The 72,089-nt window shown below is 44.7% G+C and overlaps 1 protein-coding gene and 1 long non-coding RNA gene across 2 annotated transcripts; one reads left to right on the top strand and one right to left on the bottom strand.

Moving 5' to 3' along the window:
- Positions 1-14,856: 14,856 nt before the first annotated feature.
- On the bottom strand, positions 14,857-24,829 carry LOC142560702 (uncharacterized). The gene is made up of 5 exons (XR_012823413.1): positions 24,406-24,829; positions 23,574-23,664; positions 20,564-20,749; positions 18,596-18,757; positions 14,857-14,962 (listed from the first exon to the last, which is right to left on the bottom strand). It is a non-coding gene; the product is annotated as an uncharacterized LOC142560702 (long non-coding RNA).
- Positions 24,830-29,425: 4,596 nt separating this feature from the next.
- On the top strand, positions 29,426-43,509 carry LOC142559299 (uncharacterized). Its single transcript, XM_075670915.1, has 3 exons — positions 29,426-29,525; positions 31,009-31,250; positions 41,654-43,509. The coding sequence occupies exons 1-3, from the start codon at positions 29,426-29,428 to the stop codon at positions 43,307-43,309; spliced, it is 1,998 nt and encodes a 665-aa protein (XP_075527030.1). The 3' UTR covers positions 43,310-43,509.
- The last annotated feature ends 28,580 nt before the right edge of the window (positions 43,510-72,089 follow it).

Genomic DNA, 72,089 nt, shown 5'->3' with positions numbered 1-72,089 from the left:
GAGACAGCGAAGTTTTCTGACTGAAGTTATCTAGTAACGTTGATCAATATTGAGAGGGAGGAGGAAAGTGCCGTGGTCAAAAATGAAGAAGAATATGCGCAACCTTTATTAAGACACTAGAGGGACCCCTCTTTCCCAACACTTCTTTGAGTACGCCCATTCTTTTTTAAAATTCATTTGACAACGTGTTGTCCGGTTCTTCGCGAATATTCACCAGGCAATGTAGTGGGTGCACCTCAAGCAAGAGGCGCCAGCCTCCAGACGGCACGATCAGTAATGACGATGAAGAAGAAGCAAGTATTATGGCGACCGTAGTTGAAATGTTCTCTGCTCACGAAACTCGCGGATTCAAGCAGCATCGCTGCTTCCCGCAGTTTGTGGCGGCCTCAATCTGCTCGCTGTTGGTCGTTGCAGGAATTGCTGCATGGTTACTTGCTACAGCGCATCCGCGAAAGGAGCAGCCGACACCTGCGCCAGCGCAGAAGTCCGTTGAGTGCCTCACGGCCGCCTTGAGGGAGCTGGCCAACTACATCGACACCGACAGCAACCCGTGCACCGACTTCCACGACTATGTGTGCAACAAGAGCTGCTACCCCGACGTCCGCAGTGCCGTCCGCCAGAAGTTCTCAAATGACATCATCAGTCCCATCTTGCAGGTACTCTCGCAGTGTGTTAGCCTGGGAAAAGATTAGATGGCTTTAGCTAAGCTTAGAGAGTTATATAGGATTAGGAACTTGCAGTTTTTTGTGCATGCGTTCTAGCGTCATTTATTTGCAAGAATATTCATTCTGCCAGAAACAATATATTGTGGAAACAGGATAGGCAATGAATGATCGATTTACCGGACCTTAGGATGGATGCGGCTGAGAAACTCCCAAAAACAGTCGGAGAGCATTTTAACCTGGTAGGTCACAATTTCGATTACCTTCGTACCTGCAGTCACACTTTCGTTCGCCCAGGGAACAGTAAATACAGAATATCATCTCGTTTACAAGCTCAATACGCTGTCATCAACTGGCTAGAATGTTCCAAAATGAGCTCATGAATCTATTTATTGCACCAACGGCATGTATTTAACCAGGTCCACTTAATTATTTGTGTTCCTACGCTTGATCAGACCACAGCTGGCAAATACCATTTCCCAATTAATTACTTAAATTGATAATTTTTGTACAACTCATCTTCTAGAAGCCGTGTCTTGGAAATCTATTAGGTAACCCCATTTAACTTTATAGTTTTATTTGTTAAATATTTCTATACAGCAACTAAGCCCTCTCCCCTTTTTCTCCTTGTTTTTCTTTTCTCATCTCTGGCCTTTTTTGAAAAACTCGACTTCCGCTAACCAGGCGCACCAGCCTAGTCGTGTAATTATATATCTTCCTTCTTCACCTATAAGGGTGGGGGAGAGATAGCTACACGTACATAAAACCCTACTAAGTATTTGCTGCGTTCACGAAGACAGCTCCTCTTGTTCAAACATTTGCTTCACCGATATTCGTAAACAAATGCCTGCCGAATGGCTATATTGACGAAAGAAAAAAAACGAAGTCGTTTATTGAGTAATAAGCTGCTTGCATCACTTCACAATTAGAAAAGTTACATCTAACGACTGGCAACACGAATAGTCGCTTAAACAGAAAGGATGGAGCGTGGCCCTAATCGCGCGGCATGACGCAGCTTCATTTATGTCACCGTTCTCCATCACACAGGTGTTAAACCACGTGTTACGCTTCGCGTTTCCACGGCCGTATTCATACTAATGCACAATTAGTGTGCAAGTGGTATGATAACTCCAGGTGAACTTGAGGCCGTGAGGTTTCGTATGCAGTGCAAGGCTACTAAGATCAGAATTCACCCCACGCGTCGTATTCTGTGGGTGTGGGAGAAAGCTTGCGAGAGTGGGCGGAGAAGCACGGTGGCTTGATGCCGGCCCAAAGTTTTAGGTCGCGTGACAAAGCACGTGCCAAACGACGGGAATGGGTGGAGGTGGCTGTGAAGTACTATGAGCAAGCAAGCGCCTTGGGCTGCAGAAGATCGCTCCACAATGGCTGTTGGCGCGAGAGCCTATTTGTCGCGTTGGCCCGACACTTAGGCGCCGCATGAGTCTGCATAAGTTGCGAGAGAGAAACGTAGGAACTTTTGCTTCTTGAGTTCTGGAGTAACCTAGGTACTACGGAGGAGGACGCGCTTGTCCGTTTTTTTTTTGCTACATGGCTAAGCAGCGGATATTTTTAGTAACGGCGCCAATCTCACTGGATTGGACATCAGATTTGGCTGTTCGGGTTGCACCTCCGGTTCGTTAACTATTTTGACAGAGCCCTACTGCCAATGTAAGGGTGGTCGTCACCTTTGCTTTTGAAAGCGTAATTACGCCGCCATCGACTTAAAGAGGTGCAAGCAGAGGCAAAATTAAGATGTGGGAATATATTTAAGAACAAAATTCGCTGACGGTTACCGCAGTGCCTAGTGGGAAAATCGAGCGCAGCTCTATATGTGTTTTCATTTCGCCATATATTGGCTAGCCCGGACAGCCTGTCGTGAGCGGCACGTTGAAAACTGAGCGAAGCATTGCAAAACAAGTAAACATCAAGCTCAATGATAGCAACGAGAAGAGTCAGCGATCATCAAAAATCTGATCTGTAGGTCGAGCGTGCCCGCTTTTATACATGACTCGTTGAAAGTTTCAGTGTAGTCGTTGGTGCGTTTGTGGGGTCGAGAAAGTTCTACGCAACTGACGTCACACATACAATCAGATTACAACAACTATGCCACCATCTCGTAGTCTCATGCAGTACTCTGCTTTACAGCTCCACATTCCGCCCGAGCTTCCACGACGTGACTACACCCTTCTTGTCCGTCTATGGCTTGGAGTAGCATTTTCAAATGCCCACTCTTTCCTTATCGGAATGGCCAACAGCCCACTGTGTGACTTCTGCGGGTGCAACGAAACGATCGAGCATCTTCTTTGTCAGTGCTCTCGTTTTAACCCACAAAGAAGTGTCCTCTCAGCCACCTTAGACAAACTGGACAAGCGCCCAATGACAGAAAACAAGATCCTTGGTCACTGGCCTACGCGAACATCAGCGCGATCCGCTAATGAAGGCGTTGCTGCGATATATGAAAGACACGGCACTTTCTGACAAATTGTGACAGTGCACTGTGTGGCATAGGACTGTACGGTGACACTGTGTAAGACTAGGAATGCCTTCGTGGGCTGCGTGACAGTGCCCACAGAAATAGTTCGTGTGTACGTGCGTGTGTGTGCTTAGGTTTTTTTCCTTTCTTTTTTATCCTTCTTTCTTTCTCACCTACTTTATCCCCTTTCCCCTCCCCCAGTACAGGGTAGCCAACCGGAGGTAATCTCGGTTTAACCTCCCTGTCTTTCCTTTGCATTTCTCTCTCTCTGCTTTCCTTCTCACTCTTTGGACATACTCTCCTCCTCCGCCTTCCGTCTTATGCCCTAACTGTAGGGTCCTCCTGTAATTTCCTCCTCGTTCCCTATTCTTTCATCTCCCACTGCACTCCACGTGCGCTTTCAGCGTTCGCTGTCTTCTTTTGCTTGGTTATGAGGGACAATGCCGACTGTCGGCGCAGCAACGAGCGCGAAAGAGCGGCGCTCCAAAAGAGAAAGCCTGTTCCACACGTTAACTTAACCGAGGGCAATGCTATTGCGATGCGGCGTGAGAACACTTACGCAGAAGTGCGTTATCCGATGTCGCCTTGAGCGCAGAACCACTTTCCATTGCAGCGCACCGCGCATTGCAAACATGGTCATATTAAGATGCTTTCTATAGAGCTATAATGCTTTGATTATCATCATTCTATGGCCGGGCATGCTGTGCTCGGCACAAGTTCAAATATAGGGACAAACCGGCAAAGTTCATCCTACTGCGTATAATACCTAGGCAAAGGTATATTTGGAGAAGCAACAGTCCGCACATTTCTCTCTCAGGCATGGGCACAAGAATCGCGTAAGTGCGGGATACAGGTTTTCCTGCTGGTGACTACATGTGTTCTATCTTTCCCTGCGCAGCCTGCAGAATGTCACGTTATTTGATGTTTCGGAGATGTCTTGAAGCAAGAGGCAGTAGGAGCGTTCGCCCCCTTAATTTGCGCTCTTCCTCAAGCCAGAATTTTGGCTGCTAGTGTTACGCTCATCGAGCGAGGTTTTTTTGACGTTTATTTGTGCGCGCGTAACACCACGCTTGTTTGATGAATCATTAAGCGAGTATTTACTGCGATATACACATCCAATCGAAACCGCCAACATTATTTCATTTAGTTGTTGAAAACTTTCCTATCGCTATCAACGATTCGTCTTTCGGTTGAAATTGCGACTTTTCTTGCTGTGTCTGGCCATGCTCAAATGAAGCAACACGGAACTTGGATTTTATGACAATTTCTTTGAAATTTGCAACATAAACATTTGCCGTAAATTTCGCAACTACGATAGAATTGATGTATACAATTACTTTTTTGCTATTAAATCACTACTTTGTCAAATGATGCCCGCATGCGCAGTTTATTCATCTACAGTGATGCAACTCGAAGGAAAATATTCAAAAGACGATTCCGCTCTAGGTTTGTGTATTTTTCTTGTACATTGCACACCAGAGGGAGAAGTGACCGTTGACGATTGCGTGATCTTTTCATCTTAGAACAACTGTAGACTCTAATGCTACACCTACTCGCAGCTGCGCAGTGAAGACATGACTCAGCCATTTCGCGGAGAAAGATCAGAAACAAAATGCAAAATATAGACTCAATAGATGCAAATACAGATTCGGAGCTCTAACTCGTACATATGTACATAATTTCCACATCCACTGCATTGTCAAATTAACCTCCATGCTAAATCTAAACACTTTACAGAATTATGAGTGTCCGTTAGTTGAGATCCTTGTTCGAATGAACACTAAGGGCAACTTAAGAACTACTACCAAACCTTTATTTGCAGGGTCGCCTTAAGGATGAAAGGAGTCAACTTCTCAGTGCTTACTACTCGAGCTGCGTAGAGAAAGCTGCTACTGGCAAAATGAACGTCAAAGAAGCCACTCAGAACATGCTTAAAGCGTTTTACTCAGAATACGATCTAAATACAGAGACTGACATCATAAAGCTGATCGGTATGGTTTGTATTCAGCTCGGACTCCGCATGCCTATTTACGTGTATGCCGGATTGGATGAGCAAGACGGTTATGCATATGTGGGTCTCGCGCCTGCTGAACCACGATCAACACCTGGGTTGTTCTTTGCAAGTAGCCATAGACGAATTGTAGAAGACATTGTCACGGTTGTGCAGACAAAAATACAAGCGAACTTCACTGTCAAAAAATTGCGTAAATTTCACGACCTCGCGAAGAACATGGTAGATGAAGAGAGCGAGGGCTCCCTAAAGGGAAACTTGTCAGTTTTGGATGCACTCAGCGCAAATGTCAGTTTTGACCAATGGAAGGGCTACCTGCTCGAAATTTCCGTTTCGTGGGCTGGAAAAATCCAGGGTGCGACAAAGGACTTACGCGTCAAATTAAAGGGCCCCGCGAAGATGGACAAGCTCCTCCAGCTCTACGCACGCCCGGAACAACGCGTCGAGGCATTGGCCCACCTGGCCCTTTTGACCGTCTATACGTTATTTATGGAGGAGATTAACCTAGCGACAAACAAGAGTGCGGCCGAGTACGCTCCTATGTGCCAGAGGAACATTCTCCACTACCGATTCCTGTGGGCCAGTGTTGCAGTGGACAAGCTTCGACAGCCGCAGCACGACGCCCTCATAGCGGGCCTCTACAAGATCGTTGTCAGTTCCGCGTTCACAGAGATGGAGGATATCTTCGAGGAAGTACGTTCACGAAACCTGACTACGCTCGACTTCAAGGGCAACATCTCCAATATCCAGCCCGTGCTCCCGAGTGACTTGACAAGCGCGTATCCGGAGCAGCTACCCCGTCTCACCAGGGATTACTGGAGGAACGCGTTCCTGATGAGGCGACTGCAGTGGAAGGCCGAACTGGTCGACGACGTACGCGGGTTCTCCCGACTGAATGATTTCCGCTGGGACGCGTACGCGGACCCGGTTATAATCCACGGAAGCAACGTCGTGTTTTTGCCCACTTTCTACTCGTTGTTCAACAGCCAATGCCAAGACGAGAAGGAGCGGAGGCTACTTGACGCGTTGACCGCTGGCGTGACCATAGCCGACCACTTGTTCGACTGGCTGTACTACCTGGTCTTTCGCAAGAATGACCGAGGTAACCGACTGGTAAAGAACTGGTTAGTGTGCCATCGTCGATCTGTCTACCCAGCGCATTCACAAGATCGGATGATCAGTTACCCGTGGCTTTCGGTGCGCGTAGTGCAGCGGGTGGCCGAACTCGATTGGTGGGACGGCGTCGTCGTTAACTGGAGTGCGTGGACAGTGCGGCCCGCCCAGATATTCTACACCCTCTTTTACTCGCGCAACATGTGTGACCGCGTGGCTTCCACCGATGCATTGAACACGACATCCCTGATGATGGACGCGCTTCCCGGTTTCAGCGCCGCATTTCAGTGTCCGGCGTTGCCCACAGTGCCACTTGATTTATGTCTCGTAACCTCCATTGTGACCAGCAACTAAAGGCAATTTGTAGGCAGAAATTTTTGAATACAATCTATGGGCACGCCAGGTATGCTGGCCGCGTTGCGGTGCTCATCTTTTTCTTCAGTGCTGACGGCGAGGAAATAGTAGAAGATGGTTCCATGTGGGAAAATAATTCCACGCCGGTTACTAATATATTCCATTTTATAGCTTATCATTCATTGTGCTCGTAAAACCATTCATTCGCGATGCGTCCCTGCTTAGTATTGTCTATTCATCCATTTGTCGTTCTCGTTTCGACGAGTCAGCTATACAAAGTTACAAAAGCTACAGTTTACTAAAAATATCCCTGAGATAATATATTTCATTGTACTATCTATAACGGCGCCACGTTAAAAACTCATATATAGAGTGAATAATATCATCGACATTATTCGACAAGATGAAAGGGGCTGGGGCAGAACATCCGCAATTCAACTTATTCATCCTGCTTTACTTCGAATCCAAATAACATGGTGCTTATTGGAGCTATAGGCAGGCAAGAGCTTGATATGCAGGTATCCTTGTAGTATAATGCTTATTGCTGAAACTAAGGGTGCTGGTGTCATCACTTTCGGCGCCTCAGAAATAAAAATAACAAAGGCGCATGAATGTACTTGTTTTCTAAAGAAGAGTACCGCGGCTTCGAAGTGGGTGCCGTACCAACACCAGAGGAGGAGGAGGAGGAATAAGCTTTATTTGTGCACAGCAGATTTAGACCTAGGCCTCTACCTAAATGACGGCCTCGAGCCCTTGTGCCTTGGCGGCATCTTCGGCCTGCTGGATTGCCTTGAGTTGGTCTTCCGGTGCACAGCTGAGCAACGCGGTCTCCCACTGCTCTCTGGTCTTAATTATTTTATTCTGTATGGGTGTACGAGGACAAGCCCAAACCATATGTTGTAGGTCCGCCCTTTCTTCACAGAATCTACATCTATCCGTGTAAAGGTCCGGGTAGTAGCGGTGGTAGGCCATCGGGTTCAGATGTGTATCTGTTTGTAAGAGGCGCCATGCCGTCGCTTGCCGTCTATTTAACGAGGAGTGTGCCGGGGGGAAATGGGCCCTTCCCCATTTATAGTGTTTGGTGATCTCGTTAAAGCTGGTCATCTGGTCTCTCTCCGTTCCCAGTATTTGTTGCGTGCCACCTGCTTGGCCTGTCAGTTCTCGAGCCAGGTTGTGGGCTATTTCGTTCCCGGGAAGGGAGGAGTGTGCAGGTGCCCATATAATGGGAATGTCACGATCTTCACGAATGTTGTTTAAAATTCTCTGTGCTTCCAGCGAGATTCTTCCTTTTGCATAGTTCTTAACGGCTGTCTTGCAGTCGCTTACTACGATGTTAGCTTCCGTGGAGGCTATTGCAAGTGCTAAGGCAGCTTCCTCCGCCACCTCTGCCTTCCATGTTTTTACCGTCCCACTAACTTTGCAGTCACCCTATAGACTCGTAGCAACTATCGACATACTCTGTCAATTTGCGTACTCCGCCGCGTCCACATAGACCACGTCCCTGGCACTGCGGAATCTTTTGTGGAGAACTCTCGCTCGTGCGTTTCTTCGATCTTGGTGAAGCTCTGGGTGCATGTTTCTGGGGATTGGGGGTATTGATAGATGTTCCCTTATTTTCCTTGGGATCTCTCTCCGCACTCCGAGCTGTGCTTCGTAGGTTATTCCGATGTCATCTAAGATGTGTCTCCCCGTCAAACTCTGTGTAAGCCTTTCATACTGCGCTACTCTCTGGGCCTCAATAAGTTCGTCTAATGTGTTGTGCACGCCGAGCGCCAAGAATTTCTCGTTTGACGTATTTTCCGGAAGTCCCAAGGCTTGCTTATACGCCCTTCTAATAATGCACTCTATCTTGGCTTTCTCCGCAGCGTAGAGCTTGAGGTAAGGAACCACATATACAATACGACTGATTACGAATGTTTCTATTAATCGGATAATATTGTGCTCTTTCATGCCTTACTACCTGTTGCATATCCGCTTTATTAGTCTGATTGTTTGTTGAACACTATTGTCAGGTAGTCTAATGGTTTCTCCGTTATGGCCGTTTTCGGATATGCGGAGTCCCAGTATTCGGAGGCTCTCCACTATCGGTATCGTGGTGCCTTCTACTGTGACCATAATGCTTTTTCGACCCCGGCATGTGGGCCTATAGAGCAGAAGTTCTGATTTTTGCGAGGAGCATCTCAGTCCCTTGTCTTTGATGTAGTCTTCCACCGTGTTTACTGCTGTTTGAAGGATCTCTTCCACATGCCCATCGCTTCCACCCGCCACCCAAAGGGTGATGTGGTCCGCGTAGAGGCTGTGTCCGAGTCCCTCTATCTTTTCGAGTCTCGCAGGAAGACCGATCATTGCCACGTTGAATAGAAAGGGAGATAGGACTGAACCCTGCGGGTACCCCTATTACCTAGCTTGAGCGCGTCCGATTTGGATTCTCCAATTGAAATCTTTGCGGTACGATCTGTCAAGAAGTCTTTGGTGTACGCGTATGTTTTACGTCCTACATCCAGCTTTTGGAGATTTTGTAGTATGGCCTTGTGCGTAACGGTGTCAAAGGCCTTAGTTAGATCGAGACCTAGTATTGCCTTAGTGTCTAGACTTTTCTCACCCGCATCTATGATCTGATGTTTTAGTATGAGCATAACATCCTGCGTCGATAACTTTGGTCGAAATCCAACAATGGTATGTGGGTAACGTCCTCCATCATCCATGTATCTCGTGAGACGTGTGAGAACCACATGTTCCATGAGTTTACCGACGCAGGATGTCAGTGATATGGGCCTTAAGTTCGTCAGTTGTTCTTTCCAGCCTTTGGTATAAAAATCATTTGGGTGATTTCCATTGACTTGGAATGCTGCCTTGCTCCCAGCAGTTATTCATGTTCGTGAGAGCTCGGATGGATACATCGTCGAAATTCCTGAGTGTTTTGTTGCTTATCCCATCAGGTCCTGGTGCAGATTTCGAGTTGAGCCGGGTAAGTTCATATCTGACTTCTGCCTCCGTAATAGGGGCATCAAGATCAGGATTCTCGTTACCTAGGTAATCCGGAAGTAGTTCTCTATCCGCATCTCCAACGTACATCTTTTGGAGCTCTTGAAAGAGCTCTTCTTCTGTACCGTTGTAGCTGTGTATAACCGTCTGTAGATTGTGTCTTTGTATGGCTTTTGTACTTCCGAGGTCCAAGAGGCATCGGAGAATGTTCCAGGTCTTGGACATTCCTATCTGCCTTTCCATCAAGTCGCACGTGGCTTCCCACTTCTGTTGGGTTACCCTAATTGCATATATATCGATTTCCTTGTTTGAGTCCACATTTCTCTTCCTTAATTTCCGCTTATGTTTTTGCTTTTTCCATATTTTCAGCATGCTACCTTTCGCTTCCCACATGTCCTCTCCATCTCCTCTATACATGCCTCCTCTGGAACAGTTTTGGTAGCTCGCTTAATGTTTTTTTGCAGTTTCTCTGCCCATTTCTCAATGTCCGTTATAGTGTCTTCCGCATCATCTTGTCGGATTTTTCGGAAAGAGTCCCATTCTACTAGCTTCAGTTCTTTCCACCTCTTTTTCCTTGGGCCTGCTTGTGCCGTTGTGACGACGATGTAGTGGTCACTACCTAAGCTTTCCTGCATGTTTGTCCATTGAGAAACTGCTACATTCTTCGTAAATGTGAGATCTGGTGCCGTGTCGTTGGTTACGCTGTTTCCTATTCTGGTTGGTGCCTGAGGGTCAGTTATGAGCGTTAGTCCTTCGTGCTGAGCGTCTGCCCATAGGCTTCGGCCCTTAATGTTCTCTATCCTGTATCCCCAAGCCGCGTGTGGCGCGTTAAAATCGCAGACCACGACTAGTGCCTGCTTCTGTGCTACGCTCAACACTTTGCGGAAGAGTGGGCCGAATTTGGGCTTGCTCCGGGGTGGACTATATATGTTCAGAATAAATAGACTTCCCTCTTCTTTACGGGAGGGGATTATTTCAATCAGGACGTGGTCTATGCCGCGCACACCGGTATCGTGCTCGACAGCCGAGAGGTTTCTGCGTATCAGCGTCGTGACGGTTGCCTTCTCGCCGGAAGCACTGCACGATTATTTACCCCGATAATTTTGCGACCCCCCCCCCCCGGTTTCCTGCAGGGCGATGACATCTGGTGCCTCCTTACTTGTTACGAACTGCTGCAGGTTTCCTCGCTTGCGACGATACCCGCGGCAGTTCCACTGCCAAATCGCGTATTGTTTACGCGGCGCCATGTTGATTTATCTGTTCTTCCCCGGTGGCCTTGATATCTTCTACCGCATTCAGCCTGCTATACGGTTTGCTTTTACCCGGTCCTGCGCCTGCAGGCCTGATATCATTTGGTGTGCTTTCTAGTGCCGCTACTCTATTCTCTAATCCATCGAATCGTTGTTTAATCTCTACATAGATGTTTGTGATTTGTTGCTGTAACCCATCGAACATTCCTTTAAACGTTCCCATAACCTCGCTGATTGCAAAGACACTCTTTTCTTCAGCCGTTTCTTGCGCCCTCCTTTTGTATGGCGGTGCTTCTCCGTTCGCTTGCGTGGGAACGGGCGTTGGAGCCCAACTACGCGTCGACGTCGTACTGGCGGAGGGTGCGTTGCCATTCTTTTGTTGCTGAAGCTTCGCGTTTTCTGCCCTAAGCTGCTTGATCTCATCTTTAAGCGTTGCATTCTCTCGGGTAATCTGTTCCAACATGTTTCTAATCTGTTAGAACAGAATACCCGAGAGAATGCAACGCTTAAAGATGAAATCCCCAGAATCACATTTTTTTAGAGGTGATCTGTTTCTCAACGAATGACCACTACTTTTCGGTATAATGTATGTTTCTTGCATTTTATCATGGTATTATACTGGAGAATGTACAGCCTAAATATCGGAACTCATATGTGCTATTGGGATCACTGTAGCCACCGTGATGCTGTGAATGTACAGGGTGTCCCAACCAACATGCACCAAGATTTAAAGATACGCAAATGCCACGTGGCTGCACAAAATCAAGGTAGTATTGTTTACCGTCGCTTGGAGATCATCCGATTATTTTTTGCATGGCGCCTAATCGCATTATTAAACGTAATTATTAAATTTCTCATTTCTATAATTCGATGAAAAGTGTCAATGAGAAATGTGTAGAGCGACATGAAATACTTCCTATGCAGCTTTCGGTTGCTCAACACGCGCTAGACATAAAAGTGGTTTTGCGCGCATGAGAGGAGCCCGCCAATGCACACACATGCTTCTTTTGTCCTCTTAACTGCCCTGAGCCCTATTATATTCCATTTGCTGCCCTCTATTTCCTCCAGTAGCAATGCTAGACTCGCCTCACTAGATAACGTTCAATCGGTAAACGTTAACAGGTTCAGATTTCAATGGAAGCCTGTTCGGAACGAGGAATTCTTAGCACCATCGGCTGCGACGCCGGTCTGACCACCGCCGTGGTCTGTTGGTAAACTGCCGCTGGGTACTGAGGGCCGGAATTTGATTGTTGTAGTCATGCAGGAGGTTGTGGCCATGTACTGCACCAGGGTGTCCAATCCTGCTCTGGTGAGGGAGTGCGTTACCGGTTCTGGTCACCAGGATTAGGCCGCGTTCCAGGCCTGTTTATGCAATTTTATTAACACGCGGATCTTTCTTAATCCGGTGGAAAATTGTGCGGCACCGGTATTCGAGCCACGGTCCTCTTGCACGCGAGGCGGATGCTCTACGTGTACGCCACCGCTGCACCAGACTATCTATAGACTATATTAAAGAAAGTTTATAGATAAATATCTATTGAACGTCTATGTAGAAATGTCTTTGGTAGTCTACAGGTCTATATCTATAGACAGTCTATATATATTTTTCCATAGACTTTCTATATTCTTCCGTCTACAAAGTAGAACTGTACAAGCCTATACACTTTTGTCTATAGACATTCTGCGGCCATTTGCCCGCAAACGTGTTTTCATTAATCAATAGAAAGTCTATAGACAGTCTATAGACTTAGACTTTCTGTAGTCAGTCTATAGACCCACACCATTTATAGTGTAGTCTGTAAAATTTGTATCACCATAGGTCTATAGACTGTCTATAGACCAATCTAAAGAAATGTGTATAGACAGTCTGTAGATTTCATATACAAATGTCTGTAGACTGTCTATGAACTTTCTGTAAAATTTTTGCAAGGGCGTGGCTGAGTTGTGTCACTAAGTGTAGTATTGCGGCGAAATATTGCTCAGTTTAGTGCTGTTTTGTTATGCATTCGGGAGTAATGTTGCTGCTTAATTATGAGGTCGCAACAACGCACGATTACAAAGCGGCCGTATTGCGATCTCTCAGCTGAGTGTTGTTTGCGGTGTTTTGATTAACGTAGTGTTGAATGCACATTGCCTTTAGTGTTCTTTATCGATGACACCATTTTCAGCACGATGACACCACTGTGCCAAGCGATGACAGTATTTTTTCCGAAAGGCACCATTGTGTTGACACTACATTTCTTCTTCGGATTCGTAGGCGAACTCCATCTGATACTCGGAGAAGTGGTGGTCGTAGTCGTCATTCGACGGGTATCTGAAGCGCATTGAATTTGATTCGTCGTCGTCCTCCGTGCTCTGAGGCGACGGCATCTGCGGGTAGATCTTCATTAACTGTAGCGTGGGCTTGCGATCGTAGTAATATCGCTGCGTTTCCATGGTCTTGCACTTCGTCGGCAGTGAACTTGCGCCTCCGGTCACGCTGTTCTGTCTCGCTTTATGACGTAGAAGCGAGCGATTATAATTTGCTCGGTGATCGCTCCATAGACCCGTACGACAGAATCCTTGAACGCGTCATGGTTTCAGAGGCACCATGTGCATACGTACGTAGTGAAATGAGCAAGAAGCCGTTTGCTTCCTTATTTCCCTGCAACCATGTATGCGCGAATGCGAGCATTCTGGTTCTTTTTGTTACGGTCCTCCCGTATGGCCGGTGCCGCCGCTGCTACTCATGAGACGTGGTTGCGGAGGCGAGTGCCATGTAGTGGTTTTATATTTCGTTACATGAAAATATAGTAATTTGTGTCTTATTTTTTGGCAGAGGGTTTTTGAGGATATCGAGGTCACGTGGTGAGCCAAGTAATGGTCTCGCATTCAAAATTCGTGGGCGTGCTCGCCCTGTGTTCTTAGCTGTAGCCCCGCTCTCTTGCGCTCGTGCTGCAGGGATTAGGAAACAAACAAAACGCTAAACCTACTTGAAGGCCTCAATGAAACCATCGTCCGTTGAGCCGATCACTACACTAAAATAAAACTTCCAAATTAACCTTCATTATCTTAGTTAAAGTCCATCTAAGCCGCAAGTACAAGATTGAAGCCTGTCATTCCTCGAGGGATAAACGTGCACTATACGAGGAATGGCTTCCCCAAGTTGGGGAAATTTCGTGCGTGAAAATACATCGACATTTCCTGCAGCTATATCATGAGCAGGAGCGTAAGTAGACTTCCTTCGAAAATTGGAAGTGGCACTGTCACACACTGTAAAAAATATTTGCCTTACTTTACAGAAAATTTGCTGGTAATTTGTGACCGAACACTCTTCCGTAAATTAAGAACGGTCATTTCCGTAGAACGGACAACTGTAAAAAAGAGACCGTAATACGAGATACAAGTGCTGCTGTATCTAGAAAACAGAAGACTCTGTATTCTGAATCTGTACTATAACCGTTAAAGTACGGTGCTTCTCGTATTCAGAAAACGGAACACACTGTAAGCTGAATCTGTACTATAACCGTTAAAAAACAGGTGCTTGCCGTATTCAGAAAACGAAAGACTCCGTATGCTAAATCTGTACTATATCCGTTAAAGTACAGGTGCTTCCCGTATTTCATCTTGCAGATCATATCCATTATTCGAAGAATGTGCCATCGGGGACAAAATTGCCCAGAACGTGCGAGAGTTGACCGAATTTTATTGGTGTGCTATTTGCTGGGATCAGCCGTGCCACCATCTGCGTTCGGAATGTGCATACGTGACCCACTGTTTTCAGCAGTCTTGAGCAGAAATGCAATTTGGTCAACGCTCGCACTTCCAGGGTACTTTTGTCCATGATAGTACATCTCCTTTAATGCAAATGTCATGAAGGCAGCTCATAGTCAAAGCAGCAGGTCACCATTGAGAAAATTGTCTTGCCAACACACTGACATGGCTGCAGAGATAAAACACTTTGCACTTTGTGATATGAATGCACTGCATAGCATATATACAAAAAGGTGCAACATTTCAGTCCTCAAGTTCTTAGATCACAGAAGCAACTTTATTTTCTTCAATCACTCGTCTTGCACTTCTTCCTGGTGAAAGTTGTTCTTGACTCCAAACGCTTGCAAGGATAAACTTGCTGCTGTTAGGAGAAACAAATAGTATTCGTGAATATCCATCCTAAAGAAAGCGGCAAAAAAGTATAATCACAGAACACGACAAAGCAGTAACTTCTGTGTTAGAAAAACATGTAAGTAGATCAACATTGTTGGAACAAGGGATGTTGCTGTAGCCAACATTTCGACATAGGTGCTTGTCATTAGGGTAGCAAATGTTTTCCTTGGCTGTGTTGTTTTGGATTGTGCATATCTCACTGGCCCCTAGCCTCATTGGGGGAGAAGTAACTGGTGCATATAATAGGTCAAGAGAAGCCAAAGTGTTAAAATAAAGGAAGGAAGGGTGTGCTTAGCAGTGGTGATTGTGATGGAGCGGGTATGAGCAATGCTGTCAGTACTTGCCAAGAGTAGGGGTGACCAAAACAGAAAACGATGTACACATGTAAGCAGTCATTAATCCAGTAGACCCAATCTTCCCAGAAGACAAAATAGGTATCAAGATAAACAGTTTCACTTTTGGAAAAGGAAAACGAAGAATTAAGGAAAATAAATTTTGTATCAAGATGCATCTGGTTAAGATCACTGCAAATGGTAAATGAAGGCACATTATGAATATATATTTTGTTGAAAGCCAATGAAGAAAAGATATATTAACCAAATATTAAAAAATAGGGACATTAAAATTAAACTGGGTATGACCATAAAACAGTAAAGAACAGCTTGTGGAAAAAAATGGGATGGATAATATAACCAGGTGCAAGATTGCAAAACGTCGAACGCTGTTTATATTCATGCTGCTGTTAACGGCTTCAAGTTTCTGTCTTCCTGTGGAACCTTTGTCTTACTTGAACAAGGAAATGGGTCATTTTTTAAACAAGCCAGTTCAAATGCGGTTCAAAGCTTCAGCAGTGTTATAATGAAAGAAAATATTATGGTGAGCTCTCCTGGGTGTGCTTTCATTCACCAGTTATTTCCACCAGTGTAAGTTCAAAATTTAATGGTCTAAATGGACCTTAGCTCCTGGCAAACCATTAGCTGGTCTTTTTTTCAACACAAATGCCTGCACATTATATGTGTTGACAGGAGTGCTAGCGAACTACATTATACTTGTTGCCACAACCAAAGTGAAACTTGGTAACAGTGATTGAACAAAAAAAACAGCATTCCACAATACTGATTCAAGTCATCTGGAAAAGTTGCTTAAGTTAACGTACACCCCCTACTCCACCAGACACAATTATTCACCACACTGACTCTTATGGTGTCAACCATGCTATTACAACACTAGGCATCAAATGAGGAGAATTAGGGGATAAGAGGGCACAATGGTTTTTGTTAGAACATCAAATGTGCTTTACATAAATGCTACATTCCAACTAACAAAGGAGCAACCGGTTTGTGAGATAGTGACCAATGCATACGAAAGCTAATGACATTCTGTGCAGCAGAATGTTGACGATGAGGTGTTATGCGCACAAGTGTACTCTTTCACACAAAATGACATCCTGCACTCAAACCTTGTGCCAAGATTAGAGTTTTAAAAACACCATAGTGGAAAGCAAAGAGTGCTAAATTTGTTGAAAATTACTAAAAATTATTCGATTATTCATTATCCTTACTGTTCGTTAAAGATTCACAGATTGTTCCCTACGGGTGCTGTAAACAGGCACCCTGCTTTTACAGTGGTAGCAACAATGATCTGTGGCACAGACAAGAATAAATGCTCATGAAGTTTATGCAAGAGTATATCCTACAAATTACACCCCATTTCACATTCCAATATGGTAGAAGAGGAAGACGAAAAAAACTACTTTCTGGTGGAGGATGCATACCGCAGAATAGGAGAAACAAGTGTACCCTAACCATTGCTGCTGCCGATGCCTGTGCACTAACAGTTACATATAATATGGCAGTTACAATTGTTTTTCCACAAGCACTGCAAGCTGCGGCCAGTTTACCAGTACACAGCTGTAATAAATTTAGGGCAAGCTAAAGCTCTCTAACGGATTTATCTCATATGACACAATTGGAATGCAATATTCTGCAAATAAGTGAAGCGCGATGTGCCATCCCATACAATGAAACACCTTTGAAGAATCTGAATCACCACCTGCACTCTTAGGCAAAGTTACACCCTTTGGAGTGCCCCTTCTGCCACACAACAATAATCGTTATCTGCCTTGATGCGTTTCCTTTCTTGAAAACGCCACGCCCGCTACTTTGCTGTCGGGAATGCTATCATGCTGATAACGCGCATGCCGTTCGTTACTGGAAAGCACAGGGCTCGCAGCGTTAAAGAAAGGAAATGCATAAAGGCAGATGACAATTATCGTTGTGTGGAAGAAGGGGCACTTCAAAGGGTGTAACTCTGCCTAAGAGTGTGAGCCGTGACGAGGGAAAAGAGTGTGTTCTGTGTAAAGTAGTGCACCTGTATAACCTAAAGCTTTGGAGAATGCATTTAGTATGAGCTGGGAAGGTTCCTAATTTTAATTGCCCACAGTGAAAACCTCCATGCAGTTTTGCAAAACGCAAACCCCCTACCTTTTTGTTGTTCAAACGTAATGACACGCAGGGCCATAACATGTACATTATGGGTTTCGTTCCCAAACAATCAAAGTGAATAGCACCACCCTAAGTGTCATGTGCCTTCTTGTTAGTGTCGAATGCTGCGATCGGCAGAGAAACGGATTTCTGGAGCAATATAAAGTATTAGGTACTGTGATCCCAGTTCTTTCACTGCTGTTTAAGCATTATCGGGTCCTAAAGTAAAAAAACGAGGAATAAATACATGCATATTTTACGTCACAACCCTCATAAGTATTTAGTAGTCTGGATTATAAAGGATTCCAGATTTACAATGCAGGACAGATTTTATTCCACTGAAAGAATGGCATCATGCCAATGATTCTGCATTTGGTGCTATATTTATTTGTATTTAGTTCAGTTGGAATGTGTGTGTATCGTCAGCGATATCGCTTGACATGTTTTATATTGACTGTTTCCTAAATTTAGGCAAATTCGTATTCGCAAATAACCTTGTATGACACCAAGAACTTGCTTAGCAGGAGTATTTCTAACATTTGCAAGATATGAGGCTCTTGAATGCATATCTAAGCCTGGGGTACACGCCGCCCCCTAATCTCATCAGCAAGTTTCTGGAACTCATCTACGAGGTTTCTTATGATGAATGTAAAGTTGCTTGAACGGGAGAAATAGGGAATTTATAACAGGTGAATTATGCAGCATAAGAATGATGTCAGCAAGAAGCAAGCATCAAGAACTATAAAATGAAGACTATAAAATGCAAGAATTATTTGGGATGATTTAAAATTCTGGCATTGGAATGAAATGTCTTTCAATCTATATATAAACTCTGATTATTCACTCTACTACCACTACCTTCATTAGAAACATTCATAATCATTATCCTATCTATGCCACATCATCTTCGCTAATATTCAAGCCTTCATAAGCTGCTTTTTTTTACAGCTAATTCTCTGTGGGAAAGAGGTGTCCGTGTGAAGACCATATCATATACTTATTACCCGTTTCTTGATAAATGATAAGGGAAACACTTCACACCAAAAATGCATTGAGCTTGAGCAAGTTCTGCGTTTGATGCTGTTGATTCTTTTTTCCCTTTGCCATCATTGACCCACCTGGTTAGCTAAGTAGACAGAAAAGCTGCAGGAGAAAGGTGGGGGTGCCAAACCAGACTTGTGCCCCAGGGGACCTTTTCACGGTCACTGGAGGAACTGCCTGTGGCCTCGGCATCTTCCTTGAGGGCCATGGCCATGTCTAAGAAACCTTGTCTCCACAGGCTGCACATAGAAAGATAATTTGCTGAGCTAAGTCTTTTTCTTAAAAGAACCCATTTAGGTTGTATTCGTGGCTTTGCACCACAAAACTGACACATGACTGGCCACTCAAGACACTTTATGTGTATTCGCAGGCTTATTCCTTGGAAAAACACTTATGTAGCACACAATGAGTAAGAGTAACAAAAAAGTGTATCAGGAGGCTTTCATATTGCTCTACAACTTTTCGTTGACACATTTCATTTAATTATTTGAGATATTTAATAACTAATTAAGAATTATGTAATTAGGCAGAATGCACAATATAATCAGAGTATCTCCAAGCGATGGCAAACATCACCTTCATTTTGTCTAGTTACATCGCATTTACATATTTCTAAATCTTGGTGCATGATAGTTAAGACACCCTCAAAAACAATATTAAAATTTTCATAATCATCTCTTGCGTGTTATTGGTGGCTATGGCTGCTTCAAAGTTATTCTTTCAGTATGGTACAAGCAGTTTTGAAGTGAAATTGTTTTGCATCGAGGGCATGTAATCTAGACAATCAAGCAAAAGGTTAAGTTGTGTTCACTATTCAGATGTTTAACTAAGAAGCTGCAGGAAAAGGAAACAGGACACAACACCTAATCAACAATGCAAAATTTGAAAATTTAAACTGAACAAGAAACCAGTTTTTGAAAACACAGAAAAAAAGCCAGAAGCTTACATCGAATACACCCTTGCTATGTACTCCAAGTGAAGTTGTTACCGCAATGCTTGGGCACCATATGAACGTAACAATCAACAACTTCGAGCAGAATATTAACACCACTAAATGAACTGGCCTTTTAAGATTCTTGATCTGAAATCCTCAACGACTTGTTCTGGCATTTAATCTGTCAAGCTCAATCTGTATTCTCAAAAGCTGGCTCTCGGCCATAATTTCTCTAAACGCAACATCAGCTTAAATCTCAAGATAGGGTTGACCTCTAAATAAAGTGGATAATGCATGGCAAACATCATGAACTCTCTTACATGTTAACCAGAGGGTTCACTCATGCAGCCATGAAATTGTGATGCAGACACGATATATTGAAGCTGGTTTTGTGAAGTGTTTCATGCTTCCAAGGCTTCTTCAGTTGTGAAAGCTGTCTCCATTAGCTAAATAAGCGATGAGAATAAAAAAAGTACTTGAACATGCTCACAATATGTTGGCCATTTGCAAGTAAACAGCAGCCTTTTTGGGCGCCCAGGTTGCCTGGTGCAAATCTACTATGCCACAGTACTTGCGTTACCCAGTACCAGCCACTTTAAAATGCAATGTGTTCAGAGCCCTTTCCCTCTGTTTGTCTGCTTTGGAAACAGTTTAACATGTGTTCACTAGGCGTCGAGAAAGGGGACAGAAAACACTGTGCACCACTGATTTCTAACATGTTTCGCTGGATGCAGCACACCGCACCGGATGCAGGTGAAGCCAGTGAAAATGCGATGTCATGCAGTCGCTTGTCCTGGAAGCAGGGCATATGGTGGACTAACTAGTGCGTGCGATCAGATAATATTGCTGCCGAAAAACTTTTCTTTGTGGTTTTTCACATTTTAGGAGGTCTCTACATGTCTGGTAAGCACTTTTATGACAATCTGAACCCGTATACGATAGTGTTCTCTTACATCAAGTTTTTTCTGATTTACCAGTGTTTCCATTGCAAGCCACTTATGTTAGCAACACTGTAGACACTACAATGGAAAAATTCTGGACACCTCGAAACACTGCTTGGGTAGGTTATGGCACATCAGGCAGGCATGTTAGGGGAAGAAATGCCACACACCCGTGCAACAAAGTGCTGCCGCAAAGTTGTGAAGCACCAACTTCCGGGTCAAGGCCAGCTTCAGTCGAGGGCGCTCGATGTGCTGTTCATCCCCTGTAGTAGAGATCAGTGGCGTGTACCCTTTTATACTGGCTGTCTTTTCTGGTCGGAACCTTGGCAACAGCTTCCACCATACTTTTTTTGAACCTGCAACATGTGCAGAGAAAGTCACATCACTGTGCGTTCATTGTCTGGCTTTATTGTGCTACACATTCTATCAAATCATTAAAAAATACAGTTCACACATTTTTACTACTGTATATAGACAGTCTAGTTGCTATACACGCGAAACATTACCATTCCTCTGACAGAATGCAACAATAGAAGCGTACACTGTAAAGCTACACTAAAATTTAAATTGATGTGACACCGTATGAGCATACAGTATGCTTACTGTATGCTCTAGCCCTGTGTCAAGTAAAAGTTAATTGTCAATCATTTATGGTGTATTTCTACTTATTCTGGGTCATCAAACTGTACAATCAATGTTCCATGTTTACACATTGTTGGCTTTTGATTGCCTATGTGATCCGTTTCCTACTTACGCATGCAGTAATCCCACTGTAATAAGGAAAATGAGAATAGGAAATGCCGTGATAATCTTCCACATTTGATGAGGGCAGGAGCAATGGCCAATAGCATGTGGTTGAAGCTACGTAAATACTCAGTTTTCACACAGCTTAATTATTCAGCAAGTAATAAAGAGCTATCCTGTGCACCTCTGCATGACCAATAAAATCTGACTACTTGACACTGCACTAAGGCTGCCGCTTGGTACTGTTCGGCAGTTCAGCTTTGGTTTTCTGATATACAGAACTGTTTAGGTACCAGTAGTTTACTTTGCGATAAAATGGAGCTTGGAGCACTGGTCAGTCATTTGCACATAAATAATGCGACAGCAAATATAACACAAGGATAGGAATATGGGTCTCTTGGAAAAAGTACATACACATTATGATTATAATGTGATGTGATGCCACAATGAAACAGAAAGCAATGCATAGAAGTGGACGGCGCTTCCATGCCACCAAGGTTATTGGACAGACAGTACTTCAGAAGTGCCCGCAACACAATGTGTTGGCGGGCTAGTTGATGTGAATCCATAAATACTTTGTTAAGCGCAAAACAATGGACACAAGAAAGACGACCAGCACAAGGCGGTACACTCAACTGACATCACTTTATTGCGTCGCTCCTTTATAAATAGTAGAATCTAGAAGAACATGCGCAGTGAGCACCATGTGCAGAGACCACCAACAACCAATCACAAGAGTGTACTCATGCGACGGGATCCACAAAACCATATTGAGCACTGCACAAGGTCAGTGCAGTGCTCAATATGCACACTCATGCGACAGAATCCAAAAAAAAACATATTGAGCACTGTACGAGGTTAAAGAAAGCACACTAATGCACTGTGACCCCAATGACTGTATGAAGAAAGCTTCCGATAACTCTCGGGCGGTGGTATCACAGCACTTTTTCAAAATCGAAGTATCACGAAACATGGCTTTGCACTTCCATATTTTACAATGTTGAGCCAAATGGGAACCTGTGCCTGTTGGTATGGATCGCTTAGGTTCGCAATGTTTCGTGATGCTATGATTTTGAAAAAGAGCCGTGATACCTCCGCCAGAGAGTTATCGGAAGTTTTCTTCATACAGTCATTGGGGTCACAGTGCATTAGTGTGCTTTCTTTAACCTCGTACAGTGCTCAATATGTTTTTTTTTGGATTCTGTCGCATGAGTGTGCTTTTTTGATCAGATGTTGGTGGTTGCTGCACATGGGTGTTCACAGCGCATGTTCTTCTAGATTCTGCTGTCTACAAAGGAGGGACGCAATAAAGTGATGTCAGTTGAGAGTAGCACCTTGTTCTGTCGTCTTTCTTGTGTCCGTTGTTTTAAGCTAAAAAAGCAATGATGTATTCGTTGCGTGTGTTTGAAGACAGCTCCACACGCAGTAGCGTATCCAGTATTGCTGCCCAGTGGTTTAGCTCGCCGCAGTTTGAAGTGCCACAAAACATAAGGAGAGAAACCTGCATTATAGTCTTGTTGCAAACAAGAATATAACGTGAAGTGCATTCTGAGGCCAGAAACTATAAAAAAAAATTTCATGATGCACTGCTGTGCAGGGTTTTATAGAAAAGTCAAATACATTTAGTGTAAATATCACACTATGATGGTGCACAATGGTGGTAATCTGTAATAATATAAAAGGTGCCTTAATGTTACAACAAAAGCTGACATTACTTAATAATAGCCCTGTAAAATTTAGCATGCAGGGGCACCGCTTGGTTAAACAATAGTGATGTATTGTCTATGTACACAAGTATTACCCACGCATTTATGCCATTGTCTAAATGGCATAAATGAATGGGTAATACTTGTATACATAGATATTACATCTCTATTGTTTAACCAAGTGGGTAAACTATGTCTGCCTGACACAAGATTAGAATTAAACCATAAATTATATATATTCACCCTAACAGTAACACCTCATTTGAACTTCACAGTAAGTAGACGCCTGTTGATGCCAGCCTCCCCCAATGCTAAACTGTGCTGCATGCTCTACAGAGAAATTATAGTGGTATCACTCAACTCTGAAGCAATTCAGGACTGCAGCACTGTAGAAGACATCTACAAATGTCGCATTTCATGTATAACAGCCTGAATTTCTTGCACATCTTACCAAGTGCAAATTAAAATTTCTTATTGTTTAGCATTTTTGCCTGCTAGACCACAATCCAATGTCATCAATATATTAACATATTACCTCAAAGAACCTAATTTGGCTTATAGATTAACACCTTTGCATACTGCCACAGCTGCACTCTGTCATATGCGTTGCAATCATAAAGGTGTGCTGGTCCACCAGCACTCCAATGTCACTAACAGTGATCACCTACACAGCTAAGTAAACGGTCATCATTCAGGTGGCAAATAGCTAAGAGAAAAAAAATCCACTCACCTTGAGAGCTACAATACTGCGATAACTTGAGAGAGATGGACCCATTGCAGGCAGCAGACCTCTTCTCAGCTCCAGCACAACAGCAACTTGCCTTTCAGTAAAAGAAAAGGATTGATTAGCAATGATAAGTTACCTTGTTTTTGCTGAGTATCAATACAATCTGACTTTCATGCATATCCACTCTCCGCTTTAGTAACACAACTGAATTATTCGTCAAATAAAAGAGTCTATGATGATACCATTCGCTTCTCTTGTAGGTCCAAATTTTTTCGCACTGATACCCCGTTTACTGCTTGCTTCCTGACACGAATGCCTTGACTGCCCAGACATCATTCGAAGGAACACGTCTTGCTGCACCGCAAAAAGTTGCACCAAGGAAACACAGCAGAGCAAAGAACTTTTTTTTCTGGTCACAATTAAAACGTGCACCCAAGCAAGAAAGTAACGATCACAGGTAGTGAGCGACTGCTATTGCCTCGAACATTTATTTCCGTATTTTAACAGAAGTTCTTGTATCGGATACAGTATGCTCTCAAGCCAATACAAGCGTCAATACAAGAGCTCAACTGAACGCAGTTTTATTCTACGCTTTTAACGCGAGTGAACAAAAGGTTAGAAGTACCTCACGGAAATTGCGATCGAGCCAATCGCGCTACGACTGGAATCGATCTGAAAAGATAGGGTGATCCCTTTCCCCATTCATGCGTCATTTTTGCCCTAAGACGTTGCATAGTGGTCTTTTGAAACAATATTTCTGTTCACGACACCGGCTTACCACACATCATTTTAACACCTACGTTATGCAAACCAAGTAAGATTAAAATGGGCTTACCTCATGAGCAAGTTACGAGCGCGCGTAGACTGTTGAACACCCGTTGAGAGCAAGCAGGCTATCCGTGTCCAAGCGCATACGTGCACCCAAACACAGGACAACTTCTTCGATGCCGCAGCGTGCAGAGTTTTGTACACGAAGTGAAAGACATCCAGCGCAAACATCTCCGCGCGATGACGGCAAATGACGAGCGCACAAGCGTACACGACACAGCGACAAATTCGGAACTTTGCCAATTCGAACGTGCCGAGACCCAAGCAGCGTAACCATCCATCGTTTCTGTTCTTCGCTCCCGATGCGTCAATCTCTCTTCCTTGGGGTCTTGCTCCACTCTTGAGTACAAATCAAGAGATATTTACGGCGAATTAACAACACTTACAACACGACTCGAAAAATGCCGGCTGACTACACATGTGCAGCTCTGTCCGCCACTCCAATGGACGCGCAGCGCGTGCTGCCCCCTGATGCCGCACTCTGAGCGCGGAGAACCGAACAGAATCGGTTTCGTTTTCGCATTTGTGCTCGATCTAGTTACTCGAACTGCAATATAATTGCTTGACAATTAATTGAATTCTAAAAGAGGAGAACGCTTTCTCTCCCACAAGTTAGTGCGTTTTATACAAAGGGAGAGAGAATTCAAAAAGCTGAAAGGCAGGGAGGTCAACCAAAGCATTCGCTACTGGCGATAGCAAACCCCTGTGCTACAATAAAGTGCAAAGCAGTGCACTGCGATGCGTCCATAAGCTCTAGTACAGTGATAATTTGGGCTGGTTGGTGCATGTAATGAACGGGTAAATAATGAGTTGTGTCATAACATTACCCATGCATAAAGCACATGGAACTAATGGTGTTGCATTCTAGGTCAAAAAGAAATAAAGCTTGAATCGTTACATCTCGACACTGGGCATTCTGTCTTTCCGTATTATTTTTTTCTTCTTTTTGACAGTATACACAGTACTAGCACGGTAATAGGTCCTTCATCTTCAGTCACCTTCCAGTAGTTCACACATGTGGGTGCATGTTCGCGTTCTTTATTCTACCGTACAAGAACGAGCGCGCTTACCGGTCTTGTTTCAAGATGAAGCGCCAAATGTTTGCGATTACATCTTATCGCAAGAATTAACACATGAACAGTGAAGATTATGCGTAATCGATTTGTCTCAATGAATGGGCAGTTATTGTCAGAGACGAGATATTTGGTAAATATCATGGGAATGAGTTCAACCAACTACATTGCAGTTCAGCAGTGCCCTTTGACATTTGGTTTAATTGCTTGCCGCATTCGAAAATTTCCTCCGACCGTTGTACTTGGATCTATAGGCCGCCAGTCCCCTTCGAGACCATTTATTGCCAAATGTAAACGCAGTTACGGTCATTATACCACTCCGTGCGTTTCGGTACTGATTTAGAGTGCGCACAATTTTTGGCGTATATGGCGTAAATGCTGGCGTAAATGCACCAGCACCTGAGTGCCGCAAGCTTGTTTACGTATGCACGTATGTCCCCGGCTCTTCATTCACTTAAACATATATGCTGTGTTATTAACTATAAAAGCGCTTAATTTGAGAACATTGCGAGAACACGCATATATTTGCGCATATGATCAGCGTTACAAAGCCCATATGCGCGGCAAACAGCGACCGGAATAGAAGATGCGTATATATATTTATACGATCTGTTATTGCAGCTTTTGGTAGAAGGCTAGCTCTCACATTTTGTACGCAACTTCATAATGCGTACAGTTTGCGTGTTCAATAAAGTATTGTTAGCTGAAACTTTATGAGTACGAGCGCTCATTCAGACAGCTTAAATTTTCTCACAATATACGGATGTTCAGATAACAAAAATACGGAATTCTCTCTGTTTCGTCCAAAATAGTGTATAGCCGTTATATGATTACAGTGAAAATGTCCGTAAAGCTGAATACGGAGAGCACTTTCCGTATATTAACGGCAGATTTTGCCGTATTTTTGAAATATGACATACTTTCCGTATTTTTATCTGCAGTTCTCCGTATAATGACAGAAATCCCCCGTAAAATTACGGAAATTTTTTACAGTGCAGTATATTGGGTGTTTTCCTTTCTTTAAACCATACAGAACACATTTAATAGCCTGTGGAAGATACTGTGAGGGGAGTCTCCTGGAGCTGGATTGCTGGAAGCGGTGGACAATACTCTCAAGATAAATGGAAATATGTATAATCGACTAATTAACAAGAATGCTCAAGCTCCTTGCTCAAGCACTTGATTTTCAGCATATATTGCAATTTACAAATTTTATTCGGGGAGTTTGCCAAACATATGAAGTAACGAATTCTTATGATTGTACGGGACTCGAGATATACGCCGTGAAACTAGCGGTAAAAATGCATTACTGTTCAACTTACTTTTTAACAAATCGTATTTTTTTTCTTTCAACCATTAAGGTAACTAGAACGCCCATGCATGCCGTCGCAGACCTTGGAAAATATTTCGAAGGTTGTGCCATCCTGAAAATTCATTGCAAGTGCATAAATCGTGCTTGCGAACCCACCGGCTACAATGAAGAAACACCAATATGTGCCGTGAATAACTTAAAAAGTTATTTCTTCAATTTTTCTTGCCTATTAGCCGTTCGTGCATTTCAAATTCTCATAGAAATAATGTACTTAGCCCACTCTATTGTGAGCGGTACGGTGTGCTATCGATACAGCAAAGTTATCTGTATAACGAAGGATTTCGGAGGTCCTAAGTATTTCCCTGTAAAGGCGTTTGACATATATTGCAGTGAAGCACCGATACCGTTTCGTATTATTTCTCCGCATCTGTTGTTTGTGTCACGGTGATTCCTTGGTGCCACATATGCGTTCTGCGCATATCTGAGAATTGTTTAAATCAATGGCCTCTGAGTTCTGCTAGAAATAAAGCAGTCGAAAATTTTCTCGCCAGTGCGTTTATGTCCATTGGTTCATTCCCGCGATGCATTTTTCCTGCAACATAATAAAGAAGCTAGCCCAGCTACGAGCTTGCGTAATTTTTATGTGTTACTTAAATACTCGTCGTACCATCTGCAGTACTCAAAAAAGCTTGTGGTCCTTTGTTATAGGTATTGTTGCGTGCAATGGCATAGTTGCAAACTTAATGGAGAAAAGCATGAGAAGGTCAGACTTGTTTACGATAAGGTCAAAGTATATGATAAACTCTTTGCATGGGATGAAGAATTAGGCGAGAAAATACCAGTAAAAAAGTCTCTTCGAATAGCCGGACGGCAACCTGCTAAGTTTAGAAAAAACCAAATATTCTGAATATCAACGCCAGGAGTATCATTAATAAGGCGGTAGAACTTGAGGCCTTTTTTCTTGAACATGAACCTGATTTCACAACCAAAAGTAAAACTTGGCTGTCGTCGCCCAACTCGACCAACAATATATTTCCTCCAGGTTATTCAGTTCTTCGTGAGGATAGATGTAACCGCGGCGGTGCCGTCGCGATTTTAGCAAAAGACGACATTCAGACCACACCCCTGCCTAACATTCCGGCGCAGAAGCACTGTTTTGTAGGATCACGATCGGCGTATATTCCCTTTATGTTGGTACAATGTAGAGAGCACCGAATTCTGGCCCGGAGATATTACATATATTGGCTGATTTGATGCAGCGTCACCTCCAAGCTGACAAAAAGGTGTCCTTACGGGGGATTACAATCTACCAGGTATAAACGGGATTCGTACGATGTTTTTGTTGTCGACAAGGGAAGAGCTGAGGCGATACCGGATATTGCCTTCAATAGTGGTTTAAAGCAACTCATTCAACAATCTACACGTGTCAGTTCGTCGAGCAGTATAATTCTTGAACTAACGTTTGTGAGTGAAAACATTCCTGTAGAGCACATATCATGGGGAATTGTTGACGGAATTGCGGACCACAAGGCAACCAAATGCTGTCTATCACTTCCGTCGTCAAGATGCTCAGAAAAAATCATCAAACGAATATATGATTGGAAAAACGCAGATGATGTCAACATTCTTGTCCTTTTTGATTTTCACTACCCCAATTTTTCTTGTCTTTCCCATGATAATTCTGTGACAGTAGATGAATTACGGGCGGAATTTAAGGACTATGTACAGCACTGTTTATCAAACTTTGTGCCCATGAAAAAAATAGAAAGTGCGCAAAGAAACCGTTGCATTACAAGGAATATAATACATATCCAACTTAAGATGTCAAGGCTGAGGAAACTTAAGAATAAGATATATCCCTGCTACTCCGAGAAAATTAGCCAATTGGCACACCTGTTGAGAGCAGCAATAAAACAAGGAAAACATACGTACAATAATGTCACACTTAGTAAGTTCGTCAACAGGGCTCCTCAAATATTTTGGTGGCATTTTAACGCGAACATGCATAAACGAATCAATTTGTCGCATAAGGACGCTTTTACTGACCAATTGAGTTCAATAACCATTTTGAATCCGTTTTTGAATACAGTTTACAATTAGGAATTTTGATCCTGGTGTTTTGCGTGCACAAACTACTCTCTGATTATGAGGCGCGCCGTAGTGGGCAACTCCGGATTAAATTTTGTCTCATGATTTCTTGGCACCTAACGCATTGCACACGTGCATAATTGCATTTAACTCTTACCGATCCGGCCACGAACGAAATACATCAAGTCCACTCAGACTGTCTGATTACAAATCATTCGTCTCGTCCACACGCAGTGCACTCTAAAGTAATCATCTGCATCCGCACGGACTTAAAATATGTCGCTAATGCGGTAGAGCCTCATGACGACCACCAATGGAATTTAAGTCACCGGCTTGCTTGTTCTTATCAAAGAAAGGTATGATGTGAGTACGACCAAAAACGATATGACCGGAGAGTGCCTGTCGGTAATTGTTTCATTTCGTGTTGTGTTTCGCAATATTTACTTACGGCAACATACTCAAGTTTTCTTTTTCTTGACTCGATCGTATAATTTAGGGCGATGAATGATCCTTATCAACCTTACTAGATGTGATCAATTGACTCGCTCGGAGAGATGGTTACAACCCTTCGCCCATACGAGGGCGTCGCTACCATCGACAGTCGACCAGGTGACGTAGCATCACCCGTGCAGCAGACGACGGAGCATGGTTACCGTGTGCGTTCAGACCAGCTCTTTCGGGTGCAAATAAAGTTCTGTGCTCTTTATAACCGAACAATTCTGCATTGAAGAAGAATTTGAAGATAATCTGCGGTGCGATGCTTCCAAACGGGTTCAACCCTTTCACACCCGATAGAGGTTGAGAAAATGACTTTTTGGTTCAGTTTTACTCTTTTGGTGAAACACAGACGATGAGCGAATGCGATTGGATATCGCTGCTCGTGGAACAATTTGAGCGAAAAGCTGTAATGTTGAGGTGCACGGTCCGAGGCAGGGGTGTAGCGTCGTAAAAAAAAACTTTTGCGAGAAGGCAAATATACTCGCGTTTCATTCGAACACAATCGTACGCACCTTCCATATTTTTCTGCCTTAGTATTGCACGCTCATGCTATACCTCTCAAAGTTCCTTAAGGCTGGTTTTCGCAAACAGATGGTTTACAGTTAGTGAATACACGACAAAAATACGATACGGTGGGGGCCGGACGTTTCAAAACTACATGTGGCGAAACTTTTATTTGGTGCAATTATGTCAGCACTAAACTAGTTGCGTCACTTGTAACGCTCTTAGATTTGCAAATTGGGTTCATGTAAACGCACAATTTATTTGTTGTTTAATCGGAAAAGTGGGGCACGCGAGCAAGCAATTTTAGTAGTAACATAAGAAGTTCAATAGGAAATTTACAAATTGCGCGTTCACGAGCACTTATTAAACATAAGTACCGTACCTAAACAGCACTGGGATCGCTCAGATCTTTGTAAAGCCACAGCGACACGTCGACAGCTCCTGTTGCCCTCAATCGTCTCACACGTCTTATACTTGTGCTAGAAAGTTACTGCGCGCGTGACAAGGTGATACATTCCTCTCCCAATAAGGCCCGCTAATCAAATTCCGAGAGCTGGAGCAGTTCTGTAAAGATTGCGGCGGTTAACTCGAGTTGAATGCTGGCAACTACAGAATAGCAGACGACACGTTTAGTGCCAGTCATGTCAACAGGGCAGATCTCGATCACAGCGCCGCCACTATTTGTGAGAGAGCCAGGGGCAACCACTCTGCTGTGGCGAGACCGAGAAGTTTTCTAACTGACCTTATCTAGTAACGTTGATCAATATTGAGAAGGAGGAGGAAAATGCCGCGATCAACAATCAAGAAGAATATGCGCAACTTTTATTAAGACACTAGGGGACCCCCCTTCCCCCCAACACTTCTTTGAGTACGCTGATTCTTTTTTAAAATTATTTGATAACGTGTTGTCTCCTTCTTCGCGAATATTCGCCAGTAAATGTAGTGGGTGCGCCTCAAGCAAGAGGCGCCAGCGTCCAGACGGCACGATCAGTAATGACTATGAAGAAGAAGCAAAGTGTCATGGCGACCGTAGCAGAAATGTTGGTTTCTGCTCACAAAACTCGCGGAGTGAAGCAGCATCACTGCTTCCCGCAGCTTGTGGCGGCCTCAATCTGCGCGCTGTTGGTCTTTGCAGGAATTGGGGTATGGTTAATTGCTACAGCGCAGCGGCGAAAGGAGCAGCCGACACCTGGGCTAGCGCAGAAGTCCGTTGAGTGCCTCACGGGCGCCTTGAGGGAGCTGGCCAACTACATCGACACCGACAGCAACCCGTGCACCGATTTCCACGACTACGTCTGCAACAAGAGCGGCTACCCCGACGCCCGCAGTGCCGTCCGCCAGAAGATCTCAAATGACATCATCAGTCCCATCTTGCAGGTACCCTCGAAGTGTGTTAGCCTGGGAAAAGATTAGGTAGCTTTAGCTAAGCTTAGAGAGTTATTTGGGATTAGGAACTTGCAGTTTTTTATGCACGCGTTCTAGCATCATTTATTTGCAAGAATATTTATTTTGCCACAAACAATGTATTGTTGAAACAGGATAGCCAATGAATGTTAGATTTACCGGACCTAGGATGGACGCGGCTGAGAATGTCCCAAAAGCAATCGCATAGCATTTTAACCTGGCAGGTAACAATTTCGATTACCTCCATACCTGCAGTCACACTTCCGTTCGCCCAGGGGACAGTAAGTACAGTATATGATATCTTGTTCACAAGTGCAATACGCTCGCATTAACTGGCTAAAATGTTCCAAAATGAGCTCTTGAAAAGTATTTGTTGCCCCAACGGCATGTATATAACTCGTTCCACCTAGTTGCGCTCTTACGCTTGATCAGACCGCTAGCTGGGGAATCCCCATTCCCAATTTATTACTTAAATTGATAGTTTTTGTACAACTCATCCTCTAGAAGCAGTGTCTTGGAAATCTATTAGGTAACCCCGTTTAAGTTTAGAGTTTTATTTGTTAAATATTGCGGTACAGCAACTAAGCCCTCCCCCCTCTTTCTCCTAGTTTTTCTTTTCTCATTCCTGGCCTTTTTTTTGAAAAAACTCAACTTCCGCTAACAGGCCGCACCGGCCTATTTGTGTACCTATATATCTTCCTTCTTCCCAATTAAGGGTGGGGGAGAGACAGGTAGACGTACATAAAACCCTACTAAGTATTTGCTGCGTTAACGAAGACAACTGCTCTTGTTCCCTGCAGGGGCGTCTGCGTAAGCAGGCGTTTGGTGTGTTGCGACACCACGTACCCGAGCACACGAGGGTTGGACCCTCCCGCGTGTAGCCGTGCGCGGCTTAGCCGTGTCCGGGGAAAGGGGGATCCTGGGGGTTGAGCCAATGCCGGGTGTTCGGACCTTTATGGCCCCCGGCGGAGGCAACACACCTCTTTGGCCTTTGCTTCACGTAGACGGCACCCCCGGACTGACCCACCCGGGGGAAATCGGCAGTCGCCTTTTCCTTTCTCTCTCTTCCTACAACCTTCGTCTTTCCCTTACTTTCCACCTTTCCTGTCTCCTTCTCTCTTCTATTCACTTCCTTCTTCTTGGCGGCAAGGGTTAACCCTGTGTGGCTATCCAACCTTGGGTACACCATATTTGGTTATAGTGGCGGCGTACGGCTGGCGTCGTGCAGACTTGCATGCAAGCTCTGCCGCGTCCCCTCGTTGGGCTCCGTGGTGGGTGGTCGGCGCTGTTGCCGAATTTTTATATATTTCATGGAAACTTCTTTTCCCAAACTTCCTGATCGCCCTCAGAAACGAAGGCGCACCGAAGATCTCTTCCAATTTTTCGGACGACAAGTCCACAACTTTCCTCGATTCCACGTGATTCACTCAGAAAAGCCAGACAAACTAGTGCGATCCATTTCACCGTTCCTTGTATCCAAGTCTTTGACCGAAGTTTTCGGTACAGGATATAAGGTGTCGAGAATGTCAATTGGGGATCTCCTTTTGGAGCTCCAAAACCAGAAGCAGTATGAGAAGCTGCCGAAACTTGTGTCATTTGGAGAGACCCAAGTAGCAGTAACCCCGCACCGTACCGTGAACACAAGCCGCGGTGTTGTCTCAGACGATGACTTGCTGGAGCTCCCTGAGGATGAACTCTTGGAGGGCTTCAGTGATCAGAATGTTATCAATGTTAAAAGAATTAAGATCAGGCGTGACAGCAAAGAAATCAAAACCAAACACTTTATACTGACTTTCGGCTCAAGTATTCTGCCCGAATCTGTAGAGGCCGGGTACATCAAGCTCCGTGTTAGGCCATATGTCCCAAACCCCCTTAGATGTTTCAAATGCCAACGCTTCGGCCACAGTTCGCAGAGCTGCCGAGGCCGTCAAACCTGTGCGAAGTGCAGTGCCCACGAGCATAATTCTGAAGCTTGCAAGAACACTCCCCATTGTGTAAACTGTGAAGGCGAGCACGCCGCATACTCGCGGTCGTGCACGTCCTGGAAAAAAGAGAAAGACATAGTCACAATCAAAGTTAAGGAAAACATATCGTTCAAAGAGGCACGCAGGTGGGTGTCCTTCCTGCCAAAGAACACCTTTGCCGAAGTGGCGCGTCAGGGGGCAGCGCCACAACGGTCTCCGGCGGCTGTCCGACCCACAGGCAGTGAGTCGGCAGTTACGCCATCTGCCCCCACGGTGGTTGCAGCTAGCGCTGCTCCGCCTACTCAGCAAACAGGGTCATCGACCCCGAAGGTGGGCGCAGCCGAGGCTGCCCCGGCCTCCCCGGCCCCTTCCTGCGCTGGCAACAGCCGGCGCAGCCAAATCTCTCGGGGAGCCCCATCGACCTCCGGGCTGGTGGGCGCAGGGGTCTTGCCCTCCAAGGCGGGACCCTCTCTAGTAACTTCTCGCTCGCAAGAGCACGTGTCCGGCGCCTCACAAGAGGCAATGGACACTACACCTATTCCCAAGGCGCACCAAGCGCCTAAGGAGCGGCGAGGCTCACTCGAACGCTCCAGAAAGGGCAGAACCCCTGTTACAGGGCCTCGAAAGAGCTCTGTAACCTAAGGCATCACCTGTTTCCATACACACAGCACTTATTAACCTTCAATATGGATACACAAATTATTCAATGGAACGTTAGAGGTCTTCTTAGGAACCTTGATGACGTACAAGAACTCATACACAAACACGATCCAAAATTGCTGTGTTTACAGGAAACACACCTAAAATCAAAACATACAAACTTTCTCCGACAGTACATAACTTATCGCAAAGATCGCGATGATGCTGTCGCATCATCGGGCGGTGTTGCCATTGTTATTCAGAAAGGCATAGCGTGTCAACGTTTGCAGCTACAAACGCCCCTTGAAGCAGTGGCGGTTCGTGCTGTTCTCCAAAACAAACTTATCACTGTGTGCTCGCTCTATATACCCCCACATCACAAATTAACTAAGTATGAATTTCAGTCCTTCATAGATGAATTGCCAGAACCTTATATTGTTCTTGGCGATTTCAATGCACACAACTACCTGTGGGGCGACCCTCGTATAGATGCTCGAGGACGACTTGTTGAACAGTTGCTTCTCTCTTCTGGTGCGTGCCTGTTGAATAAGAAGGAACACACATATCACTCTCTTGCAAACAGAACATATTCTTCAATAGATCTTAGCCTAGTTTCCCCGTCACTACTGTCTGAATTTGAATGGGAAGTTAACAACAATCCTTACGGAAGTGACCACTTCCCCATACTACTAAGATCACCTAAAGATATCGAATATCCACCACAGGCTCCTAGGTGGAAGGTTGACACAGCTGACTGGGAGAAATTCCGCACCCTAACTAGTATATCATGGGATGACATGTCCTCGTTAGAAATTAATGCTGCTGTTGAATATTTTACAGCCTTTATAATAGATGCCGCATCAAAATGCATATCAGAAATAAATGGCCTGGCATGCAAACGGCGTGTCCCGTGGTGGAACGACGATTGTAGAATCGCTCGTAAAAAACAGAACAAAGCGTGGGGGTTGCTACGCGCGTCTCCCACTGCGGAGAATCTTATTAACTTTAAGAAAGTAAAGTCCCAGGGCAGGAGAACCCGCCGACAGGCTAAAAGAGAAAGTTGGGAAAAGTTTTTATCAAGCATAAATTCCTATACAGATGAGGCCAAAGTATGGAACAAAGTTAATAGGATAAAAGGGCGACAAACATATTCACTTCCTCTGGTAAACACACAAGGTGAAACACTGAAAGATCAGGCCGACTCACTTGGAGAGCATTTCGAGAGCGTGTCAAGCTCAACCCATTATTCTCAGTCCTTTCTGAAATATAAACAGATAGAAGAATGTAAGCCAATAATTAGGAACTCCAGACAGAATGAACCCTATAACCGGCCTTTCAGTATTGCCGAGTTGAGAGCTGCCTTGAACACATGCAAAAGCACTGCACCGGGACCTGACAGAGTCATGTATGATATGATCAGAAACTTACATGCTGACACACAAGTTACACTACTCACACTTTACAACACTATTTTAGCTGCGGGATACCTCCCATCTACATGGAAAGAGGCGATTGTCGTTCCTGTCCTGAAGCACGGAAAAGACCCCTCCTTGACAGCAAGTTATAGTCCAATAGCTCTTACGAATTGTTTGTGTAAGCTCTTTGAAAAAATGATTAATCACAGACTCATACACTTCCTTGAATTCAACAATATACTCGATCCCTATCAGTGTGGCTTCAGACAAGGGCGGTCAACAACAGATCATCTTGTGCGCATTGAAGGACATATTCGCGATGCCTTTGTACACAAACAGTATTTCCTCTCCATATTCCTCGATATGGAGAAGGCATATGATACAACATGGCGCTACGGGATCTTGCGAGATTTGTCGGGAATGGGCATCTGTGGAAATTAGTTGAAAATAATTGAAAGCTATTTGTCCAATCGTACCTTCCGTGTAAAAGTCGGCAATGCACTGTCACGTCCCTTTATCCAGGAAACTGGTGTACCCCAGGGAGGCGTGCTCAGCTGCACTCTCTTTATTGTTAAGATGAACAAACTACGTGCTTCACTACCACCTGCCATCTTTTATTCCGTATACGTAGACGATATACAAATAGGCTTCAAATCCTGCAACCTCACAGTATGCGAAAGACAGGTACAGCAGGGCTTAAACAAAGTGTCCAAATGGGCAGACCAAAACGGATTTAAGGTCAACCCCCACAAAAGTTCTTGTGTTCTCTTCACAAGAAAGAGAGGCCTGGTCGCAGATCCTTGTGTAGAACTGGGCGGACAACAAGTTCCTGTCAACAAAGAACACAAATTCCTAGGTGTTATTCTTGACTCCAGGCTCACTTTCATTCCTCACTTAAAACATCTTAAAGAAAAATGCCTTAGAACAATGAACATACTTAATGTACTATCCCCCACAACGTGGGGTAGCGACAGACAGTGTTTATTGAATATTTACAGGAGCCTAGTTCGATCATGGTTAGATTATGGTGCCGTAGTATACCACTCTGCCACACCGAGCGCACTTAAGATGTTAGATCCCGTACACCATCTGGGTATCCGTCTGGCCACTGGCGCATTTAGGACAAGCCCTGTTGAAAGTTTATATGTAGAGTCAAATGAGTGGCCACTCCATCTTCAGCGAACCAACATCAGCTTAACGTATTTTCTCAAGGTTCGCTCTAATAAGGAACATCCGTGTTTTACAACCATTAACGACTTCACGTGTGAAACACTTTTTAATAACAGACCCTCTATGAGACTTCCTTTCTCACTGCGTGCAAGAGAACTTAGCACGGAAATGGATGTCCCAGTTCTCGAACAACGCCTAATGCCTCCAGCTAAGCTAGTACCGCCCTGGGAGTGGCAGCTGATAGAGTGTGACACATCCTTTGTAGAGGTCACTAAACATGCGCCAGAGACACATATCAAAATGCATTTCTTGGAGCTCCAGTACAAGTACTCGTGCACAGAGTTTTACACAGACGCTTCTAAGTCGCATGCCGGGGTGTACTACGCAGCCATTGGTCCATCCTTCTCGGAATCTGGTGTACTGCACCCTGAAACAAGTATATTTACGGCTGAGGCCCATGCACTATTGTCGGCTGTGAAACATATTAGAAAATCAAATATTCAAAAAACAATTTTATTTACAGACTCCCTAAGCGTCGTGAAAGCCTTGAAGTCACACTGTAAACAAAGAAACCCCGTAATTACTGAGCTCTATTCCATTCTCTGTAGAGCGTATATGTCTAACCAACATGTCATTGTATGTTGGGTGCCTGGACATAGGGGCATTGAGGGTAACGTTCTAGCAGACCAGATGGCCACACCAATTTCATTGCATACAGTTAATCCTACCGCTTCGGTCCCTGTCACAGACCTGAAGCCTTTTTTAAGAAGGAAACTGCGAAACCACTGGCAACGTAAGTGGGACGCAGAAGTAAACAACAAACTGCACGTGATAAAGCCACAATTAGGTTCTTGGCCCTCCGTAACAAAATCACGCCGGACAGATGTCCTATTCTGTCGTCTAAGAATAGGACACACATTTGGCACACATAACTTTTTACTCACCGGAAACGAGCCTCCAACCTGTGGTAGATGCGGGGAGAGGCTGACCGTCCTCCACGTCCTTCTGGAGTGTCGGAAAGCCGAATCTGAGAGAAAGAAACATTTTCCCTTAGCATACCGCCAGCACATCCCCCTTCATCCAGTAATGTTACTAGGCCCAGAACCGCTGTTTGACTCCAGCGCAGTCCTGGGCTTCCTGAAAGATGTTGTATTACATGTTATTAGCCCCACATGTTCATAGCGGGTCCTCTCTTCAGAGGATGCCGCTGTGATAGCTCTTTCGTATAGCACGCGCCTCTAGGCCCTTGTGTTCCAAGGGCTCCGGTGAGGCAGCAGTGCTCCAGGTAATTTTACTATCTCTTATATCTTTTATTCTGCATCATTCATTTACGATGGATTTTAATGTTCAAAGTATTCGTCATGAGTCACTGCCATGATTTTATAGCACGTAGATTTTACGCACTTTACAGCGACAATTTTTAGGCCAGTTTACAGCCAAGTCACATCTCCATAATACATCGTCAACATCACCACTTGTCATGGCGCTCTTTGGCCAAACCTGGCCCTTGCGCCATTAAACACCACATATCATCAACTGCTCTTGTTGAAACGTTTGCTTCAGCGACATTCGTACAAAATGCCTGCCGAATCGCTATATTGACGAAAGAAAAAAAACGAAGCCGTTATTTGAGTAATAAGCTACTTGACACTTAAGAGGAAGCTTTAGCTCGGGCCCAACTCCGATGCGGCCTATTCAAATACATGTAAAACGCAAAAACGTTTTTATGAGATAACCCCTGGACCGATTTTGATGAAATTTGTCGCATTTGAAAGAGAAAGTTAAATTCTAGTGACTGTTGGAAGCGGAATTTCGATTTAGGGCTTGAATTTTCTCAAAACAATTTTCAAATATCTGACCGTTTGAAAAAAATAGAGTCACGAAGTTTAGAAATTCATAGCTCTGCATCAAGAACTGATATCGCGGTTCTGTAAACGGCATTCATTAGATCATTCAATGCGGACAAATTCAATATGTCATTTTACATCTTAAGTGAATTTGTTACGTTGGTTACAACGGTTTTGCAAAAGTTGTATTTCCCTATGATTAAAAATTTTTTTATATTCATGTGTAACATATGAATTTTGTCCTCTTTAGATGTACTATTAGATGCACTTCACAGAATTGTATTATCATATTTAGTGGTTAAGTTACAGAGTTGTAAACTTGACAGTTTCGCTTCTTGAAAATTTTCGATTTTCGCCAATTTTTAATAAAAAATTGACAATCTAACTCAAAAATTCGAAACCAACAGTCACTAGATTTTAAGTTTGTCTTTTAAATGCAACAAACCTCGTCAAATTTGGTGCAGTGGTTGCCGAGAAAAACGAATTCTCCTTTTACATGTATTTAGATAGGAGCACTCGAGCTAAAGCTTCCTCTAGAGTTCAATATTAGAAAAGTTCTGTCTAACGACTGGCGACACGAATAGTCGCTTAAACAGAAAGGATGGAGCGTGGCCCTAATCGCGCACCATGACGCAGCTTCATTTATGTCACCGTTCTCCATCACACAGGTGTTAAACCACGCGTTTCGCTTCGCGTTTCCACGGCTGTGTTCATACTAATTCACAATTAGTCTGCAAGTAGTATGATAACCCCAGGTGAACTTGAGGCCGTAAGGTGTCGTGTGTAGTGCAAGGCTACTCAGATCAGAATTCACCCCACGCGTCGTATTCTGTGGGTGTGGGAGAAAGCTTGCGAGAGTGGGCGGAGAAGCACGGTGGCTTGATGCCGGCCCAACGTTTTAGGTCGCGTGACAAAGCACGTGCCTAATGACGGGAGTGGGTCTAGGTGACTGTGCATTACTATGAGCAAGCAAGTGCCTTGGGCTGCAGGAGATCGCTGCACACTTCCGCTGGTTCAGCCGGGGTTGCACATACCTATCCGCTCCCTATCTTGAATGTCATCTGAGGCCGCTGCAAATTTTGGGCCAGCTGGGCTGGCTGTTGGCGCGAGAGCCTATTTGTCGCGTTTGCCCGACACTTAGGCGCCGCATGAGTCTGCATGAGTTGCGAGAGAGAAACGTAGGAACTTTTGCTTCTTGAGTTCTGCAGTAAGCTAGGTACTACGGAGGAGAACGCGCTTTTATCCGTTTTTTTTTCTACATGGCGAAGCAGCGGATATTTTTCGTAACGGCGCCAATCTCACTGGAGCGGACATCAGATTTGGCTCTTCCGGGTGCATCTCCGCTTCGTTAACTATTCTGACAGAGCACTGCTGCCAATGTAAGGGTGGTCGTCACCTACGCTTTTGAAAACGTAATTACGCCACCATCGACTTAAAAAGGTTCAAGCAGAGGCAAAATGAGGACGTGGGAATATATATAAGAACAAAATTCGCTGACGGTTACCGCAGTCCCTAGTGGGAAAATTGAGCGCAGCTCTATATGTGTTTTCAATTCGCGATATATTGGCTAGCCCTGACAGCCTGGCGTGTGCGGCACATTGAAAACTGAGCGAAGCATTGCAAAACAAGCAAAAATCAAGCACAATGATAGTGACGAGAAGTGTCACCAATCATCAAAAATCTGATCTGTAGGTCGAGCGTGCCGGCTTTTCAACATGACTCGTTGAAAGTTTCAGTGTAGTCGTTTGTGCCTTCGTGGGGCCCAGAAAGTTCTACGCAACTCGCGTCGCACATACAATCAGATTACAATAACTATGCCACCATCTCGGGTTGGCATAGTTCATGCATGATGCATGCTCATGCAGTACTCTGCTTTCATTCTCACTCTTTGGACATACTCTCCTCCTCAGCCTTACTTCTCATGCTCTCACTGTAGGCTCCTACTCCAATTTCCCCCTCTTCTTTCATCTCCCACTGCGCTCCATGTTCGCTTTCATCGTTCGCTGTCTTCTTTCGCTTGGTTATGAGGCACAATGCCGACTGTCGGCGCAGTAACCAGCGCGGAAGAGCGGCGCTCCAAAATAGAAAGCCTGTTCAACACGTTAACTTCAGCGAGGGCAATACTGTGAGCGCAGAACCACTTTCCATAGCAGCGCACCGCGCATTGCTAACATCGTCATTTTAAAATGCTTTCTATAATGCCATAATGCTGTGATGATCATCATTCTATGGCGGCGCATGCTGTGCTCGGCACCAGTTCAAATATAGGGACAAACCGGCAAAGCGTCTCCTACTGCGTATAATGCCTAGACAAAGGTATGTTTGGAGAAGCAAAAGTCCACACATTTCTCTCTCACACCTCACGCATGGGCACAAGAATCACGTAAGTGCGGGATACAGGTTATCGTGCTGGTGACTGCACGTCTTCTATCTTCCCGTGCGCAGCCTGCTGAATGTCACGTTATTTGATGTTTCGGATATATCTTGAAGCAACAGGCAGCAGGAGCATTCGCTCCCCTTAATTTGCGCTTTTCCTCGAGCCAGAATTGTGGCAGCTAGCGTTACGCTCATCGTGGCAGGTTTTTTCACGTCTATAAACACCACGCTTGTTTGATGAACCATTAAGCGAGTAGCTACTGCGATATACACAGCCGATAGAAGCCACCAACATTATTTCGTATAGTTGTCGAAAACTTTCCTATCGCTACCAACGATTCGCCTTTCGGTTGAAATTACGACTTTCCTTGCTGTGTCTGGCCATGTTCAAATAAAGCAACACGGAACTTAGATTTTATGACAATTTCTTTGAACTTTGCAATATCAACATGTGCTGTAAATTTCGCAACCACGATATAATTTATGTATACAATTCGTTTTTTACTATTGAATCACCACTTTGCCAAATGATGCCCGCATGCGCAGTTTATTCGTCTGCAGTGATGCAACTCGAGTAAAATTGGTAGACTCTGAAAAATATTCAAAAGACGATATTAAAAAGGCGGCAGAAGGAACCATTGACGCTTGGTGATCTTTTTATCTTTGACCAACTGTGGAATCTAATGATACGCCATCTTGCAGCTGCGCAGTGAAGACATGACTAAGTCGGTTCGTGGAGAAAGATCGGAAACAAAATGCAAAATATAGATTCAATAGATGGAAATACAGATTAGGAGCTCTAGCTCGTACATATGTACATAATTTACACATCCACTGCATTGCCAAACTGACCTCCATGATAAATCAAAACACTTTACAGAATTATGAGCATCCATTAGTTGAGATCCTTGTTCTAATCAACCCTAAGTGCTACGTAAGAACTACTACCAACCCTTTATTTGCAGGGTCGCCTTAAGGATGAAAGGAGTCAACTTCTCAGTGCTTACTACTCGAGCTGCGTAGAGAAGGCTGCTACTGGCAAAGTGAACGTCGAAGAAGCCACTCAGAATATGTTTAAAGTGTTTCACTCAGAATACGATCTAAATACAGAGAGTGACGTCATAAAGCTGATCGGTATGGTTTGTATTAAGCTTGGACTCTACATGCCTATTTACGTGTATGCCGGAGTGGATGAAGAAGATGGTTATGCATATGTGGGCCTCGCGCCTGCTGAACCACTATCAACACCTTCGTTCTTCGGTACAAAAAACCGTAGACGAATTGTAGAAGACATCGTGAGGGTTGTGCAGACAAAAATACAAGCGAACTTCACTTTCAGAAGATTGCATAAGTTTCACTACCTCGCGAAGAACATGGCAGATGAAGAGAGCGAGGGCTCCCTAACGGGAAACTTGTCAGTTTTGGATGCACTCAAGGCCAGTGTTAGTTTTGACCAATGGAAGACGTACCTGCTCGAAATTTCCGTTTCCTGGGCTGGAAAAATCCAGGGTGCCACAAAGGACATACGCATCAAATTAGAGGGCCCAGGGAAGATGGACAAGCTCCTCCAGCTCTACGCACGCCCGGAAAAACGCGTCGAGGCATTGGCCCACCTGGCCCTTTTGAGCGTCTATACGTTCTTTATGGAGGAGATTAACCTTGAGACAAACAAGAGTGCGGCGGAGTACGCTACCATGTGCCAGAGGAACATTCTCCACTACCGATTCCTGTGGGCCAGTGTTGCAGTGGACAAGCTTCGACAGCCGCAGGACGACGCCCTCATAGCGGGCCTCTACAAGGTCGTTATCAGTTCTGCGTTCACAGAGATGGAAGATATCTTCGAGGAAGTACGTTCACGAAACCTGACTACGCTCGACTTCAAAGGCAACATGTCCAGTTTCCAGCTGATGCTGCCGGGCGACTTCACAAGCGCGTATCCGGAGCAGCTACCCCGTCTCACCAGGGATTACTGGAGCAACGCATTCCTGATGAGGCGACTGCAGTGGAAGGCCGAATTGGTGGACGACGTACGCGGGTTCTCCGGACTGAGCGATATCCGCTGGGACGCGTACGCCGACCCGCTTATAATCCACGGAAGCAATGTCGTGTTTTTGCCCACCTTCTACTTGTTGCTCAACAGCCAGTGCCAAGACGAGAAGGAGCGGAGGCTACTTGACGCGTTGACCGCTGGCGTGACCATAGCCAACCACTTTTTCGAATGGCTGTACTACTTGGTCTTTAGCAAGAATGACCGAGGTAATCGACTGGTAAAGAACTGGTTGCTGTGCCATCGTCGATCTGTCTTCCCAGCGCATTCAGAAGATCAGATGATCAGGTACCCGTGGCTTTCGCTGCGCGTGGTGCAGTGGGTGGCCGAACTCGATTGGTGGGACGGCGTCGTCATGCACTGGAGTACGTGGACGGTGCGGCCCGCGCAGATATTCTACGCCCTCTTTTACTCGCGCAACCTGTGTAGCCGTGTGGCTTCCACCGATGCGTTGAACACGACATCCCTAATAATGGACGCGCTTCCCGGTTTCAGCGCCACATTCCAGTGTCCGGCATTGCCAAAAGTGCCACGTGATTTATGTCTCGTAACCGCCACTGTGACCAGCAACTAGAGGCAATTTGTAGGCAGGAATTTTCGAACTCAATCTATGGGCCCGCCATGTATGCTGGCCACGTTGCTGTGCTCATCTTTCTGTTGAATGCTGACGGCCACGAGATAGCAGAAGATGGTTCCATGGTACAGAATAATTCCACGCCGGTTACTAATATATTCCATTTTATAGCTTATATTTCACTGTGCTAGTAAAGCCATTCATTCACGATGCGTACCTGCGTAGTATTGTCTATTCATCCATTTGTCATTCTCGTTAAGACGAATCAGCTATACAAAGTTACAAAAACTACAGTTTACTAAAAATATCCCTGAGATAACACATTTTATTGTTATATATACGACTGTGCAACGTTAAAAACTCATATATTGCGTGAATATTATCATCGACACCATTCGACAAGATGACAGGGATTGTGGCAGAACACCCCCGATTCCATCTGAATCATCCTGCTTAACTTCGAATCGAAATAACATGGTGCTTAACGGAGCTATAGGCAGGCAAGAGCTTGATATGTAGGTATCGTTGTAGTATAATGCTTATTTCTAAAACTGAGGGTGCTGGTGTTATCACTTTCGGCGCCTCAGAAACAAAAATAACAAAGGCTCATTAATATAATTGTTTTCCAAAGGAGAGTACCACGGCTTCGAAGCGGGTTCCGTACCATTACATCAGAATCATATTTCTTGAAAGATGATGTATTTCTCAATGAATTACCACTACTTTTCGGTATAATGTATGCTTCTTGCACCCGCCGTGGTTGCTCAGTGGCTATGGTGTTGGGCTGCTGAGCACGAGGTTGCGGGATCGAATCCCGGCCACGGCGGCCGCATTTCGATGGGGGCGAAATGCGAAAACACCCGTGTGCTTAGATTTAGGTGCACGTTAAAGAATCCCAGGTGGTCAAAATTTCCGGAGTCCTCCACTACGGCGTGCCTCACAATCAGAAAGTGGTTTTGGCACGTAAAACCCAAAATATTATTATGTTTCTTGCATTTTATCATGATATTATCCTGGAGAATGCAAAGCCTAAATATCGCAACTCATATGTGCTATTGGGACCACTGTAGCCACCGTGATGTTGTAAATATACAGGGTGTCCCAACCAACATGCACCAAGATTTAAAGATACGCAAATGCCACGCGGCTGCACAAAAGCAAGGTATTATTGTTTACCGTCGCTTGGAGACGATCTGAATATTTTTTTGCATTGCGCCTAATCGCATTAATAATCTTGATTATTAAATTTCTCATTTCTATAATTCGATGAAAAGTGTGAATGAGAAATGTGTGGAGCGACATGAAACACTTCCTATGCAGCTTTCCATTGCTCAACATGCGCTACACATAAAAGTGTTTTTTGTGCGCATGAGAGGAGCCCACGTTGTCCACACAGTTTCTCAAGCGGCGAGTCGTGTGGCAAATTTTGCGTGTGTTCGTGGTCTACTTTCACGATCAGAAAAAAAAATATTTTATGTATTAAGTATTGAGCAAGACAATGCTGTATCCGGAGTTTTTCATGTTGCTCTACAATTTTCTCATTTACACTTTTCATCTGGCTATAATACTTGGAAAGTTGATTAATTACTTGGGATTATTTATGTAGGTAGGCGGAATATCAAAATGTAATCTGAGTATCCAAAAACGACTGCATAAAAAATATTACCTCAGTCTGTCCATATACGTGGCATTTGCATATGTTCAAGTTACCATTAAAAGGGCCGGGAATCATTTCCTATCGAACTCGACAGATGCATTTTAAGTTAAAATAGACTATTTCACAAATACTCTGCCGCAAAACGCACTTCAATGCGTTCAGCATAGCGGGACTTATTGGCAATCAAACATCCCCCCCTCGGCGCGTCCGCTCACTCGTTGTGCGCACGGCCCGCAGCGGGCCGTGCGCACAACGCTCCGCCTATTGAACGTCACCGTGGCGCGCAGTTCAAATCTTACTTTGGATGTCCGTGTTGACGCCAGTACTCACTTTGGCGCCTACCATGTGCGAAACTGGTACATAAGAAGCCGATCAGTGAGTTAGTGGTAAGATGGGAAATTGAGAATCGCGGATCAAGCTACAGAACTGGTATTCGGCTTTAACTCCGGAAGAGGAACTTAGTGTTGAAGCAATGAACGACAATCTTATGGACATGATTAAATAGTGTGCAATAGAAGTCGGTGGTAACTTCGCTACACAGGATACCAGTAAGCTATGGCAGGAGACGAAAGATCTGATTAAGAAACACCAGTGTATGAAACCCTCTAACCCTACAGCTAGAATAGAGCTGGCAGAACTTTCCAAGTTAATCAACAAGTGTAAGACAGCTGACTTAAGGGAGTATATATTATGGTTAGAAATGAACATGCTCTGAGGAACGGAGGAAGCCTAAAAGCAGTGAAGAAGAAACTAGGAATAGGCAAGAATCAGATGCGTTAAGAGACAAATCCGGTAATATCATTACTAATATTGATGAGATAGTTCAAGCGGCTGAGGACTTCAAAAGAGATTTATACAGTGCCAGTGGCATCCACGAAGATGATGTAAGAGAGAATAGTCTAGAGCAATTTGACATCTCACAAGTAACACCGGAAGAATTAACGAAAGCCTTCGGAGCTATGGAAATGGGGAAGGTAGCTGCGGAGGATCAGGTAACACCAGATTTGTTGAAGGATAGTGGGCAGATTGTTCTAGGAAAGCAGGCCACCCTGTATACGCAATGCCTCATGACCTCGAGCGTACCGAAATCATGGAAGAACGCAAACATAATCTTAATCCATAAGAAAGGGGACGCGAAAGACTTCAAAAAATATAGACCGATCAGCTTACTGTACGTTGCCTACAAAGTATTTTCTAAGGTAATTACAAATAGATTCAGGATCACCTTAGATTCTGTCAAGCAAAAGATCAGGCAGAATATCGTAAAGGCTACTCAACAATAGACCATATTCACATCAATCAGTTGATAGAGAAATGTGCTGAATATAACCAACCCTTATATATAGCTTTCATTGCTTACGAGAAAGCGTTTGATTCATTCGAAACCTCAGCAGTCATGCAGCCAATACGGAATCAGGTTACAGACGAGCCGTATGTAAAAATACTGAAAGATATTTATAGAAGCTCAACAGCTACCATAGTCCTCCATAAAGAAAGCAACACAATCCGAATAAAGATGGGCGTCAGGCAGGGATATACGATCTCTCCAATGCTATTCAATGCGTGTTTTCATGAGGTATTCGAAACGTGGATTGGGAGGAATTGGGGATAAGAGGTAATTTAGAATATCTTAGTAACTTGCGATTCTCTGATGATATTGCCTTGCTTAGTAACTAAGAGGACCGATTGGAATGCATGCTCATGGCCCTGGAGAAGGAAATCAGATGGGTGGATCTAAACATTAATCTGCAGAAAACTAAAGTAGAGCTTAACAGTCTCGGAAGAAAACAACAGTTAACGATAGGTAGCAAGGCACTGGAAGTAGTAAGGGAATACATCCACTTAGGGCAGGTATTGACCGTGGATCTGGATCATGACACTGAAATAATGAGGAAAATGGGCTGGGGTGCGTTTGGCAGGCATTCTCAAATCATGGACAGCAGGTTGCCATTATCCCTCAAGAGAAAAGCGTATAAAAGTTGTGTCTACCAGTGCTCATCTACGGGGCAGAAAGCTGGAGGCTTACGAAAAGGGTTCTGCTCAAATTGAGGACGACACAATGAGCTATGGAAAGAAAAATGATTGGTGTAACGTTAAGGGATAAGAAAATAGCAGATTGAGTGAAGGAACAAACGCGAGTTAATGACATCTTAGTGTAAATAAAGCAAAAGAAATGTACATCGTCAGGATATGTAATGAGGAGGGAAGATAACCGATCGTGAATAAGGGTTACGGACGGGATTGCAAGAGCAGGGAAGCGTAGCAGGGGGCGGAAGAAAGTTAGGTGGGTGGATGCGAATAAGAAGTTTGCAGGGACAACATGGCCACAATTGGCACATGACTGGCGTAGTTCGAGAACTAGGAGAGAGGCCTTTGCCCTGCAGTGAGCGTAACCAGGCTGACGATGAAGACGATTATGGTGATGATGATGAAGTGTGCGAAACGCAGTTGTCCTCCGCGAGAGCCTCAGTGCGCTTAGCCAGCGGACCTGTCGCGGCAGTTCGCGGCGGTCGCGGTATCTAGTCTACGCAGGAGGCCACAGCTATACGAAATTGTATTGCGTAAGCGCAGCATATGCTTTGTGTACGCGAAGGTCTGAGTGTGCGCTCGCGTGCATATTGGTGGCGAAGACTGTCGGACGCGCAGCAACTGTCGGACGCGCCTCCCTTGCGTAGTGTGAGCGATCACGCGGCGCACTACTCGTAGGTTTCACTTATGGCGCTCAATGAAAACGCAACGCGGCAGCCCTCCTGAACGTTTACGTAGGTACTCTCAAAACGAGGGAAGTTTTTGATTGTCGATATAGTAACCCTGGGCAAAGTGAAAGCACAGGCTCATTTACGGACCCTATCTCTTTAACGACTACGTACAGTGTACGCCACTATGCGCGGTCACCGCGATGGAGTCTCCCGAACTGGCTTCTTGCGTGAAAGGTAGGCAAACGCTGAGAGTAAACTAAGTAAAATATGTTCGTATAGTGGGTGTATGTATAACCAAATGGGCCATAACAGAATGAAGCCGCAATGCAGCGTCGCACGGGTTCTCAGCGACCGACTGCGCGTCTGCATGCATGTGGCGCACATTGTTTTGCCTTCGCTATCAGCGCGTTTTCGCACCGCGCCGTGAGCTTTAGGCTCACGGCACTGCGCGAAAACATTTGACAGAAAACTAGCAACCATGGTTGCGGGCACGCTATCAGAAGTTTTCAAAAGTAATTTCGTTATAGAGACTTCGACGCCTGCGGCGACTTTGATGTGCCATCATGTCGAATCAATCTTTTTTTGTCTTCTAATTTCTTGGAGATTTGAGTATTATTTATCAAGTTGCGTCGCACTATGTGTTTATCGGTCTTCTCAGCGTGCGATTTCCCTCGGATTTTTTTTCGTAATCCAGTGCACCAATTTATAACACAAACATGACCATATACCACAGCCTTTTTCAATGTGCGCCTTACCACTCCCTTTGTGTTCCAGTGAACTTGCCAGTATCTAGCATCTCGCATCTAGCAGAAATTAGCCGGGCAACCGGGCTCTGGCGAACGTCTCAGCGAACGTTTTTTGGTACTAACCGAATATCGCGCAGTCTCGGCACCGTAGCTGAAATCTTCCTCGCGTCTGTGCTTGGTGCACACCCGTTTTGTCGCCGATGGCTGTGTGCCTGTTCTAAGTTTCGCCAGCCAGGCTTCACGCAGCTCCTTTCCCAGCGGCTACGTGTTGATAAGGCTGACACCGGGCTCCGTTGCGTATGTCCGCCATTGCGGCACCGAGCAGTAGCCTACCATGCTGCACGCCTCCATACGCAGCCACTACCTATTACAGCACTTTCAATTGTTGTCCAGCACATACCCAAGGCGGTAAAGCCTCACCACTTAATCAGAATCGCGGCGCCGGTGGGACATTCAACTTTCGTTTACAGTTCGCTTCGGCGTTTCCGAAGCAGCCGACTGGGCCGCTGTGTCCACGTGATCTCACAAGCCACTTCACGCCGACGGTGGCGCCATGTTTTCCAGTGGTGCAGCTCGCGCCCAATACTCCAGACTGGCCGTGGTACGTAGGGCGGAGTGACTTTATCCTGCAGCAGCTTGACCCGCGGATAATAGGCACATCTTGTAGAGGCAAGGAGCGAGCGCGCGCTGGCAAGCGTGCGTGTGGTCGCGCCTTAAGTTTCGCGTGGTTCGAGGCTAGTGGAGTGTTCAAACCGAATCAAAATTAGCAAGGTTCTATGGCTACGACACCGGTAAGAAGGGGGGGGGGGACGCTTAATTCCTACGCCAGCGGCCGCGGCCGTGCGTGAGAAGACGATAATCGGCTTCTTCTATAAGTACGTAACTATTATTGAAATTCGAAAGCAGATTTTTGCTTACTAAAGCTTGTTTATTAAACTACGTATATAAATACGCAGTTTAATAAACAACACAGTCAATATACAGTGTAGCAGAAGGAAGAAGCGCACTGATCCAAACCCCCTTCTTGATTGATGTCAGCTATTGGGTAATAGCAACAGAATATGGGAATCTGGTATATGAAGAAATGAAACGTACAGAAAACAATCAGGAGCAGGCTTCTGTTCAAAAGAGAGCGTTTGAGAAATATGTAACTTCGCACATCGCTTGCGAGCTCCACGCCTTTCGCACGACTGCAAAATTTGGCCGAAATGCTCAAAGTGGCGTACACTATCCGCGGACTGTGCTTTTTGAGGCGTGGTTTAGCACTAATCTTGAAGACCTGAATTTCCTGGAGACCATTACTCACCTTAACTGTACGCTTTCCCTTTGAGTAAGTGTTTGAACGCCAGGTGGTACACGATCCAATCGCACAGTCTGGTGCATAGAAGTAGCTGTGCTTTACGACCACAGGCAGGACGGCGTTGCTTGCTGGAACTGTAGTACAGCCATGCAGACGCCCATAGCTTGTGCCATCGTTTTCCCACACGTAGTAGCAATTAATTTTACAAACAGTTGCACACTTTGGGTGTATATTTGCACCCAACAATAGTCGTCATCTGCCTTGCCCGTATTTCCTTTCTTTAACGCTGTGAGCCCGGTACTTTCCAGTAGCGAACGGTATGCGTGTTATCAGCATGACAGAACATTCTCGACAGGAAAGTAACGAAGGCAGAGTTTTCAAGAAAGGAAATGCGGGCAAGACAGATGACGATTATTGTTGTGCGGCAAATGTACACCCCAACGGTTGTAAAATTTTCTTAGTGTGTGGTAGCACCAGTCGGTGGGGTGTTTCTGCAGGGAAGCACCTCTCACATCGTACAAACATGCCCCATGTGTTAACAGTCAAAACGCCAGCCGAGAAGCTCCTGTGAAACGCTAATCGGTCTCTAGCACGGAGTGCCCGCACATCTGCCAATAACGCCCTGCATGTCATTAGCACGCAGGATTAACATGCTGCTGCATGGGCGGTGCTTGTTGGAGCTCAACGCCGGAAGCCCCAGGACGTGACGTTGCGGAAACATGGCGCCAACTCAGCCGGAAAGACACTGTCGTTCAAAAGCGCAAAAAGGGCTTCATGTCTGCCGCGAGCATGCCTCTGTATAGCAACACGAGGCTGACGTAAGGCTACACCAGCAGTGGGTGCTTATATATATACGAAACGTATTTGGCTAAATGCATGGTTTATATAGCTAGTATGTAGGGTGTCGATCCCGGCTATTCTAACGAATATGGGCAATAAAAATACAAGATTTAAAAAGAATGTGGTGTAAAATATACTATTGTAAGAAGACTTACAGGTCAGATCTCTGACGGTAGGACACCATAAGTCTTAAATTAGGATCTTACTGCACCATCTTCTTTGATATTATTTTTCGTTGAACAGCTTCACGTATATATGTTAGCTTGGACAGCCTGTATTGATAGCAATCCACAAATATTGTAAGGCTAAAATTTATGGATCAGCTATACACGGATCTGCAGGAATCGTCTACAAACAGTCTATGGACTTATGACCTCACACTTTTTGTAGAATGGTCTAAAAAATGTGTGAGTTGATAGACACTCTATAAAATGTCTATACATTAATGAAAATTCATGTTCGTAGACACATTTCTGCAGAATGTCTAGAGAAAAGTGTAAAGGAATATACAGTTCAACATTTGTCTATTGATAGTCTATAGGCTTTTGCTTATAGAAGTTTTTGAAGACTGAAGTCCATAAAATTTTTATAAGCAAATGTCTTTAGACTATCTATAGGACAATTGTCTATATTCATTCCATAGACTTCAGTCTACAAAAGCAGAACTGTACACCGCACACACCTTTGTCTATACACATTCTGCCGGCATTTGTCTACAAACGTGAATTTTCATTAGTGTATGGAGAGTCTATAGAGCGTCTGTCGACAAAGACATTATATAGACAAGTATATAAAATATGTATGGGCATAATTCTATAGACTGTCTATCATCATCATCATCATCATCATCAGCCTGGTTACTCCCACTGCATGGCAAAGGCCTCTCCCATACTTCTCCAAATGCCCGGTCATGTACTAGATGTGGCGACATTGTCCCTGCGAACTTCCTAATCTCATACGGCCACCTAACTTTCTGCCATTCCCTGCTACGCTTCCCTTCCCTTGGAATCCATTGGGTAACCCTTAAAAACCATCGGTTATCTTCCCTCCTCATTACATGCCCATGCCTGTGGAAGATGCTGTGAGGGGAGTCTCCTGGAGCTGGAATTCTGGAAGCGGCGGACAATACTCTCAAGATACATGGAAATGTATAATCGACTAATTAAAAAGAATGCTCTAACTCCTTGCTTCAGCACTTGCTTTGCAGCATATATTACAATTTACAAATTTTATCCGCGGAGTTTGCCAAACATATGAACTTGTAACGAATTCTAAAGATTGTACGGGATTCGAGATATACGCCGTGAAACTAGCGGTAAAAATGCATTAGTGTTCAACTTACTTTTTAAGAAATCGTAATTTTTTTCATTCAACCATTAGGGTAACTAGAACGCCCATGCATGCCGTCGCAGACCTTGGAAAATAATATTTCGAAGCTTGCGCCATCCTTAAAATTCATTGCAAGTGCATAAGTCTTGCTTGTGAACCCACCGGCTACAATGAAGAAACTTCAATGTGTGCCGGAAATTTCTTAAAAATTTATTTGGTTAATTTTTCGTGCCTGTTTTTCGATCGTGCATTTCAATTTCTCATAGAAATAATGTACTAATAATAACGTACTAATATAGTGTACTAAATAATAATGTTGTGAGGGGTACGGTGTGCTATCTATACAGCAACGTTATCTGTATAATGAAGGATTTCAGAGGTCCTAAGTATTTCCTTATAAAGGCGTTTGACTTATATTGCAGTGACGCGCCGATCCCGTTTCGTATTATTTCTCCCGCATCTGTTGTTTGTATCACGGCGGTTCTTTCGTGCCACGTATGCGATCTGCGCATATCTGAGGATCGTTTAAATCAATGGCCTCTGAGTTCTGGTAGAAATGAAGCAGTCGAAAGTTTTCTCGTGATTACGTTTATGTCCATTGCTTCATTCTCGCGATGCATTTTTCCTGCAACATAATGAAAAAGCTAGCCCAGCAACGAGCTTGCGCAGTTTTTATGTGTTACTTAAATACTCGTTGTACCATCTGCAGTACTCAAAAAAGCTTGTGGTCCTTTGTTATAGATGTTGTTGCTTGCAGTGGGATAGTTGCAAACTTAATGGAGAAAAGCATGAAAAGGTCAGACTCGTTTACGATAAGATCAAAGTATATGATGAACTCTTTGCATGGGATGAAGAATTAGGCGAGAAAGTACCAGTAAATAAAGGGTGTCCTCGAATAGCCGGACGGCAACCTGTTAAGTTAATAAAAAAACAAAATATTCTGAATATGAACGCCAGGAGTATCGTTAATAAGACGGCAGAACTTGAGGCCTTTTTTCTTTAACATGAACCTTATATCATAACAAAAGTGAAACTTGGCTGTCATCACCTAACTCGACCAGCAATATATTTCCGCCAGGTTATACAGTTCTTCGTGAGGATAGATGTACCCGCGGCGGTGCCGTCGCGATTTTAGCAAAAGACGACATTCAGACCACACCCCTACCTAACATTCCGGCGCAGAAGCACTGTTTTGTAGGATCACGATCGGGGTATAATACCTTTATGTTGGTACAATGTACAGAGCACCGAATTCTGGCCCGGAGCCGTTACATATATTGTCTGATTACAAGCAGCGGCACCTCCAAGGGGACAAAAAGGTTGTCCTTACGGGAGATTACAATCTACCAGGTATAATAAGGGATTCGTACGATGTTGGCGTTGTCGATAAGGAGAGCGCTGAGGCAATACTTGATATTGCCTTCAATAGTGGTTTAAAGCAACTCATTCCACAACCTACACGTGTCACTGTCACTGTCGTGCAGCGTAATTTTTGATCTAACGGATGTGAGTGAAAACATTCCTGTAGAGAACATATTATGGGGAATTGTTGACGGAATTGCTGACCACAAGGCAACCAAATGCTGTCTATCACGGCCGTCGTCATCACACTCAGAAAAATTTATCCAACGAATATATGATTGGAAAAACGCAGATGATGTCAACGTTCTTGACTTTTTTGGTTTTCACTACGCCAATTTTTCTTGTCTTTCGCATAATAATTCTGTGACAGTAGATGATTTACGGGCGGAATTTAAGACCTATGTACAGCACCGTTTATCAAACTTTGTGCCCATGAAAGAAATTGAAGGTGCGCAAAAGAAACCCTTGTATTACAAGGAATATAGTACATATCAAACTTAAAATGTCAAGGCTGAGGAAACTGAAGGATAAGACATCATATCCCTGCTACTCCTAGAGAATTAGCCAATTGGCACATGTGCTGAGAGTAGCAATGAAACAAGCAAAACATACGTACATGAACGTCACACTTAGCAACTTCATCAACACGGCTCCTCAAAAATTTTGGTGATATTTTAACGCGAACATGCGTAAACAAACCAATTTGTCGCCTACGGATACTTTCCAAAGAGCAAATCAGTTCAATAACAATTTCGAATCCGTTTTTACACAAGGCAACGGAACAGCACTAGATTTAGGCCATCAGCCGAGGGCAACCGGCGACATACTTGGTGATCTAGAGCTAACAGAATCGGGTATACTTGCACTGCTGCTTAACATTGATATTAAAAAATCTTGGGGCCAAGATGGGATCCCAAATACTTTTCTCAAGAGATAAGCAGAATGGGTCTCTAAATGGCTCTTACTTATCTTTAAAAAATCTCTAGAATCGCCTGACGTGCCTAAAAACTGAAAAAAAGCAAAGATTATCCCGATTCTCAAATCAGGTGATGGAAAAAGTTCATCAAATTATAGACCAATCTCGCTAACTTGCGCATCTTGCAAAATACTCGAGGACATTGTACTGAAACACATCGTAACATTTGCAAAGGATAACTTGCTCAGCAACAACCAACATGTGTTCAGAAAAGGACTGCCTACCGTTACGCAAGTGACACAAACAGTACATGATCTCGCTCTAACAATTGACAACGGCGAGCAGCCGACATAACATTTTTAGATCTATCGAAGGCATTCGACCGGGTATGCCATTCTAAATTCCTGGACAAACTACAACACATTCTCGGATTTGGCAGCATAATAAATTTGATAAAAGCTTATCTTGCAGGTCGACGATAGTATATAGAAATCGAAAGTCAGCAATCTGATTGGGTAGAGGTGTCATCCCGAGTACCACAAGGACTTTGCACCAATTCTCTTTTTACTATACATGAATGACACGACAGATAGCATGAAATCAATGATGCGCATGTTTGCAGATGATTGCATAATATATAGGGAGATTAGGAACCATAATGATCAAGTAACACTAAATCACGAGCTTGCGCAAGTAGCAAACTGCTGTCAGGCATGGCAAATGAAGTTTAATTTAGACAAGATTGTTTGTATGAGAATAAGCCGAAAATAAACGCACTAGAATTCACCTACACGATCGAACAGCGAAAACTAATGATAGTCGATGATTATAAATATTTGGGCATTGTCCTCTCATTTGATATGAAATGGGACAAACATGTGTCACACATATCTTCTAAGGCATATAGATCACTTTGTTCACTTAAACGCTCTTTAAAATCTGCCTCAACAGACGCTAAGATGCTAGCCTACACCTCATTCGTTCGTCCTATACTAGAATATGGTATAACGTGCTCGTTGCCCCATACCAAGCAGTGCATAAAACGCTTAGCAACAATACAAAGAAAAGCCATCAGATTCATTTATAGTAGGTACAACCGTAATAATCCTCTGACAGAACTCCTTGATAAAGCTTGCCTCCCAGCTATTTGCAAGCGTGCTAAATTCTTACGCCTCAAGTTTCCATTCCAGCTCCTTAACGGGGGCTACAAGTTAAACAGTGGTGCATATGTATCTTTCTCTGAACAGCGAAACACTAGAACTAAGCATCTTAAACATTTAATTCAATACAGGTTTCACACAGACATATTCAGGTATTCTTTCTGTCCTCAGGCAACCTGAGATTGGAATTCATTGCCTAGGGATATTAAAATTTGCTCACCTAACAATTTCCTTCCTATGCTGGAAAAATATGTCTATGAGTACCCATCTTGATTTTTAAGTATCGCCTACAGAAACCACATTTTGCTTCTAACTGGTTTTGATGTACTTTTTTGTTGTTCACCTTATGCTTCTGTATTTCTGTTCATTACCTTTAAGGGCTGACTCACGAAGGTCGCACCCTCTTATTGTATTGCTCAAATACGTCTTCTTGTAAACTACAATATTAACAAGTGTATAAGTTTGTCATTCATATTTTGACACAACGTATTTTCCCATGTCCTGATGCATCCTCCAAATGGTCGCTAGCAGTATGTATGGAGCAAACAAATGAAACAAACAAAAAGATATAAAAAATCAGCAACTTATCAGTAGCTTTCAGACGAAGCAGACGTGACCGCCTAAAATGTATACAACGAACCTAAATTTAAACTCGGAAAAAAGCAACTGATCAGAACGCTTGTTACCCGCAAAAACATTATGGAAGCACCGCTTCTAAGCATGAAGTAGTGCTACGTGTATGTTTTGCAGTGTCAGTTAGGTAAGTGTTACAAGCGCCGGTGCACCTGCAAACGGGAAGACGCAATCGAGTAGTTTCGGAATCGTTTGGGTTTATATATATGTTGATGCCACATCACAAGGACGCTATCGCGCTATAAAACAGGTCAGCTGCACTACGCGCCTATTCTCTTCACGTGAGCCGTCAACGAGAAACTTGCTTGGGTCTCAACGTAACGAATTAACGCACATATGACAGCAACTAAAAAATCAAAAAAAGGTCGAGCTACATACAGTGCATCTCCAGACGCAGCACTTTCTATGGCTGTCATTTTTTTTTCTTTGCTCGTCACGCGCATGAGCATGTGCACCTAAAGTCCGGGGCATAAGTTGCTTAAGTTCACGAACACATAAGCACAAATGATCAAGCACATTTGCACAAGCGCAAACCATACCGCTAGTTCGTGGCGTGCGTGAGCCTTTTAGGTTAGATTAACCATCACAGAGTGATTGACTTTGGTACAACAGACTAACACATCCATACGGCACCCTGAACATCCTAGAACATTCGCGCTAGTGTAGATTGCCCGATCAGACGTTGCACTCTGGCTGGTTCAGAAGAACTGTTTGCTGGTGTAGTTATCATTGAATTCTTGAGACGAGCAGCACGAACATACTGTGTATGAACTGAGGAAGGCGAATGCTAGTTTACTAGTTGCCGTCTTTTTTTATTGATTTATTTATTTAATGCGCACCACGCGCGTGAGCACGCAGACTTAAACATCCCGGATATCCACTTTAAGCCCACGCACACGAACAGGAACGATCGCGCACACACAAGTGTGAACCAAAAGAGATAAAGCTATCCCTCTCCTTCCGCACCAGGATTGCCCGTTCCCGGCCCGCTCCCGTGATACCTATTCAGGGATCACAGCACGCCACCGGAGAGTGTGGGCGAGAGAAAACGACACTCTCGAACCTCCAGTGACATCACGTCCGGCGCCCCCTCTCTCGTTTATTCCATTTGCCACTCTAATCATCTCCCCCTCCTGATTGCCTGTCGCCGAATGAAGCGGCGTACGACGGTGCTCTTCCCGCCAGTTGCGATTTCAGTCTTAAGATTGCCATTTGCGCGCTTTTAGTTGTGCGACCGTGCCGAGCTGTTTGGCTGCAGCACGCTAACTTCCAACCTTTCGGTTCCTCTCGAGCGAAAGATCTGGGGAATGATGGACGGTACGCAATACACCCTCACGGGCTTCGGCGACTTCTTGGAGCGACGGCGCATCGGCTTCGTCGACCCGCTGCCTCGCAGCCCCGTGTGCTGTGCCTGCGGTTTTGTGTCGTCTCTGTCCATGCGGCTGCCGTGCAGTCACGTCTTGTGCCGGCTGTGCAAAAGTCAGATGGCGACCGATGGTGCCAGGTGCCCCGTCGAAGGCACGCAGTTCAAGGAGGCCGACGTCGCGTCTCAGACCATCGATTTGGCCGACTTGGAGCGCCTCCGCGTCTTCTGCATCAATGGCGGTGGCAGCGACCAACGCTGCGACTTCGTCGGCAAGCTGTCGGAGCTGCCCAGTCACGTGCGCGAGTGCGGCTACGACGAGGTAAAATGGGACAACTGCGATGAAGCCGTGACTCGAAACGCAGCCGTCAATCACCGCCGACAGTCTTCCGTCGATCTGTCACTCGCGGGGACAACAGGAAAAGCTGCTGAAGTCGCTGCCGCGAAGGGCGTCGAGACGTTGCGGAAACATGCATCCGGGGAAAAAGTCGACCGGGAGGGATTCGAGAAAAACGCCGACAGCAGCTTGGCGGAGTGCGTTACCGACCACCGCACACACCCTGTTCGCGCCAAAAGAACGTCTAGCGGCGAACTCAAGGAGCCCTACACGTCCTCTGCTGGGCCCGTTTCAAGCTATCTTACTCCCGGACTTCACCGCGCCTCTTTCAAGCCATGTGTATTCACCGCGTTATGCAGGTTCGACAACATATGCGATAAATACGAGGAGCTCCGATATAAGTACGCTGCGTCGGCTGTCACAAAGGGTTGTGCGGGGGGCGCATACGCGTTTTCGCTCAAGTGCACGCTCACCAGGGAAGAAGAGCACGGGGGAGTGGAGGTGTACTTCTCTCTCTATTTGCGCAGCGGTGAGTGGGACGATTGCGTCGATTGGCCTTTGAGTAAGGATGTGACGGTGATCCTTGCGCACCCTAGAAACAAGGAAAAGGACATCAGGTTCCGGGTCTGGATATTCAAGAGGGACAGAGTTGAGGTACCTGCACCCCTTGGTGCCACTTTGAACAAATGTCACCCCATGAGTGACGGCGAGAGTTGGGAACGCATTGAGTGCGAAGGTTTCATCCATAAGAACGCCCTTAACGTCATTGTCGAGTTTGAATGATGTGCACATGACTTCACACCGCGAACATTAGTTTCGAACGTTGTTTACAAGTGTGCAGTACAAGTTTAAGGCCATTTTATTTCGAAGGAAACTACGCACGTGTGCACGAATCTAACCTGCATCTTTGCAAGACCCACGCACCACCAGTTAGCTAACGCTGCATGTTTGTATTCAGTGGGTCCATTCATTCTAGTTTTTTTTTAATTTGGCCCCATGTATTGACATCATCCCGGTTGCGTGCGTGTGAAAGTCATCATTTATTGCTACCGCGATCTAGTCTTGCATATCTCGACAATCATGGAATATTATTGCTGTTTTTGTCAACCATGAATCCAGTTAGATGGAAAATGTGTTAAACGAAAGTAAATTTTCTAACGGATTACCGCAGTTTTGCGCTAATGTACTCAGACTTTGCGCCGACAGTTTTATGCACCGCAGCCTGTTTGTCTGTCTTATCATCCAAACCACATCCTTTTGTTTCTTCAACCCTAATCACTCAATGTAGCATGATATGCATATTCTAGAGTCTTTATTCACCTATGCACCTCCCGTTTACGTTTCTTCTGTGAGAAAAGATTGCTTAAATAGATAGTTCTCAGCCTTGCATTCACGTCGTCAGGCTGGCCGTGGTTGTCAGGCACCGTTCTCGTAAGTGCCCCAGCGCCGTGCGAATGCATCAGTTGAGAGATAGATATTTGGGGACTTTCGTTTCTCGGAATCCGCCTTTGCCTAGGTACTACAGCACCGCGGAGCAGGACGCGCTTTGATCAGTTTGTCCATAGCCGAGCTTCACCAACCGACAGCGTGTAAATACCCCGGAGAGGCTCGCGCTTTGCTGGCCTTTAGTGGCGCCGCACGATAGCGTTGTACTAATTACTGTAAGTCCCTAGATTCGAATCACGTTTACAAATAACATTTTTTCAATGCTGCATTTTATGCCATCCTCCCCGTTTGACTTCTGCAGTACATGTTCCTTCTTCCTATGCTTCACTACCGCGCCTGGCACGAATGGTTCCTGCCAAGTGAGTGTGTAAGGAATATCTCGGGAGAGTAGTTACAGCTTCTACCTCCGCTGGGGCGTTTTAAGTGATCAGCCGCCCAGCGACGATCTGAATGGCTGCCTGCGCCCGCTTAGCGAGCGGCTAGCAGGGGGTGTGCTGTAGATGCTGTAATTCTTTTGTTCTACTTGCTACGCAAACCACTTGGAGTATCTGTGTCGTTAATGATGCAGCACGAAATGGTTCTTACACATGTTTTTTACTCATTGAGTCAGGGCTATCGCAGAAAGATGCTATATGAACGATGTGTCAAAGAGCAGCTTGCGCGGCCTCGCATCGATGCTAGACCACAGGGTCAGTTATGCACGATTTCACTAGGCAAAGGAACGTGAAAAAGATTTGACCCGTGCAAGCAGAGAAGGAAAACAATATTATTCGCATGAAAAAACGCGCTAAAAATTGAACCGTACAAGAAAAATTAAAGAGTTCATTCCCGCAAGTCGTTAGAGCCAACGTTTTAGAAGTGCAATGCTCACGCGCGGGGACGACTCCTCTCAGTGACATTTGATTTTCGCTCATGGTCATCGGTGCCCTGCTGCTAAGGACGCAGAGCACGATTTCAACGGAGTTTGTTAGCTCCGACTAGTAGTTCGTCAAGCGAGGAAAGTTGAGTAGGGTGGTTTTCTGGGCCAGTTCGTCCGTGACGACATTGTCGAGGTTCCAGCGCGTAAAGACGCGAGCACTTAGAAAAAAGAAACGCACAGGATAACGCTGAACGTACAACTCAAGTTTATTGCGAACGAATTTCGTAGATTGCCGCCAAGCATGTCTGAGAACAAAGCGAAAAAAAAAGTCAACGCGTGGGAACTTGGTCGTACCCTCCCTCTACCCTTAACCCGAATCTTAACACGTGATTAGTGCGGCATGTGTAAATGTAGATTTCAAAATTAAACTTCCTTATCCATTGCATGGTCCGAGAGTTTACTCACACATAACTTGGCGGCAAACTTCATGACATAGAGAGCTTCACGTATATGTCTTCCCGTTCTACCGCGCTCTCTCCTCGATATTTAAGCCACACTACTTGCAATGTAAGGGCAAGTTCCCTCCTGTACTAGTTGGGTGCAAATTGAGGTTCTCACTCGTAGGCTCATTGATGCAACGGCATGTTGGGCCAACTTAGAACCGACTGCAACAGAGAGGTATTTCATAAACGGCAGAAGAAACGCATTTCCTAGAAACGGTGGTGTTTTATTGTTTTCACAGCCACTGCTGGCTTCATTATTCTCTGCTGCGATGCTTTTTAACAACCCTTCTAGTTTCGTCGGCGTATAAAGCACCAGCGTAATGCCACTTCTTCTGACCACACGTTTTAGGTTGCCAAACAAACCATGCAAACACGGCATCACTTAAGCCTCTTTATTATGTCTCGCCTCCCTTTCTTCCTTTCTCTACTTCAGCCCGTTGGGAATAGTATGTGTTTGTGCGAGCTTTAATACAAACGTTGTTGGCAGTCAGCGCAGGTCCTGTGCTCTTGTCCATGTGTTTTTGGCGCTGTTTAAAATTAATGACCCGTGCCAACTAGGCTCGCACCCAAACCAACAAGCGTGCAAACCTAACAAGCGCGAGCGAGAGCTGACGCGACCAGACGATAGTACGAAACGAGCGGCCTGGCTGAGATCAGATGTGAGTACGCATCGAGCGGTCGGGCGGGTCCGCATGAAACCAGTTTCCCACGCGCATGTAACTACCAAGGTCGATTCAAATAGGTAGCGAAGCTTCGGGCGAAAAGCGGTTCAGTACAGATTGTCACCGACATCAGCATGGGGGGTTATGGGAGCAGCGATTGAAGCGCGACTATGCTTGGAGGGGACAAACATTTGGAAAGAAAAACGCGTTTTTTAATTCAAGCGAGACACAGTTAGATTCAGTCAACGAAAATAAAATTCCTAGTCAATTTTATATATTCGTGAAGAGTTAAGAAAATGCAAATTTAATTTTATTATTATTAATAAATGCATTTCTTTACAGCGCCCACCGCTACGGGGGGCGTTGACGCTACTATCACTCGCAATCCAATGCACGTGCCTTTCTGTGCAGTGCAATGCACAGAAAGGCGCACTCGTAAAGTTCACCTGTTGGAATACGCCCCCCTCACAGTTTGTGCTTGCTTGCTTGTCGAAGTTTTTCTGAATTTGGTGACGCGGCTAGCTTCATCGCTTCTTAATCTGTTCAGTCAAAAGTAGTGAGTTACGACCGCCAGCTAATTGTGTAGTTGCTTTCGCGCGACTGCGCTGGCCGACGGGCTTGGCATCCGACAATAGGATCAGCACTCTACACCTAAAGCTTTCGTCAGCATCCAAAGAAGTAAGTACGGCTGGCATTTTCCTGCATCGCTTTCCACGCTGAAAGCTCGAAAGGCCCATCAAGTCGAATGGCGGGGCATTTGAATATATAGCTCCAAAGGCAGGACAACAAAACGAATTTCGCGCCTTCGAAAATAACATGACGACACTTCTGCTTTTAACGGACATGGCATCACATTATTTTTTTCTTCCACTTGAAGTGTTCCCACCCCATACAGATGGCGCTAAGCCGCATGAACCGCCAATCGACCGCCATGTTTTGAACGCCATGTTTTTTACCTTGTAACTGCTGGGGCCGCTCTCACTGGTCTCCACCGTTCGCGGCTCGCGTCTTTCATCTGGCGCTCCGCATTCGCTCTTTCATCTTTCGCTGTTGCGCCCGTTCACTCGGCTACGTCGCCGCCGTCGCCCCTAGCCGCAGAAACGGGCCCTTAAGAGCTGCGCTCTTAAAAAAAAGGAGGTGTTTGTGCGTAGCAAGTCTCCGAGAGGTGCGCGTACTTGTTCGCGGTCGTTGCTCCATTCGTACAGGTACGATGCTTGACTGTTTTCTACCTTCATAGGCAACTCCGCACTGCCATTTGTGTTGTAGTATACCGCATATAATATTTCGCAATATATAGGCGGTGACGTCTGTCGTGCTTTCCCGAGCCAAATATGGCTATTCTGCAGTGATAGAAAAAAGGCTAAACGCTATAAAGTGACATGGCCAGTGCGTCTTGGCATAAAAGCACTATGAGTGTTCGTTTTGTGAATCTGGGGGGCTATTCTGTAAGAGTCCACCTAGTGGACTGTCCATTTCGGCCACTGCTGATTGGATGCAGCTGTACGAGAGAGGAGGAGACGGGCGGCCCCAGCCAATCAGCAGCGGCCGAAATGGACAGTCCACTAGGTCGACTCGTACAGAATAGCCCCCCTGGGTGCACCTTCATTGTATATTTTGCTGATACATTTGATGAGGTCGTCTGTATCCGATGACTCACGATTGTTTGTGCTCGCCGTACAACCCCAGCGAGTCCAGACATAGCCTTGACACCACGTGACGTACGAACCTTAAAAATTCAAGATTCTTGTGATGGCGCACGCAGCGTACTGGACGAAAACAGACTACACGTATAAAAAAAAAAAGACATCAGGGCCGTGCCAATAGCTTTCACCACCGAGCTCGAATCAGCAATGTCTGATCTGATAACCGCCGCTCGCATAATACGAGCGGACAGCTGGTCGAGTGTGAATCAGCAGTTTTCTTCGAATTGATAGGCGTAAAAAGAGGCTCAATCGCACTTCGAGAACGAAGGGTGCGGAATAAAGAAAAAAGGTGGTTCCCCCCCCCCCCCGCCCAATCTTTTTTTCGCCCGATTACATGATCCTGCGGCTTTGCCTGCAGGGTTTGTCTTTCAAAACGAAGAGCGTCGTTTCGTTGCTGCAGTTTTCGTAATCTGAACAGCTGATTTTCAAAGAATAACACAAGCTTGCTAAATGGCGGCAATGAGCCTTAGTTTCTTATTAGTTTACTGCAGGAGCATAGTGAATAAAATAGATGAGCTTATCCGTTTGATAGCCATTAAAGGCAGACATCGTAATGGGCACTGAATCTTGGCTCAATCCAACAATTAGTTATAGCGAAGTATCTCCGCGAAGCTACCTAGTGTACGGCAAAGATAGGCCTCGCCTCGGCGGAGGCGTTTTTCTACTTGTTCATTTGAGATTACGCTCTAGCGCTCTGTATATCTGTCATGACGCTATTGAAACAGTCTGGTGTAAAATTGTGCTGAGAGTTCTATGTTGTTGGGGCGGTTTCAGGAGCGCGGAACTCTGATTCGGGCAGATTGCGGACTTTGTTTGAAGTTGTCTCTGAGGTTTCTGGCGAGGTCATATTGTTCGGTGGTGATTTCAATCTGCGAATCCTGCCGTGGCGTGATAAACCCTGTCACATCGACATTCGTTGCACTGTAAACACTGAAATTAAGAGGGTAGTAGACACGCCTGGCCTGTTAGAAGGCGTAAACGAACCAACATCTCCAGGCAATATTCTAGATGTGTTTTCAAGCTCGCGTAGCTTAAGTTCTGCTAGAATTATACTAGCAATGAGCGATTATTCAGCTGTAGTTGCCACAGTTAAAACCACATTTCAGCGATCGATCTCCTGTGAGAACAGAAAGGCGTTTTTATATGATAAGGCCGACTGCGAATGTATGAACAAAAAAAACTTTTTGATTATCTCCCGTTTTCGAGTGCCTGGCGGAAGAACATAATGTACATGTAGTAAGGGATACATTCAAATGCAAATTGAATCAAATTACAAATGAATATATACCGAACGTACATTATTACAAACTTAAAAATCGTAAATAGGTTTGGGTGACGACAGCCACCTTACGATTATTAAAAAAGAGAAAATAATTTTTATGCACTACGAGAGAACAAACGGCGACGCTCACTGTGAGGAATTGGCACAATTAATACGTGATTAAAAGCAGAATAGTAAAATTGCAAGTGAAAAATATTTTGAGGGACTAAATCCCAGACTGAAAAGAAACCGTAAATAAGGTTTTTGTAAGTACCTAAAAGGGTATGCATCAAGTGGTCAGGGTCTACGGCAAAGAAAGCCTCGCCTCCGCGGAGGCGTTTTTCCACTTCTGTAGTAACCAAGTTGTGACATATGACGAAAAAGTAGTGACGTGCCCAAACTAATTCTTTCCTTTGTATTTATACTAACACGGTCAAACACGTTGACGACCCCTGTTCGCTCTGTGCCACTTATGGCATCGGTGGAACCCAGCGTACATGGTATCAAAAAAAAAATATGTTAGAACAATTCGATGAAACCAAAGCAGTTGTCCCGGGTGGTATCTTATCTCGCGTGCTGAAGCACTGCGAGGCGCCAATCCCACTTTATCTTTTCGGGATCTTTACTCAGTCACTCTACACTTGTGAATTGTCAAATGATTGGAAGGTTGCACACGTCGTGCCAATTCATAAAGGTAGCTCGATAAGGGAGGTCCTATATAATAGGCGCATCTCAATAACACGTGTTGTATGTAAGGTAATGGAGCACGTACTTTATTTGCGCGGCTATCATGAACCACATGTTAGAGAACAATATTATCTTATATTATCGAACAACATGGCTTTCATAGGAGCCTGTGGAATTGTGTGGACGCAACTTGTGGAATTTTATGACCATTCAGAGTCGAAATTGATGCAGAAAGCCAGATCGTTTGCCTATTTTTAGACTTTCGAAAAGCTTCCCAAATGGTAACACACGCTTTTCTGATCTACAAACTAAGCAGATAGGCATAGGTGGCGACGTTATCGAATGGAGTGAGAATTACCTGTCCCAGCGCAGCCAGTATGTCGTTCTGCATGGTCTTGTTAGGTGGATCTCACCTCCGCTGTCCCACAGGGCTCTGTACTATATAATAACGACATACAGCTAAGTATTGCGTTATTCTTAGGCTTATTTGCTGATGACGACGTGGTATACAGAAAAAATCTTCTGTGAACAACACGCGACAGTGCTTCAGAGCAAATTGGAGAGAATATATGACTGGCGTAACCAATGGAGCATATGTCTGAACGCTAAAAAGTGCCTTCATGTGTGCTTCAATACGAAAAGAAAACCGCAGATAGATAACTACAGTATTAACAAAGATGCGATTACCACAGTCGATGTATATAAATATTTAGGTATCATGTTATCTGCTGATTGTTCAGGGAATGCACATGTCAATGAAATAGTAGCCGAAGCTTAAAAGCTCGTTGAGCTTTGTTGAGTGAAACTTAAAATGTCGTGAGTTTGAGCTAAAGCGGATTGCGTTTAGAATATGTGTGAGACCCACATTAGATTATGCCTGCCCTGACTGAGATCCATCGTAAACTATGATTTTCAAATAGAATGTATTCAAAGCTGAGTGGCCAGGTGTGAGCTGGGCAGATATAGAACAGACAGTGTCACAAAGAGGAAGCAATAATTGAGTTGGGAATCCTTGTATTTACGCCGAAGAAAACTAAGGTTGAATATCTTTTTTTTTTCAAATATTTTGCAATAACGTTGGAATTTATAAGGACACTTACCTAAAAAAACCATTTTATATAATCTCAAGTGCTACGATCACACCGCAAAAATACGTGAGTATCTGACCAGGGCGTGCCTGCTAGCTAGATTTTTTTTCCGGAAAGTGCATAACGCTATGGAAAAAGTTGCCTAAAGAATAAGTGCGTTGCCAAAATGAACAGTTGTTTATATCGATGTTGTAACGCCCAACGGCAATGATTGGTTGTTGTAGCATAAATAGAAATAAAGTATGAAGTATTAGAATGCAATAATTCTGTATGGGCTGGACAATACGAAAACTTTCGGTGTCTGGCATGGCCGTGTTTCAGAAGCGATGAAGCACTATATGCCCTAGCGGACCATGTAGCTGCGCGTTCTTCTCAATCGTTATGTTTCTCTTAAGAAAAAGACAAAACCATCCGCTGCAGGCTACCTTGAGACTCTTCGGCCTGAGATTCTCTTCGAATTTGGGTGCCTGGGCACAAAGGCATATTTATGGATGAGGTGGCACGCAGCTAGGCCAAGGCTCCTATAAGCGGCCCGGTGCTTCCCCTTCTTCCAGCGATGGGTTTTATCACGTCTGTCATGTTGAGAAGGTACATCCATTTAACATCAAAATCAAATCTTAGATCATCCTTGGAGCTGCACCACTTACGATTCCCTTGGAGCAGGAAATTTTGCAAAACAAGACAAACGGACGTCACATTAACGCGACTACATTGTCGAATCCCGTCTCTAAATTTTTACATGCAAAGATCTGGTCTGGCAATAGCCACATTGTGCCATTTTTGCAACTCATTGGAGACGATTGAGCACTACTTACGGGAATGCCGGCGTTTCTCCTCCATAAGAAAAATGACATTAGCAATTACAGTGCGACAGCTTGGCCTGCATTGAACACTCCGGTACTGCTGTCTTTCGGAGCGTTTGTGCTTGGGCGCTCACACAGGAATGTGTGCTTCGCCTTAGAAAAATTTTGTTGAGTCAAACCGATTTCATTGGTGACCGTTCTTTTCATACCTCCTCTATTGTCTCATTTATATTATATATAATTTTTTTCTCTTGATTGAATGACAGTCTACTGAACCGTTTTGAATTTTCCTCGCTTAAACTTATGCAATAAAATTATAGATTTTTAAATTCATTTTCTCAACACATAAGCAAAGTCTACCCGACTCCTGGCCAATGCCCGTAAGTGGGTATGCGCCAAAGTCATCAAGGACATCATCATCATCATCTTCGAATTCCTTCTCATCACGAACATGAGCTACTCAAACACAAGTTTCCACATGTGTTTAAACTCAGAATTCAAGCCATGAAGAAATGTTCATCTTACTCCTCGCGGTCACGTTACTACGAACACTTGAACAATGGTAGTAAAGTGACTGCACTGGTCCCTTTCTACCGGTGCTTGAAGCACACCGAAAAATGCATTTTGAGGTACAGCTCTTACGAACTCAGTTGTATCGATCTCGCATATCATATTGACTTCGTTGACTACGCCTCTGCTATATCAGGGCTCCCCACTGCTTGAACCCACGAGCTCACAAAGAAAACAAGGTCGTTCTTTTACGGGTTCACTCCATCTAGCCCTCAAACGAATCCAAATAATTTGGAGAGCTCCGAAGCATTCGAGTTTTCTACGCGCATTAAAGGTTTGGGGTTTCGCGACATACCGAAACCCGCGTACTTCTGGAAGGGACCCCTCCACCGGCACTTCGATGTCATGTGCTAGATATCGAATCGTCGCTGCTTGCTTTCCTTTAATTAGTAAAGGCAAGGCGCAGAAGACCACGACTGAAGAAGAACACGTGTACCTGATCGCAGTCTCAGCTTGCCAGTCTCCAGTGGCGCTGGTCCTGTCGTTTGCGTTCTTCTTGAGTCCTGGTCTTCTGAGCCTTGCCTTTCACTAAATTCAAGCGTGAACCATCTAGCCCAAGTTTTACTCGCTTTCTTTTAGAAGACGGTGAACATGCATGGAGGGATAGGCGAGCTTCAATTTCCCACGCCTCACCTCTCCGCCGATGTCGCTCTTCGCCGTCACACAACATAGCTGGCTATGTTGGCTGTACACTGCCTTTAAGGATCCCTGGGGCGGCTTTGCAACGACAGGTTTTGCGCCTTCGTCTTTGGCTTCTTGCCGAGCCTTCGGTTTCCATACCCACAAGGATACAACACCGAGTAGGTTCGCCATGCAGTAGAGAGCAGTTTCAGCTTTCCGTCGACGTATGCAGCGCAGTAATGAATATTTTCTCGGGTGTTCCATGCTCCTGCCTTCGTGTATTTCGTTTTGCCGTCGTGAAGGTAACCTTCACGTATATGAAGCGTGCGCTTAATCGTGCCTTCACCATTTCTCAGCTCTCGATGACGTCTTTTAAACAAAAAATGAGTAAGTAGGCAACTTCCCCGCCTGTGGGCTCAAGATGCAGGAAAATAGATCCTGCAGTTTTGTCCAAGTGTACCTGCTTTGCAGCTCTGGGCTGATTTGGTAGCACTATCAGTTTGTTTGTCGTCTCATCCAGTCGTTTTAATTTCTCATATGCGATGCCTTAGCTAGTTTTACTGCCCGTGAGTTAAGTTCAAATAGTGTGATTGTGTCGCTGAGTATGTATTCTGGCGACCTAAGCTCTGCCGGCGTCTGTCATCAAGGCATCACCCATTAAATTTACGCCTCTTTCTTTTGTGAGAGTTTTAACTGTGAAAATACCGTCCATCGAAATTGTCACGATCCCTTTGTTTTTTTTTTGGAAAAAGTTCGGGCAAATTCGAGGACGTTCTATGCTAACAACACTGTCCATGCGTGTTTTTTATGTAAAACGATCAGCATCAATCCACGCGGAGCGCCTCTTCGTTTTGCGGGCCACCATATACTTCCTCTGCCAGCCAAATGTTGTCTGGCTTTCGATGTTCTCTGTCGGACATAACCAGAGGTGTACACGATAAAAGCGACGGCACTTTCTAGAGAAAAAGAAACAAAAAGCTAAACTGCTAGTGAGCCATGGTCGTCAACTGCAGTTCAAGTTCGACAGCTGGAAGAGCGCCCGGAGGTCCTCCACGCGGACGCCTCGCTTCCTAAGCACGGAATCCGAGCAACGGCGGTCGATTATAGATTTTGATTATAGATTTTGATTATAGATTATAGATTATAGATTATGGATGGATGGATGGATGGATGGATGGATGGATGGATGGACGGACGGACGGACGGACGGATAGATGGAAAACTTTATTTGGTCCTGCAGTTAACCACTAAGCGGGCCGCTCTCACGTCGGGACCGGAAAGCCAAGCCTCAGGGCCACGTCGTACGCCTGGTGGACAGCCCGGAATTGTTCATCCAGGTCCGGGCGGCGAAGTGAAGCCTCCCATCTGTACGGGTCCTTGATCGCCGATTCTTCAATTCTGTCGCAAGACAAGAGCATGTGTTCGAGCGTGGCTAAAGCACCACAATCCTGGCAATAAGGTTCTGTATACGTATCCGGATAAAACTTGTTCTGCCTCAGTTGGCAAGGATAAGTACCAGTCTGTAGTAAGCGTAAGTGCCTGAGCCCTGTTTAGTTTAGGATGCGGCAGACCGTAAACCCTACGATTAAGAAGGTAATACTTCATGAACTCGTTGCATGGGGAAGGGGAGTTTGCGCCAAAAGCAATTATGGCGCTTAACGCAAATATATATGCACGGGCGCACAGTTAACTCAAGCCGATGACGCGAGGGAAGGTATTGATCGTGCGCAGTCGCTGCCAGCAGTAAGAAACGGCACTTCACCCAAAAGCTTGAAAAGGTTGCCTGAATAACATTCAGAAATCAATTTTCGTATCTGGATACTCCACGCTTTATTCCTCGTTTGCGTTGTGGTAGTACGATCGTTTCGTTTTCGGAGGCTGAGATAGTTTGAAAAAAATGTGACCGAGGCAACTGTTGCAGACCAATAAACAGACTGAACAAAACGCCTCGTTCTCAGACATTTGGCGTCATCAGACTAAATGAAATTGCAGCAACTTTCATAAATGCAAGGAGCCGAATAACTTTTGTGATTAACTATGCGTTTTGCTAATCTAATCAGGCATGTCGTTCCATGACCTGCACTCGTTACTGCTTGGGTAACTGAAGCTTCTTTGCCATCATCAGTGGATGAGGCGTTTGCGTTCATGAAAGTTAAGTCTGGGTAAACATTTTGTTTAATGCGTGTACCAGGTCCGCCTTTCGTTTCACTGCGCTATTTTAAAGACCCAACCCTCCAAATCGCACCTAACTAGCTGAACTTTCTTCAATAACTATTCCTTCGTTGATCAGCATTACGAAACCCAAGCTCAGTCCATTGCTATAAGGCTGTTTGTATTTATCATTGCGTCCAAAACAAATAAAAATATACAAGTTGTTTACTTAAAGTTCTAACAAAGCGTGTGACAGGAAAATGCCATCAATGTGGCATGCTCATTACGAGTAATTCTACATACCGTGTTAGAAATAAAGAACATGTCGTACTAGGAAAACGAGATTGAAATCGACGAGCAATTATCATTAAGAAACTGAGATACTGGTAAGATGGCGATGCTCTCCCGACAAGAGAACCCCTCGACTGTTACTTCTGCATTTAGAGATGGAGTAGGAGGGGGGGGGGGCGATCTGCCGGCATTAAAGCTGCGTTGGAAAAGCACTGGATAGGTTTATAACCTCGTCCAGGCCCCAAGAGTCTCATTAGCCGACATGCGTAGTACACTAGCTCAGAGAGTGAACAGTACCAAACGCACACAAAATAATATTCTTGACCGGAAGCAGATCCGAAGGAAACAATAACACAAAGCGAGAAGAAAGCACTCGTGAAAGACAAAAAGGTTGACTAGACTCATCCCCCCATTAAGAATTGATAGTTCATTACTGCTGCATTTGGACGCAACCATTAGCCACTAATCGGTTGAAAAAAAAAAACATGGGCACGGAATAAGGTACTTAGGATGCGAAATTGTTGCGGCCTGTTCTGGCAGCTTAGTGTTAGTTTATGGTTTTCTACACACTTCTCATATCAGTTGTTTTCCAGTATCGCTTCCGTCTGCAATCACTGACGCACATTCAAAATGATGGAGGGACGCCCTCCTGATCGCACCTTAAATGGCGGTCTGATAGGGCAGTCAGAAGCGAAGCAGCGTCAACAACCACATGAGCTCCCAAGCGACAGCACAGGAGCGAAAAGTTAGTTGGTTTTGTTTTTTAGAACATCCTTATTTGTGTTTCGTGTTTTTTTTACTTTTCCATGATGCTTTTCTTTCGCGACGCTGTTATTCTTCTCCGTCGACAACACTGTCCTTCTTGCTTTTCTTTTACTTGAAGCATAACCGTTTCCTTTTTTTCGGGGGTTATTTCAGAATACTATGGCCTGAGTGCATGATACATGCTGTAAGCTTATTTCCGTGTCTTTGGAGGTACGCTTTTCGTTGCTGTTCAATCACTCGTAGCGCGGTACTTAGTTTGTTTTTAAGTAGAATTTGTTGTTTGGTGAGTTGTTTCATGCTTAAAGCAATAACTGTAGCGCTAACGCGACGCACAGGTGCTTGCAGTTGTCCTAACTCTATTGTGATTGGTTTAGGCATCCATCAACCACCTGGCCCAAGAACGAGTCTTAGTAAGCGATCGTCATGTCTCTTTCATTGTGCTCTTCACTGTACGTCTGCAGATATTGCTTTATTCTCAATCAAATTTTTTTATAGTTCGATTTTTAGCCGTAATTGGACACCTGTACGGTACTCTAATCACATTCCTCACTTTCCAAGGTTAACAGCTAGCCCATTGTCATCGCTTAAAGACACCCAATGCGATGAAAATCAAACGCCATCCAGCATTTAGGATTAGATGCACGCTAAGTGAGCTCAGATGATCAAAATAAATACGGGGCCCACCACTACGGCGTCAGGCTTGATTCCCGTAACAACTTTCGCATGGTGAATGATGATCAATCGACTGTGTAAAAAATCCCCGTCTAAAACTTAACATCCCGGCGGCACCTTTCGTCGAGATTCTTTTTGGTTTCCTAGTTTTATATTAGTAGTATCTGTATTAAAAGAATGTACGTAAGCAGACGCTGGTTCAATAACTGAAACAGAATATATTGGGAAATTTGCAAATAACGACCTCCACAGCTTCGCAAAGTGTCTCCGAGTGCAAGATTGTGATGTTCTATATGTTGAACGCCCTGCTCTGTACGCTACCTGCAGAGTAAAGTAAGAATAAACATAAACCTCGA

Source organism: Dermacentor variabilis, chromosome 10 (assembly GCF_050947875.1).
Source record: "Dermacentor variabilis isolate Ectoservices chromosome 10, ASM5094787v1, whole genome shotgun sequence".
In the NCBI taxonomy this organism is placed as follows: domain Eukaryota; kingdom Metazoa; phylum Arthropoda; class Arachnida; order Ixodida; family Ixodidae; genus Dermacentor; species Dermacentor variabilis.
Note: the sequence above shows the minus strand (reverse complement) of the source record. Positions and strands in the feature narration are given on the sequence as shown.

What these genes read in the sequence shown, in the direction of transcription:
- LOC142559299 (XM_075670915.1), top strand. Translation starts at nt 29,426, where the DNA reads ATGGTTACAACCCTTCGCCCATACGAGGGCGTCGCTACCATCGACAGT. An exon ending in GACGACGGAGCATGGTTACC is followed by an intron (nt 29,526 to 31,008) that starts GTGTGCGTTCAG and finishes TGGTCTTTGCAG; the next exon opens with GAATTGGGGTATGGTTAATT. An exon ending in TCATCAGTCCCATCTTGCAG is followed by an intron (nt 31,251 to 41,653) that starts GTACCCTCGAAG and finishes CTTTATTTGCAG; the next exon opens with GGTCGCCTTAAGGATGAAAG.